The 72,089-nt window shown below is 48.0% G+C and overlaps 1 protein-coding gene across 1 annotated transcript; it reads left to right on the plus strand.

The window, feature by feature from the left end:
• The first annotated feature begins 20,893 nt into the window (after positions 1-20,893).
• LOC144114271 (uncharacterized) lies at positions 20,894-50,338 on the plus strand. The gene is made up of 4 exons (XM_077647890.1): positions 20,894-21,166; positions 26,842-27,033; positions 44,241-44,524; positions 44,721-50,338. Exons 2-4 carry the CDS (start codon positions 26,943-26,945, stop codon positions 45,225-45,227), a joined length of 882 nt encoding a protein of 293 aa, XP_077504016.1. The 5' UTR covers positions 20,894-21,166; positions 26,842-26,942; the 3' UTR covers positions 45,228-50,338.
• The last annotated feature ends 21,751 nt before the right edge of the window (positions 50,339-72,089 follow it).

The raw sequence follows: 72,089 nt of genomic DNA on the forward strand, positions 1-72,089 counted from the left end.
TGATCACGTTTCAGAGTTCGTTGCTAGGTACAAGACATGGAGGGAAAAAAAATTAATCGGCTGCTTGGCGTACTACTTTGATTTCTTTTCTTTCTTTACTAGAGGTGTGCGAAAACCTGGTATTTGTATGCAATTTTGCATACAAATAGCGGACTTTGTAATAGAGTCGAATGTCGAATAATGAAGAGCATGTTCCTTTATAAAATTGTTTCTAATTTTACATGCTGAAGACTTATACATTGTTGAAAAACGGGCCAGTAAGCCATAAAGTAAGGGAATGGTATTGAATATTAAGACCACAGGTTGCGATATGACAGCCACTTCAGGCGAATAAAATCACTATTTTGTCCTACCCGTCAAAGTCCCTGGTGTGGCGAACAAAGAAAGGTCCAAGTGGAGCTCTATAACTGTGTTTCAGTAGTAAAAAATGGTAATGAGTCCCAAGAAAAGAGAGGCATTAAAAACCATCCTCGCCGTGCCTTTTCGCTATCAAGGAACTAACGCTTGTGCCCCGCCGCGGTGGCTCAGTGGTTAGGGCGCTTGACTACTGGTCCGGAGTTCCCGGGTTCGAACCCGACCGCGGCGTCTGCGTTTTTATGGAGGAAAAACGCTAAGGCGCCCGTGTGCTGTGCGATGTCAGTGCACGTTAAAGATCCCCAGGTGGTCGAAATTAATCCGGAGCCCTCCACTACGGCACCTCCTTCTTCCTTTCTCCTTTCACTCCCTTCCTTACCCCGTCCCTTACGGCGCGGTTCAGGTGTCCAACGATATATGAGACAGATACTGCGCCATTTCCTTTCCCTAAAAACCAATTATTATTATTATTAACTAACGCTTGCAAACACTCTCCCGCATACTTGATTTGTCTCGAACGATCGTGTCCTTTTTTATATTACAAACGCATGTTAGGCTGACCGCTCGAATCGGATATTGATATGAAATTCTAATACTTGACATTCGTGTTTAAATTTTGTTATAGCTACACAAGTTCGGAACTAACGTACAATAAGATGCCAAACACATTTCCTTTTTTTGTCACTTCTTAATATTCATTCATTTTAGTACCACCAAATAGTTGCTTGCTATTTTGCCAATTTTTTTAAATACAGTCGTTTCCTGCTTTAATAATAATGAATTCGAAAAACGCACCATCGTTTAGAATGTTCGGCTGCGAGTGCCTCATACTGGCGGTTCATGTAATAATACATGTAATAGTAATTTGATGACCGGGTTTATTAACTTTGAACTCGGAAAGTGTAATCAGAGTAAATTTGAAAAAGATTTACCTCGGAGGAAATTCGATAAAAATTTTCTCCGAAGAGAGACATTTTTGAATTCGAACCGTCACTGCATAGTCCACGAATCCTGTGTCCCCTCCGCCGCATTGCAAGTCGGTGCGATGATGGCACTGCAATTTATGTACGCATACAATACTGTGCCCCTAAGCACGCCTGGAGAGGCGTGGCAATAAAATACTTGCCCCTTGCTTTGCTGCGCGAACACCCACACAGCCTGCACATTAATTTATCCGGCGCTTCATTCCGAGGCCCCCTCGTGTTTCACTATTAATGCGAAAGCATTAATAGGCTATGTTGGCACCGGAAGTGCCCGCAAAAAGCGTCCGAAAAATGTGTCCGCAAAACGTGGAAGCAAGAGTGGCGGGGGGAAATATATAAAGTCAGTGATTAAACAATATCGAGTCACAGTCACTGTCATTGGTCGCAAACAGTAGTCATTATTTATTTACTTTAATTAACATCTATAATTAACAATAATGATTAAATGGGATCATTATTGAGTGTAATTAACGGTGGTAACTAGCACGGCTAATTTATGGGAATAGTTAATGGGGCTAATTAGACCATGCGACTTCATAGGGTGTGACGTCATCCATACGTCTGATGACATCACGCCTACAACCAATTAGAGTAAAGCAAAAAAAAACGGCGCCCTGAATGTCGGTGTCTGAGAAGTGGAGTGGTATGGGGGTTTTCAAATGGTTCTAGAACATTCCATATGACGTCATATGGACAAGAACTACCAAAGTCGACCAGGAGCCACCAACGTCGCGGCAAATGCTAATTCCTTCGCATTTTAAAATGCAGCCTCGGCAGTGCTAAGTTTTTTCGCCGTCGTTCTACGTTGTTGCTGTTGTGACCTTGGTTCTCAAGGTCAGAGCGTGCGTCTCGTCGTTGTTCGTGCGCTTCGGCAGTGCAAAGAAAAATTCGAGAAGTTTGTCATTTAACAGCATGCTTTCAGGCATGGCATGAAAGAGCATTAATAGCAAGTATGCATTATAATCCCGGTAAAAGTTTGAGAAAGTAAGCGACTCAATTTCAAGTAAAATACGAGGAGGTTTACATCCTGAAAAGTGAAAAGAATTTACAGCCTGATGCCAATCAGTTGTTGTTGTTCTTGTTAGCCTATCAAAAGATGGCACATACCCACACTGGGGGATCGGCCAAGAATCGGGTGTTACTGCTTCAAAGTGCCTCGCTCTGACTTCACCAATTAAGAGGCAGCGAACTCTCTAGCTATGTCCTTCTAAACCTGCGCTGCTGGACCACCCGACTTTTTTTCTGCCCATGCAGCCTTCAGAAGCAGCGGATGGTTACAGCTTATTCATAGTATTCAAATACAAATATAACATCGTAACCTCGCTTCTTTCTTTCTTTCCTTCTTACATTGCCTAATAGTGATTTGAGGATAAAGCCTTCGATCAGTGGCTGTCAGGCCTTCGGCCCCCTTAACTCCACTACACAAATATGGTTTGGTTTATGGGGGTTTAACGTCCAAAAGCAACTCAGGCTATGAGAGACACCGTAGTAAAGGGCTTCGGAAATTTCGACCACCTGGGGTTCTTTAACGTGCACTGACATCGCACAGCACACGGGCCTCTAGAATTTCGCCTCCATCAAAATTCGACCGCCGCGGCCGGGATCGAACCCGCGTCTTTCGGGCCAGCAGCCGAGCGCCATAACCTCTCAGCCACAGCGGCGGCCCACTACATAAACATGGAAACGTTGAGTGGGTTCTTTGCATTTAAAATGAGGTGCTTTCTCCGTGGGCATTCAAAGACACACAAGAAGCTCACCTTGATGAGTTCTTTGAAAGGACAGTGCTCAAGGTAAAACCTTTTTAGCTGGCAGCTTATAGGGGAGCAGCTTTCTTGAAACACTATAGGCGCAGGCGCCAGTTTTTCTTGATACCAATGGACACCAGGCGCAGACTCTGCACCAGAAAGCAGTGCGATTGGGCCCTAACTGAAGAGGAGAGCCTTATGAATCAATGCGCTATCGGGACAAAAGTCTCCAGGATGCGCTAAGAGCAATTCGCAACATATCTGCCTTCTTTTTTAGCGATCACCTCATTTTCGTGACAGCCACGCATTAACGCCTCTTTTTGTCCTCGTTGGTGCATACTTGAATTAGAGAAAAAACAAGCGCCAAACCATGCACACCACAACAAAAGAACGAAGACGAGACACAAGCGCTGACTCACAGCTGAATTTTATTGAAGCCAGGAAGCACCTTACATAAGGTGAAGTTTCAAGGGGAAAGAAGGGTGACATGGAGGAGAACGTGAACAAAGGCAACCATCTGGGAACGCAGAAACAGGCAGGCAGCCAGAAATCACGAAAGAAGAAGGACAGTTACTTGATAGCTGAATCTAAAAAATTGAACTCGGAGGCAAAAATAGATAAAGATGGAGTGCTGACACACCTACAGCCAAATTTTGTTATCTAAAAAGCCTCCGGACTAACACGTGCAGTTTTATCTGCGCTCTTGCCAAAAACCTTCGTCTCATTTAACCGCGGCTCGCAACCGTCGCAGCTCATTACGTGCGCAACCAAATGTGCGTACTTATCTTTCAAATCTGATAAATTTCGGGCATGGTCCCCCAAACGCTCGATGATGCAGCGGCCAGACTGGCCAACATAAAACTTCCCACGCGTATACTACTCCTACGGAACACTTGGTAAGCGGAATATCGTGCTTCAACTGGCAACCCCGCTTTCTTGAGTTGCAGATTCGGGGGCAGAACTTTTCCAGCTTGTTAGGAGCCGAAAAGACGACACTCACGCCATACCTGTTGGCCACTTTCCTCAAGTTATGCGAGGTTTTGTGTATGTAAGGCACAACTAGCGGCTTCTGTGTCCTGCGACGATCCTCTCCGGTATTTCCTCGTGTTCCGTGCTTAAGTTTTTGAAGGAGGGTCTCGCAAACAGCAACCAACCCAGAGCAGGGGAACCCAGCCGCACAAAGTCGGCTCATCTGATTTTGAAAGCTGTCTTGCAACTGATGTGGGCACGATTTCATGAGAGAAGACTCCAGGCAATGCGACGCTCTTGCTCTTTTTACAGTCTAGGAGTGCATAGAATTGCATAGGAGTGCACTGGACTCTGGGAACATACCTGACGACTGGAAAAAAGCCCGAATAATACCGGTTTTTAAATCAGGTGACCGTTCAAGCCCATTTAACTATCGCCCAATATCCCTGACTAGTATTCCTTCAAAACTCTTTGAACACATTATAGCATCTAACCTTATGGCACACCTTGAATCAATTAACTTCTTCTATCCTCAACAGCATGGTTTCAGGAAACTATATTCATGCGAAACGCAACTAGCCGAATTTACCCATGATATATTGCAGTACATGAATGACCATTACCAGATCGATTCCATCTTTTTAGATTTTTCGAAGGCGTTTGATCGTGTCCCTCATAATCACTTGTTGCTAAAGTTGTCCGGCCTTGGTTTAACACAAAAACTGTTATCATGGTTAGAGCACTACTTGAAAGGACGTGTTCAGTGCACATGCGCTAACAATTACACATCTCCTCTCTCGAGCGTGACATCCGGTGTTCCTCAGGGCGCCGTGTTGTCCCCATTACTGTTCTTAATTTACATCAATGATCTGCCCTCTAACATCAAATCTAAACTGAGGTTGTTCGCCGATGATTGCATCGTATACCGCGCCATAACTAACCAAGACGACACGTGCACCCTCCAACAAGACCTAAATGCTATCTCACTTTGGTGTGAAACATGGCTCATGCCTTTAAACACGACCAAATGTAAAGTCATGACATTTTCCCGCCTTCGCAACCAGATTAAGACACCCTACTACCTCAACTCTACACCCGTTGCCTACACATCATCATACAAATATCTTGGCCTGCACATGACACCATCGCTATCATGGGTTACACATATTGAAACCATTTGCTCCGAAGCCTCACGCGTTCTCGGCTACATGCGGCGTAGTCTCTCCGACTCATCCTCAGACATTAAAAAACTAGCATATCTCACATTCGTCAGACCAAAGCTTGAATACGCATCAGCCATCTGGAACCCGTCACAATCATACCTCGCCGCTAATCTCGAAGCCATTCAAAACCGCGCAGCACGATTTATCACCTCGAACTATTCAAGAAATTCCAGCGTCACCTCAATGAAAAGAGACCTCGACTTGCCGTCCCTCGCATCACGCCGCATCATATCTCGTTTGTGCCTTCTTCACACATTCTATTACCACCCACGGTCCAGACATGAGCTACTAACAACACCACTAAGAAGATCTTCCCGTTTAAGCCACAGCCAGTCTCTAGCACGAATTTCCACCCGTACCCTTGCAATGAGTACCTCCTTTTTCCCCCATGCAATAGTCTTATGGAATTCCTTACCCGATAACATAGCCGAATGCACAGACAGAAAACAATTCCGCAATAAACTAAAACTTCAGCCATCCTGAATAGACTGTCCCCTTTGTACTCTTTTGTTACTTAGTTTGGTTCCATTTCTGCGCCTTGGTGTAATTTTCTTTTGCGCTTGCTTGTTTGCTGTTATTTGACTTAGATGTATGTCTGCATTTTTTACTGTATTTTTTCCTTGCTTTTGTTTTTGCTTGCCTTCATTGTATTTTGTATTTTGCTCTTCACATTTTTCCACGTTCAAGATTTTGTACATCATGTTAATTCGCCCCCCCCCCCCTTATGTAATGCCCTCGGGCCCTTAAGGAGAAAATAAATGAAATGAAATGAATAAGGCAAAAGATTTTTTTTTTTTTTTGCACGCGGGTAATAACCCCAGCAAACGTGTATTTCAAGGAAGGTTAGTTTTAAGTCTAAAAACTGTAAAACATAAGTGTCGGGTACTTCATGGGTAAAAGTGAGCCCAATCCATGTTTGTCAAAAGCATTTAACACTTCACCTACTGCAGAGGGGTAGGCAAAGGACGTCTGCTTTTTTAAAAGCACTAAAAATCGTCCACATACCTAAAAACCTTTAACCCCCCCCCCCCCCCCGCCCCATAAAAAAATTTATCTAATGATTGATCAACCTTTAAGAAAATGTCGCAAAGGATAGGTAAATTAAAGGATAGGTAATGTAAAGTAGAGAATGGCATTCTGCATATATGGGAATTAACCCATTATGCTATCGCGTTCTACTCTTAAGGCTGAACTTGAGTGTCCCCTCCAAATTTTCCTTTCGTCTTCTAGTCTACCAAGAAGCAATTATCGCCAAATTAAGCAAGTGTGTGAAGTTTATTTGTAGCGCACCATGATACGACGATCTCATACTCTTGCGTCGAATTGCCGACAGACAACGGAAGTGCACACACTAGCATGCCTAGTTTAGACGCGCAGTTTAAGTGGTCGCTTCAAATTGTCAACCAATCAATCAATCAAAATAGGCCAAACTTTACAGACTGCTACATGTACGAATACCTCCTTGTTTGAGTTACTACACAGTCACTGTGGCCCCCCACCTAAATGGAAAATGTTACTGCGCTGCAGAAGGTTCCGTCTTACAAGACGAAACGACCTCAGGAAAGTCGGTGCGCTCGTCCGTATCAGTTGTTCCTTCTGAAAGCCAATGCGGTATTTCACGTTAAGCGAGCTGGCCGGCTGCCAGGCACGTATGTACTATGTCATCTAATCTTCCAGTGGGCAATTCGCCGTAAAAAAACAGCCAAGTCGGTTCGTGGAGAGGCGCCATTCGCAGTGACGTCCGAGATGCGCATTCTAAACGCTGTGCTGCGAATAGCCAATTCGCCGTCCCGGATCCCGGGGGCCAGCTCGCCACCACGACAACCTAAGGAGGGGACCTTACGAAAATCAGCGCCGTTGCGCCCCCTCACACTGGAGCCGGAACGACGCGAGCTTCCAGGGGGAGCCAAAAGAGCCGTCGCTCGCGTCACTGCGAAGAACACACGTGCGAAGCGGCGACACGCAGCGCGCGACTCACGCGGCAAGCGCTCGTCCCGCTGGCAACACGATACGGGCGCTGAAGAGATTCCTTGTGCACTGCTCGGCGCTTTCTTTGCGGTGGTCGCGCGAAGCGAGCGCAGAAGAGCCGGCTGCAGTGGTGATGACTTGGCGCTCTGTCATCTTTGTCTCTCTCGCCAGCACCTGCCACAGATGGCGCTCGTATGCCCTTCCCACTACCGACAGCGCCACTTCCCGCGTCTTATCCCATTGGGCACTTGGCGCGCTCACCCGCCTGCGCGCCCGAAGGCTCGCGCTCTGCGTTATACACTCGACGAAACGGTGCTGCAGGCGCATGGCGACGGACACGAGCGAACTTTCCACGCACACTCTTATTATGCACGGGGGGAAGTTTCGGTGTTCCTGCTCATCATGGGCGTAACAGGTCGTCGACCATCATTCGGGAAGCCAACTGTATTTTAATGCTAATAAGGTATTTTTACCAATTTTTTTACGTTTGGATAAAAAAATAAAATGTTGGCGCGCACAGGAAAACCGCATGGCATGCGGAGTCAATAATAATAATAAATATTAATAAAGGCCCGAAAATTGCATACAGCTGCTCCAGACACGACAAAAAAAAAAGTCAAAACCTGTATGCTGTCACCATGGTGGCAAAGTATGACCATTCAGATGCAACACGTCGCGACAAAGTTGTCGCTTTCCTTCAACTTACTTTTTTATCCTGCCGCTGCGGTGGTTCAGTGGTTCTGGGGCTCGGCTGCTGACCCGAGCACACTAACCACTGCTCGGCTGCTGATCTCGGACACGGCGGTCGCATTTCGATGAAGGCGAAGTGCTAGAGGCACGTGCACTCTGCGATGTCAGGGAACGTTGAAGAACCGCAGGTGGTCGAAATTATCAGGAGCCCTCCACTAAGGTGTCCCTCATAGTCTGGGTAGCGTTGGGACGTCAAACCCCGTAAACCTTCATACTTTTTCATTCTTCTGTCAAATTAGAGTTCCATGGCATTGTTTGGCGCGACGGAGCTGGGTTTCTCAGTGGAAAGTTCAACGAAGGTGATCGTAAACCAATGGCGCTGCTGCACGCGTATACCCGATCTATACGCGGCTAAGGTAGGCGCTGTAAAATGTTCAAAGCTCATTCTCTTTGTTTTTTTTGTCTTCGTTGTTTCAGCTGTTGTTGCTTTAGCGCGTCAGCTCTTAAAGGCTAGTTGAGCGGAGATCGCGTTGTTCGCGTGAAATGTCGCCATCGTCATGTTACCAACGGCCGCCAACGGCGCAGCTGGGGGCTAGTTATCTCACATGAACCATAGATTACATAGGTCACGTGACCAGTTAACTGTCATTGGGTCATGCGACCTATTAAAATCAATGTCCTTAAGGGGGGCGTGGCAAATAAAATGCAAATTTAAAATTTTTTTAAAAATTTTCACTTCATTTTTTTACCATCCTCGAGTCTTCATCTGTCACGCGACTAAACATTTTAGCGAAATATGCAGAAGTTTGTAAAACGACATTTGTTTGATATGTGGTAGTCGAAAACTGTGAACGAGTTGCGACTCTGATGGTCCCGGCGTACCGCGGGTTCACTTTCCTACAACGGAGCACCGCTGTCTTGGTATCGCCCTTGGTATCAGAACTTCCGATGGCAGCAATGCCCCATTTCTCTGAACAAAAATAAGAGTAGACGAGGCGCTAAACAACGGCTGAAGTAGCTCTCCAATTGAGTGCTTGATTCATGAGTGAGGGCAAGCGCTGTAAGAAAGACCACATGGCGAAAGGACGCCACAACAAAGAATAAGGCAAAGAAGAGCGTTTCTCTTTGTTGTGTCGTCATTTCGCCCTGTGGTCTTAAAACGCTACCTTCATTTTCAAGGAGTGAATCACCAACTAGCCCAGCACCAAGTTTTATTGAGTCATGTGATGGCCAGAGGGCGCCTCCATTGGCTGAGGCGCTTATGCGTTGGCGGCACGCTTGATATGTGCGCGTCAAGTTGCCGAGAGATGCGGACGTGTTGTCTGCTATGGTCCCTATAGAAATTTGAGAACTCTTTTTTCGCAATGAGCCAAATACAGAAACCGGAACCGACTCAAATTATATTGCACTTACAAGATCATCCATAAATATTTAAAAAAAAACTATGATAACACACGCACACGCGTACAGGTCGCCATGTGTAATCATATGTATCTGGTTACACCCTAGAATATGGTTTCTACGCGGTTAACAGGTGTTTGCCGCCTGCCATGGTGGGCAGGTTGTGATGACGTCACAAGGTAAAGTGGCGATCTGTTTTACCGCTCACAACGCCAGCGCCGACGACGACGTTGGATTTTCTGCCGAACAATGCGTGCATAGAGCTACTGTAATAAACATTGCATGGTGTACCTACTGTGCTTCACCCGTACTATGCAAACGCAAACAACGCACAGAATACACTTGATATGCCATTTTAATCACACAGGTATGTAATGAGTAATGAAGCATAACCGCGATAAAGAGTGCAAAACCATGATAAACAATGAAAAACAATGTCCACACAGTGCTAGCGCACATAATTCGCGTTGGGCCTAACTATGCAAATTGAACACCATTTTTTTTCTTCGTTTACAAAACTTCCTCTCATGCTCCTATTAAGTGTGCTGCGCATGCAGCTGCTTATTTTTTTCTTGGATATATTAAAAGAGATATTAGCTTGCGGATTAGCATCCGCTACACATGCTTTTCACAGCAATATGCTTTCTTTTTTTTCTGTCTTGGTAATGCATAACGATGGTGCCATCTTTTGTGCGACTTCGGCTGCAGGCTCTCTCTTTATATTACGAATGCTTCCGTCATTGTAGCAATAATAAGACGAAAAAGAAGCGTCGCGCATGATCTAGCATGCCATGAACAACTTGAAGTCTGTAGCACGGGTAAAAAATAGTAACAAGGCAAGCTCAACCAAGTAATTGTGGCCATACCCAGCAATTCTGGACAAAAGCACTTTTGAGCGGGAAACCGTTAATGAACGCCATTTTTTCACATTATGTAAGATTTCCCTACAGCGATCAATACATCCGCAGATCACCCGACGGCTGTCTTGTATTTCTTTTTTCTATTCACGTTTTTGCTGCCTTCAAAACCTTTCCCCATTGGTTTTCTATGGCAGTCTTAACTGTTCCATGCGACCGATGGAAACACTCAAAAAGAAAGATTTTGCTAAATATCACAAAAATGGACCATTATCATCAATATTTCCTCAACGGTGACTTACAGTTTTCCAGTTTTCAAAATTTTTGCCCGAGAAAGCTGTACATGTTAAGGGAAGAGCAGTCGAAGCCAAGAAAGAGGGGTGCGTTAGAAAAATGGTGAACGCCAGCGCAAGTATAACGACAGAAACGCACCTGATGGATTGGAGCAAGCGAAAAAGAACGCTTTGACAACAAAAAAGAGACGACGAAGAAAAGACTTGTCTACGTAAAAAATAAAAAATAACATGAAAAGGTCACGAGAAATAAGCAGCAAAAGCAAATGCTCTAGAAAGGGGAAGTCTTGGTATACACTGATGCAGAAAACGATGGCTAGCATCTTTAAAAAATGCAGAGATGAACTTCGCCTCATCTGCAGACCCAAGTGTCTACTATAAGAGGTTACAGTGAAAAAAGATCTGTTGTCCACTCGGAGAGCATAATTTCGCCGCGCAGAAACTTGTACAGAAAAAGAAATAACATCATCGCTTAAGAGAAACCAGGATAGTGAGCACCGCAGGCTTGAGCTCGGGCTAGTGATTTCTGCGATGTCAAATGTGTTGCAATATATATATATATATATATATATATATATATATATATATATATATATATATATATATATATATATATATATATATATATATATATATATATATATATACATATATATATATGCAAGAGCTTTCTCTGAACTCGTTCAATCAAGTCAGTGCAAAGTTGGCACGCCTCATTCCAAACAGCAGAAATGTACGTATAGTTCTGGCGTGCGCATGGACGCATACAACTTGAAGGCTGTGGAACACGGAACTCCTCCGAAAGTTTTTCGAGATTGTTTTATAAACACTGCAGAGGTCTGCCCAACAGTGAGCCTGGCAGACAGCTCCGGATGAATTATGTTTGCCGACACATGAACACGAAGCACTCATATGCGTTCAACACTCAAAACGCAAAGGCAGCGCTTCGCCAAGTTGTGTGAGGCAGTTGATTGCATAAAGTTCCAACAAGGCGGTAGGACGGTAGAATCATATCGATATACGGAACACAACGCCGAAGGCTTTTGCCGTGTTACGTATCTGAGATGTGGAGAGAAGCATGGTGAATGACCAAAGCACACGAGAGGAATGGCTAATTTCCTTCACCCTTGCCAGTGAAACACTGTTTACAGGAAGATGAAAAGATAGCGTGCTTTCAGGGCATAACTGTATATTTATATCTTAGCATTTTTTTTACGCCGCTATTTTTTTACTTCTTGAAAAAGTTGAGAATCAAGAACTCTGAAAATCATTTTGAATCCATTTTTAAAGTCGGCGGAATGCAGGAATGAAAACCTCCGAAAGCAATACGCGTATGAAATCACTACAAAAAAAAATGGCCAGGCTTAGCTTGGTTAAGCCAAGAATGCGTTGCATATCTCGATGGAGTTCCGTGCTGCTCCGTTGACTCGACTCGATCGCCATTGAAACTGCCCGTGTGGCAGCGCTCGATCGCCTTTGAGTCGATAGACTATCGGTTCGAGGGCCCTCGAAATGCCCGTGTGACAGGGGTATAAAACTGTCCCGGCGAAGAAGCGCAGCTCTTTTATACATATGCCGTGACGTCAATCATAGCGCAGCGCCCCTAGCGGGAGTCAGGTGGTGGCTGCGGCCGCGCGCGACCGCGCCAGTTGGGGCCCAGCTTTTCCTCCGTGACGTCACGCGCCGGCGCAGCGCCCCTAGCGGGAGGAGTGGGAGCCAGGTGGTGGCTGCGGCGGCCCAGCTTTTCCTCCGGCTGTCGTGACGTTACGTCACGTGGTTGCGCTAAAGGTCAATGGTGGCTGCTCGGCCGCGCCCAATTGCTGAACTGAGTGATTGCAATATGCAACGCATAAAAGGGGAGGGGAGGAGGGGGGGGGGGGGGGGGGCAACCGAGAAGGTTCCATAACGAAGTCTTGAGGGAGACCTGTCGTTCGTGGCTAGTGGATCCGTAGAAACTGGTAACTGCAAGACAGTCGTTGGGAATAACAAATTTACATAACGGGACCTATTTTCTAAGTAGCTATTACAAATGGAACAATAAAACTATGCGCGTCTAAAAATAATAATATTAATAATAATAATGTTAATAATAATAACAATTATGGCAATGCTGATGGTGGTGGTAAACGGTCCTAAAGATACCACTAAGGAAAGGGTTACACACCTTTTGGTTATAGCAATATTTTTGCATATTTATAGACCTTATGAGTGCATGCATGCAGTGAACCAACGATGTTTCGAGGTAAGCGCCGAATACAAACCGTATGATGTGGAACCTTTATATGCAAAAAAAAAGAAAAAATATAACTGGCAAACGGCAGCTTGCACGGTGCCTTCCAGCACGATTAGCTTACTACACCGACTTACATACCAGGCTGCCAGAGACTGAGTTGATGTGTCTAGCTGAAGAATGGAGTCAGTGAAAAGTACGAGCCTCAGTACCTCCCTACCACTTAACCGTCCCCGCTCTCCATCAGATACCTACTTCGCACAGCATTTCGGTTTCAGCAATGAGTTGAGAGCCATTAAGTTTGATTTTCAGTTTGTCTTATTACTGCTTCACTGCACTTTTTTTTTAATAGAAGCTGTCGCGGATCTCCTGTTAAAACAAAATTTGGTATCATAGGAACACGCCATATATGGGATTGAAATAGACTAAATTCAACTCTTGCTACACAGTTTGGCAGTACCTACCAGTGAGGCTGGTTCTGGACTTCGAAAATTTTTTTTCTCGCCTCAAACAAAACTCACTGGAATTAATATTTCTAGATTACAAGCAACAGAGTTGATGCGTATAATGAGCAATCTCACGTATTTTTATCTGGAGGGAAGCTTGATCCTTAATTTTTAGTCTGAACCTCAGTAAAAAGTCACTTTTAGCGAACTTTGGAACTAATTTCTCTAAAAAGTACTCTGTTTAACAATTTTAAATTATTTTAGCATAAGCTAGTAAAAGGTGAAAACAGGGAAACGTTATTGTGGCGGAAACATATACGACGTTTATGGAAAAAAATATTAAAGCGCCACTTTTTTGTTACTGAACCAATAATAATAATTGGTTTTGGGGGAAAGGAAATGGCGCAGTATCTATCTCATATATCGTTGGACACCTGAACCGCGCCGTAAGGGAAGGGATAAAGGAGGGAGTGAAAGAAGAAAGGAAAATGCGGAAAATTTTTGCATGGCTTTATTAATGAACCCAGATGAAAGGACAGCGGCAGCTAAATATTCTAAAAGAAGATTTGTCATTGCACCCTGTTTCACATCTGAACTTCGACCAACTTCTGCTTCTTCGCGGAAACTTCAAAGAGCGCTCAGGTGAGGATTTTTTTTTCCATAAAAATACTTCGTTGAACTTGAGGGGATGCTTGTAGCGCCACAAAAATTAGACAAGGGACACAAGATGAACGGGACAAGCGCTTGTCCCGTTCATCTTCTGTCCCTTGTCTGTTTTTTGTCGCACTACAAGCATCCCCTCATGTAAAATGGGCCAACTCGCCCAGCAAAAAGTTGTATTGTACTTTGCTGAAACTCCATTCACACAATCGCCAACTAGCCCGGCTGCCAGCTAGACGATCGCCAACAAGACGGCTCAAACGGCCAGACTTAGCACGTTGCCGCCGTGACCACTGACCTGTTGAATTTAAGGTTTTTGGTTTCCGGCCGCGTGTCTGGACTTTGGAAGTGGTGCCTCTGGTTGGTCGGAGGGCTCCGTTGCAAACGCGTTATAGAAATGAGGTAACTGCGCTCATTTTTCGCAGGCGGCTTGAATGTGCAAGGGTTTCGGGACTCTCGTTTGCTATTTTCTCCCCAACGCAGCCACCTTTCCGCGCAGAAATAGCGTAGGCAGTGTTCCGGAGGAATAATCTATCCGTCTTTCTTAGTTTGTTGTTTCCCTTCAATATTTTTATCCTGACGACAAGCAGACAAATACAGATATAGCATGATATAATGTTTGCGAGCCTAGCGCGAGCTCTCCTGCCATCGCCATTGCCCGCTTTGTGTCTTCGAGTCCGTGACATGACCCGAGTCCACCGAGCGATCGGTCCGATCGTGAACTATAGAGGGCGCTGACGGTGTGAAGCAGGACATGACGATGGGCGTGAATGAATGGTTGAGCGGAGAAGGGAAGAAGACGAAGGCCTTGCCGCCACGGTAGATGAGAGGACGATCAGATGAGCGCTGGCCCGCGAAGCTTCCGGCCCAGTGGAGCCGACGGACGAGGCCCATGGACGTCCCGAACGGCATAGCCAGGGGAGCTGTGCGATTATGTGTGGGCGGCTTCCCGGATCGGTGGGGTCATAAGGTCTGGCCGCTGCGGAGTCGTCAGTTCGTTGTGTCTTCTGGTCGGGGTGTGGGACGTGGATGGGGTGAACAGTGAAGCAGTGAGATCGGTTCTTCTGGTCAGGTAGTCTGGCACACAGCCGGGCGGCGCGGACCAGGAGCACGGGGCCGACGACCTCGGCAGACGCAGGACGCCGAAGCTCCATGACCAGGATGATGAAGATACCCAGTACCTTACACAAAATGTTACGTGACGGCAAGCCAGTAAAAGCAGAATATCATGATGGATGGTAATAGCATGATTTAATGGCTGTGGGCCTAAGTTCTCCTGTTCGCGCCACTGCCCGCTTCGTGTGGTCTAGTTCATGACAATGCCTTATAATTTGTGGTCTATGGTTTATGAGGGTTTAGCGTCCCAAAGCGACTCAGACTAAGAGGGAAGCCGTAGTGGAGGGCTCCGGAAATTCTGACCACATCAATCAATCAATCAATCAATCAATCAATCAATCATTTTATTCAGACATGAACTTGTATGCACAGTACATGCCCACGAGATGAGACAAAAGGAAGAAGCTGCTGGCATTCTTTCTGACGAGGCCTCACCCCGGATCACACATCAAAGGCAGAAGGGTGGTTACATTCATTAAAACTCAACAAGCTCTTTAGTTCAATTTTCACAGTAGTTGAAAGTTAATGAAGGCACATAGGATAACAAAGAGAAAAGAAAAAGACCAGTAACGCTACAGTTCGCAACACAATAGAAAATATGACAGGAGTGAGGCTATCACTGTAAACACTACATAGCACAAGTATTTGATGGGTCAGTCGTACGCATAAAAAGCATCTTCATTTTCTTTTTGAAATGACAAGTGGTTTTACAAGTTACAGCTTCGTCAATTATGGAAGGATACACATTGCAAACTGCAGAAATTTGGTTATCAATGTGTTCGGTGCCGTAGTTTGTCCGGGCACGACTGGAAATAAAAGAAGTGACTCGCAGACTATAGCGTATGTTTCTGTTCACGTACTTGTTTCTGAAAGATGTGATGTCCTGCTTTATTTTATGACAAATATGAACAGCAACTGAAAGCTTATAGCACTGTGGGAATGGAAGAACATTGAAGGACTGTAATAAGCAGTCACCTGAGGAAGGATTAGGAGAACATGCGCGCAGAGCTCTTTTTTGTAGTGATAATAATCTGGCTGTGTCAGTTTTGTTGCAAGTGCCCCAAATTAAATTGCAATACACCAGTTGTGAATGGATGAGGGCAAAATACAACTGCTTTTTAGCCTGTATGGGCAACAAGTACCTGATACGATTTATCACACCAATAGATCGAGCTACACGCAAACGGACGTGATTTACATGGTCACCCCATCCTAGGTCACTACGAAAGAATACGCCCAAGAATTTACAAGAATTTACGGATTCAATCAATGTATTGTTGAACTGGAGTTGGATGGGATAGTCTATAGGCTTTAACGTGCACTGACATCGCACAGTACACGGGCCTCTAGAATTTTGCCTCCATCGAAATTCGACCTTCGGGGCCGGCCAGGATCGAACCCGCGTCTTTCGGTCAGCAGCTGGGCGCCATAACAACTGCACTCTGCACTCTAGGGGTTTAACGTCCTAAAGCGACTCAGGCTATGAGAGACGCCGTAGTGAAGGGCTCCGGGAATTTTGACCACCTGGGGTTCTTTAACGTGCACTGACATCGCACAGCACACGGGCCTCTAGAATTTCGCCTCCATCGAAATTCGACCGCCGCGGCCGTGATCGAACCCGCGTCTTTCGGGCCAGCAGCCGAGCGCCATAACCACTGAGCCTCCGCGGCGGCTGCCATAACAACTGAGTCACCGCCTCGGCTGTTATGATTTGTCAGCAGGCGTTACCCCCACTTCGAAGGAAAACATGCAAGGCCCCATATTCGATCAAGCATAGCCTCTATAAAAGCTGTTGAGACGGTTATTGTGACCTCTCGCGTGTCATCCCGCATATCACGCCCCCTGCAGTCCAGCACCTGAAGAAGCTAGAGCATCAGAGTGGGTGCCGACACAAGGGGGAAAAAAATCCACCGAGTTCGTGGTCGTTGCAAAGTTGCCGCCCAGCTGCCAAGAGGGGTCGCTCAAGAATCCATTTACACATCGGTTTCAAGAAAAAAAAGGGAAATAATAGGACACCGTCTGGTGCCCAACACCCTCGTGACGAAAGCACGCGCAGCCAGTTAGTGCCTGGGTTCTGCAATACCGCTGTAGGCGGAATCCGCGGCGTATGTCTCTGGCGTCCGGGGCCGGTTTACGCGAGGGACAGCGCACGGACAAGCGGGCCAAACACCAGCAGCCTCGCCATCATAACAACGGAGGCGCAACGAGCAGTTCATTCCCGATCAACGCCGCCTGGCTTCTATGAACGCCTGCACACATGGCCGCCACGTTCCCGAACCACCATTGCCGTCGCCATGTTTATAGCGTCGCGGGGGAGGAGAGGAGAGGGGGGGGGGGGGGGGGAGACGACAGCGGGCTCTGCGCTGCGCGCGCAGCACCACCGGCCGGACGGCTGTCGCGTTTGTGTTGTTCCGGCCGGATTTATTGCGTAAACAAACCACCGTGCCGAAGGAAGAAGGACCTCTGCAATAAGCGCTGTTGTAGGGAGCAAGAAAAACGGACCAGAAAAAGCAGCGCTGCCGCTTCCCTTCTCCTCCTGCCTGATCACTGGCTGCCTTTGTCAGCGCCTTCCGACAGCGCCCAGGCACTTTCGAACCCCGGTAGCTGCTCGGGTGACGCCGCGATTTACGCTGCACTGCACTGCTAGCTCTTATCTCGGCTCGGCTAATGACCCCGCCCGCGCTGCGATTATGCCCGTTCAATAGCCGCCAAGTGCCGCCACTCGCTGGTGCCGATAGGCCTCGAGCGCGCATTCGATTCTGTGTTGAACAAGGGCAGCTCAAACACCGAGCGCACCACGTGCACGGAAGCGTCGCAGAAGCCAGCCGACACTGGGCGCCGATCTACGGCGAGGGCTGTAACGAGCCCGGCTCATCTTCCGTCCTCCTGTTCTGGCTCGTTAAAACACAAGTGTGCGAGTGCAGCACAGAGAGCGGGCTGCATTAAATATTTGCCTTTCGCCGTCACTGCACTCGGGCGCGTGCAGCCACGTGCCGACGCGCAGCTTATGTGATGGTAGCCCGCGCGGGGCTCGGATGCCATGTGAGGCTTTTCCTGCGCCAGCCCGCCGGTAAACAGCCCTGGCGCTGCATGCAGCCATTGTTCGTGCTGGGGAGAGGATGTCTGGCGCCTCGTCCCGCTGGCGAGCCGTTCGATGAGCAGCCACGGGCACCGGCCGGGCCCGGCGGCTCCGGGACTCGAAGTCGTTCGCCCCGAGTCACGCGACATCACAGAGGAACCGCAGTAAGGGCGCGCGGAACGTTTAGAAGGACGTACTTTTCTGAGTTCTTAGAGGGGTTGTGTTGTTTGGTCTCCCTTGTCTGTTGTCCTAAGTGCGCTTTATATAATTTTTGAAAATGAAAAACCAACTAGCTCAGATGTCAATTCTGTTGCACATCTAGACTAGGTAAAACTGTATGGGCCCGGACGCCCCCCCCCCCCCCCCCCCTTCTGCCCTCTACCATAACTAATTTAGCTCCCATAAAATGAAAATGCGCTCGCTGCCATATTCTGCTCCTTTGTCTAGGAACAATATTTTCATTTGTCTCTCAGTTTCCCGGTGTTTCTTCTTTCTTTTGTCGTTGCTTATCAAACCGTCTTCATGCCGCCGTAATCAGCTTTATTTCATTCCGCTCACTTTATCTTTCCTATATATCAGTACTAGCCGAGCTTCTCTCGAAATAGCCGGTGCATGAAGTCAGGCTGAACATTTAAAGACAGAGACAGGGTTCTGGGCTGCCGGTTAACTTTGCTATGTTGCCTGAAGCACGTCGATAATGAAATGGCATCTTCCCTGCTTTTCCTGGTCTGTTTACATGAGTGCACTGAAACTACCAAGGATGAACTGTGAAATAGTAATACAAGGTTTATCAATGCGTTTTCGCATGTGAAAGCCGAAGGGAACCTTGCGGAGGGCTCGTGATCAATTTCTATCAGCCGTAGTTCCTTATGTATACGTGCACCGAACCGTCAGTATATACGCGGATGGTTTTGCATTTCGCCTCCTTAGTAATGTGGCCTCTGCGTCCTCAATCGAACCCACAAGCTCGTGTTCAGTAGGAAAAAGCCGTATACACTGATCGCTGAGCCATCGCTCCATGGTGCAAAAGAAAGCAGCGAAGTGGCTCCATCAGGGAAGAGCTTTCAGCATTTCAAACATAGCCCACCCATGCAATCCTCAATATCGCTTTCAAGTACGTGGCGTTGGTGTCCAACTTCAAAAGCCTGCTTTGATTGCGTTCCGCACACTGGATAGGCAGCGCGCCCTTCCTGCCACCCTGGGAGGTGACATACAGTTAATGGTTGATCGCGAGATTGACCACCAAATGAACGCTGCGGCCTAGCTATTGCTGCAGTGCCGCATGTCAGCCACAACGCTGTCAGCGCTAATGCATTCAGGCCACATCTCTCTCTCACCACCGCCACATGTATCAAAGCACGAATGAGGCGTCCTCATATCCAGGGAGCCAGTTATGCGCCCTTCCTTTGTTCAGTGCCATCGCCGTCTAGAACACTGTCAACGCCAGCATCTTTCGCTTTGTATATCCTGGATTATCTGAGCTAATCCACATCATTTTTTTTTTGGGGGGGGGGGGGGGGATGCCACAATGTCTATTAGTGAGTTTGGACACTTAACAGACCGTTCTAAAATTCCTTCCCCGCAACAGAACATTCCCAGGGGGGTGTAGAAGTTGGCTGTCGCGAAATGGCTTCGATGGCGCAATAACCAACAAAATAATGAACGCGTGCAAACGCTAAGTATCCCTAATTAACTGTTTCGCGTTTTGGTTTCTTTGGATTGGTCACACTGCTGCCATAAATGTAACCTTTAGAGTATGCCGCGCACCACAGACAGCAAGAGGGTCTTTCTTGAACAAACTCTGCTCACACGTGACAAAGAAGAGTCCGTATGGTGCCATATTAATGACCGGTGGTTCGCACTGTACAGCCGCAATCGATGATAGATCAGCGCATTAGGACGACGCGCTTTCAAGGAAAGCATGGTAGGTAAAAGAGCAAGAAAAGACGAAAGACGAGACACCACAAAGACGACTTCCATACCATGTCTGTGCGAGGCAGCTGTGAAACTTTAAGCAGAGACGCATTATAGTTCTAGTTCCAGAGATCAGAAATATCCCAGTCGGTTCTACTGCGCAGTCTTTATTTACCACTAGCAGTTAAAAACAGAAAAAAAAACGACGGTTTGTGCAGTGGGTCGGTTTTTACTCAGACACAGCACGTAACTAGGCAACGTCACACCGGCCATAGCGACACCGTCTACAGTCCAACGGCGCTTGGCAGCGAACGAGTTTGGCTGCTTCCAGCACACCCACTCCTCACAGGCGTCGACGTAGAGCGGTCTCTATTTCGAATACGCCGAACCCGTCGGCCTAGAATACACTGCGCCAGCCCCGGACTGGCCACATGAGCGTATGGAGACGATATAGTATGGACTGCGATCGCTCTCACTGCTTCTCTACTGCCGACAGCCGCTCCCGCAAACGAGGGCCGTTGCGGGACTTTTTGGACGTAATCGCAGGACGTACAGGACGCCCTAGCCATCTCCCTGAAGATGCGCACCGGGCTGGTTGTATCAGAATTTCCAGCTGGCGCAGCGCCGCTAACCTGACGTAGCCGACCTCGGTCCTGATGTTCGGTCCTTCTACGTTGCGTGAGGCGACACATGGGCGCCTCTTCGCGTCTTGCGCTGGACGCGCGAAGCGCACCTTGCAGAGCCGTCTCTCGGAAGCGTCGGGAGCGGTCGCATGAGCGTAAATGGCGGGGAGTCCGAGACGCGGGCGCCGGGCCCAGGCGGAAGCAGCGGCGCGTGCTGGCAACCGGCCGGGCATGCGCTCTGGCCGACGCCCAAAAGAGCCTCGGTGGCGATGCACGCCGGGGGCGAGGACCAGGGCCCGTGGGACAAGGTGGTTGCCAGCCTTCTCCACCTGTTGGCCGGCTATTTCCAGCGCGGCCGAGGTGGTTGGTCGCGTCTGCAAGGCGTCTGCAGAGCGTCACGGGACCTGCGGCGCCCCATTCCTACGGGACCCCCGCCGGGTTACATGCGGCGCCAAGCCGTGCCCGCTGCCCCCTGCCGCAAGAACGCTGCTTCGTTCGCCAGCCACGGCATGCGTGTCGTCGTGTCCCTCCGGCCTCCCGATGAGAACTAGGCCTAACAGAAGCATGCGTTCGCCCCATGCGGCTGCGTCCACGGCCGCAGCTGCCTGACTTCAGGTAACTACATCATCTGTGCTTATCCGTAGTTTGCATGCTTACTTTTTGCTGTTCCGCTTGAGGTTGCGTTATATTGTTGTTTCGATTGCTATCGAGATGACGATGTAATGAGCAACTTTTCAGGTCATATCCTATTCCTGGGTGGCGATTTGAGGCACAGGAAAGTCCCCTTTTGTTGTTAGGCATTTGTGCGCTGTCAGTCCGGAACTTTCTAGCAGACAGAATTATCCAGGAAAAGCAGTGGAGGTGCAACGCTTGCTTCAGGCCGCACTGCTGCTACGGCTTTCGAACGGTCTTGCGCCTTTAAAAAGCAACCTTTCCGTTGGGATTTTAACTTTCGTCCCCGTCATCGTTAGGGAACTTTGTTTCCTTCGTCTTCTTTCAGACTGTACGTCAAGAATAATATATTAGTGAAACGTTTCATGCGGTGTATGAGCTTAGACAACAGGTGCTGATAAGTGCTACCTTGTGTCCAATAGCTACCGCATCATCATGTGCGACTGCTGTTTCATATTACTAGGCTAACAATTATGACCGACATTTGCCATTTATTTTTTATTTGATTTGTCTTTTTCTCATCTCTCTCCCACAGGCCCGAATTAAGCTACTAAAAGCACTACTGTTAATACTATGTACCACCCATTTCTTACGCCACTAAAAGGCTGCTGCGTCCCAAAAATACATGAGGTGTTATCAGAAAGCAATGCATTTCTTTTCATGCTTTCTGTTTCTCTGGAAGCTTTCCTTTTGCTAGCCTCAAATAAATACGATTGCAGTCATCTCAACTAAAGATATTTATGATGCAGCCTGTGTTGTATTCAGAGCCATAACTCATTTGTTACTGGAATCACAAGCCTGCGCTAGTCTTTAACAAAAAGCGTGAGCTCAGCATTGTGGCTTCCCGATATGCTGAGAAAAAAAAAATACTTTACAGGCATGTAAACTCGTTTTCCGTTTTTATTTCCTTTTAATTAGCGCGTGTCGCAGCATGTAGAATCCATCATCACAGAACGTCGAGTACGCAAAATGTCACCATGTTCGCACGACTGTTGTTCCACAGAGGCTTGACGGCTTTGAAAAAAATTAATGTGAATTAGCTCAGCTAATCCAGGATATACAAAGCGAAAGATGTCGGCGTTCACTCTGTTCATTGGTGTTGGCAATGTTCTAGACGGCGATGGCTTTGAGCAAAGGAAGGGCGCATAACTGGCTTCCTGGATATGCGGACGCCTCATTCGTGCTTTGATACATGTGGCGGTGGTAAAATGGAGGTCATCACATTTTTTTACGACCAGTTTTTGAACTATGCATACAGAACAGTATTGTACATGGAACTCGCATTTGGAACATCAGCTTAGAATGCGCTACATGCTGCCTTACTAGATCTTTTCCTGCTATTATTATTGATTTACTGGCTGCATATACTTGTTACTCGCAGTGCGGTGTCAATACCGCCGCGGCCGCCATAGGTTCTTTGTCCTATATACAATGCAGTTTGTAGAAGAGAGCACGAAAAAGCACTTTCAGTTTCGGCTTTATCAAAATAAGCAGAAACTGGCAGTACGAATGCGCAATAACATGTCTCAAAGTACAGGTCCCTCCAGTGTGGAAGAGAGCACAGGTTGAACGCTCAGGAAATGATTACTCCAATATTATGCGTGACAAGCATACTTTTTTCGTGTTTTCTTATAGTTTTTCTCTTGGTGTATAATATACCAAAGTAATTTTACATTTTAGTCGAAAAATGACCCAAAAATTCGTCTGTTTGTGCTAACTGATTGTCCTCTTTTATACTGGAGGGAAATATACAAATCAAACCGCGGTTGACTGCTGTTAGTATCATGGAAAGCAGCCTGGCGAGCTTCTGTGTGTGTGTGTTGCTGTTGTTGATATGTATTTGTTCACTTATTTGCCTTTACAAGTGAGTGCGTGTCGCGTTCTCCCGCCCGGTAGCGCAAGAAGCAATTCCTCACTGAGCGGGTCACCGAATGAAGAGTAACAGGGGTTGAAATGCTAAATGCTAAGGTTCTGACCCAGGTTATGTATAGCGACTAAACTCCGGACTCCATGTCGATGCTAGATAGCCCTATGGCAACATAAAAACGGTCTAGGCATGGCTTCACCATACCTTCACGAAGAGAAATTTCCAGGAAAAACGTAAAAGAATAGACGGGTGATGCATAATATTGTGGTTTAAAGCCACCAAAGACGGTTCCAGCTATAACAAGGTGGGGATAATATCACGAATCTTTGATTGCGATTGCATTTTCCTCTTATCGTACCGAATGCGCTTCGTTGTGTCTACCTCGTAATCCCTTTTATGTTGTTTTGCGAGTTTGACTTCCCAAGCAGTGCACAAACTTTCTAACGAACAAAATGACAGGTCCTGGCGATATCGGGAGCGTGGCGTAGGTTAACGCAGTGAAGTACGAAATATTTTAAAAAGCTGGAACTGGAACATAAACGTTAGACTATCTCGTCCCAGAACACTGTCCTAAAGATCAGACGAAATGCTGCAGTAATAAACGCTGAACTGGGAATAGGCTGTTATTGGTCGTAGGAATGGGAGTGAATGACACAGTTCACTCAGCTGGCCGGTCGGTTGGTCGGTTGGTCGGTAGGCCCATTCAGTCGCTCAGCCAAGTCAGTCAAGTCAGTCAGTCAGCCTGTCAGACACGTGAGGCAGTCATGAGGTCAAGTCAGTCAGTCAAGTGAGCCAAGTCATTTTACCAGCTAGTCAGTCAAGCCTATCAGACAAATGAGTCAGTCGATTGAGTCCGGTCAGTCAGTCATTCAAGTGAGTCGAGTGAGTCTAGCAAGCGGGTCAGTCACAGTCAAGTGAGTCAAGTCAATCGCTCGTCAGTCAGCCAATCAAGTGAGTCAAATCAGTCGATCAAGTGAATCAAGTGAGTGAGAGAATCAGTGAAATAAGTCAGTCAGTCAGTCAGTCAGTCAGTCAGTCAGTCAGTCAGTCAGTCAGTCAGTCAGTCAGTCAGTCAGTCAGTCAGTCAGTCAGTCAGTCAGTCAGTCAGTCAGTCAGTCAGTCAGTCAGTCAGTCAGTCAATCGGTGGGTCAATCGGTTAGCTGAGTACGTCTGCCAAATCAGTCATCTCGTCAAGTCATATCAAATCAGTCGATCTAGTCCATCGGCCGGTCGATCGGCCACATATTAATCAAGTGAAGGAAGTAAGTGGAGTTTTTTCCCTACATTAGTATCGCCTGGGAGAAAGTGTCCACATTAATCCCAACTGTGAAGGGCCCAAGGACCTGTTCAAAGCTCTTCTGCGCCAGCGTAGACCGCGGCATTCACTGACAGCGGTCGTGGCCGGCTGTCACCCTCTCTCGGCGCTCACTGGGACACTTCGCGCAGCGGCCAACTCGTGCACGTGGCTGGAGGGGCGCGCAAAAACACGCAGACACAGGCAAACAACCGCCGAGTGAAACAACGACCGCGCGGCTGAATCGAAAGCAGAAGAGAAGGCCCACGTGTGAAGAGCACATTAGAACACGCACATGTGCGGGGCTCTCTCTCGTCTGAGGGAACGAAAACAGTGAGCAGGGCAAGAGTGGCGCGAGGCAGATGGGCTAGAAAAGTAGCGTCTCTGCTTCGAAGCGGCACGACCTGCCGGTTTTCCGCTCGTTTCAAGTGTTATACTTTTGTTCATTTCCTCTCTTCCAAACATTCGCTTCTAACTTCCTTTTCTTTTTGATCCAAGAGCGGAGTGCGTAGCGACATGCTGAACGCGTTTCTGTTAGCAACGAGCAACAAAGGCGGGCATGATAGGCAGGTTTTTTTTTTCCCTTTCTCTGCGCGCAGCATTCGAAGTGCCGGTGCGCGTAGCGACACGCGGGAAGGGAAGCAACCCGGCGCGAGCTGGCGGGCGTGCGCATGGCCGACACAGGATACCGCGCATGTGGCTTCCGGCCCCACGCAAGGCGCAGTGCTCAGACACTTGTTGCGTCGTCCCCGCCAACGACTCTCACGCTCTTCTCTTCTTTTCCAAAGAGGCACATCTGGTGCTGTCTGGTGCTGGGTCAGTGCGGGACATGTCTGGCGCTTGCTGCAGCATATACGAGGACTTTCACGTGCAGACAGTATTCATGCCTCACGCGGAGAAACGCTTGCATGGCGCTGCTGTTGAACACCAGAAATTTAAGGTACGAGATGGTTCGAGTGGCGTGAGATGCTTGAAGGACGACTGGACTGTCCTGAATAATTGATTACGATCGACTTTCTCCCGGTCAGGAAGAAGTCTTCATTCAAAGAGGGCTTGTGTACAGTGCGCGCTTTTGCGAAGGGTGATTTGGCCTGCCGCTTTACCGGTCCAGTTAAGGCTTCAAACTGCTTTTCCTTCTATTTTCTGGCCATACGCTGCTTGAAACACATAGCCTCAGTCGGAGTTGACTGAACGCTCGCGGCTTCTCCGTTCTGCCTGCGGGGCCTCCAACAAATTCGCGTACTCCAACAAATTCAAACAGTTATCATTCATCTATTGGCGTCATCTGGCATGCGAACAGACTTAGCGGATTTAAAAATGCAAATTTAACATAGTATAGAAAACAGTTGTAAACGAATCTGCTCGAGAGTGAGGAAAAGCACTCGCAAAATCAGTCAAAGCATTAACTCCTGACGGCAACGATAAGCACTAATACTGTTGCTCGTCATGAAAAACTTACAACTGAAATAATAACGTCTAAAATTTATTGACAAAGATGTGCCAGCACGTTGGCGCTGGCATTGTCACAAAGAATATGATTCGTGCAGTCTCGATTGCATGATTACGTACTTTTCAGTTGCTTTGCCTCCTCCATCGCGATTTTCTCTTGGTAAAAAAAAAATTTCTTCACGCTTAGAACAGAGAACAAACTACCCACTAAATACCTCAAATTCTAGAGACTCCCCACTGTGCAAGGGTGCTCCCGCTGTAAACAAGCAATACCTTGCAAAGGATCATTACGTGAGGAGAGTATTCGATAAAGTCGTAGATAAATAAACAGCGCCTCTGCTCAAGCGCAACAGAAATGAAAGCGCAGACGGCCAACTCGTAGTGCAGTTATGCCTCCTGCCCCTCTCCTCTAAAAGTGGGTTTAGCAAGCAAGTAAAGAAGCGTAGCCCAAAGGTTGCCTGTTACGATAAATGAAGGCAGAAGTAAAAGAAGGAAAAAACATGCTCGCGCGCAACGACGCTGGGGAAGAGTAAGGTGACAACGGCTGCCGCGGGCAACTCGCTGCTAAAAGAAAAAGCAGCGCAACCGCAGCGGCGGCGGCCCCCTCCTCTTCTAGCTGCTACCGGTGGAAGCGCTCCACGTTGGGCCAAAAACCACAACCTAGTACCAGCGGAGGAGGGGAAAGAAAGAATAAAAATGAAAGGAGAAAGCAACACGCGAGCAAAGCCCCCGTGCGGGTGGGAGTGGTGGTGGCGGTGTACGGAGGTTGGGAGGAGGTGGAGGGGATGCGAGCCGACGGATACGTCACACGATCCTCCCTTCAGTGGTGCGACTTTCTCTTTCCCCTCCGCGTCTCTTCTCTTGACGATCAGTGTTACGCGCGCTGCTCTTGTTTTTTCTACGTGATTTCCGTCCGCCGCTATCTCCTCCCCCGGCCCGTAGAAAAGGAGGCGTAGGAGGAGCCTCCCGAGGAACTCTCGGGCATCCCGAAACGTCATTTCGTTGCAGCCCACGCCGCGGGGCAGACCAACCCTCCGGGCGAGCAGCGAGACGCCGCCGTCCACGTCGTGCCTCGAAGACGCCGTCCGACGTGACACGCAGCGGCCACCATGCCTCGGGCGTTCCTCATCACCAACAAGCGCTACAACTCGACCGTCGACCACGACGACACCGAACAGCACCGGCCCGCCGGCGGCAGAGGTGAGCTGTATTTCCGTCTCATCTCCCGACTCGCAACGCTCTTTCGCTCTCAGGAGGCAACCAAGGTGTCAGTCCGCGACAGGCGGGACGGACGTTTGTCCAAAGCGCGAAAAAGACGCGCCGCCAGCTGCCAGATTTTGCGCTTTGGAAAAATGTCCTCCCAAGCACGCAAGAGCTTCCGATCGTGCAGCCGCTTCGTTTAGCTACGCCCCAGTCAGGTGTCGTTGAATAAAAAATGAATGTGGATTAGCTCAGCTAATCCATGATAGACAAAGCGAAAAGTGCCGGCGTTCACTGTGTTCATTGGCGTTGACAATGTTCTAGACGGCGATGGCTTTGAGGAAAGGAAGGGCGCATAACTGGCTCCCTGGATATGCGGACGCCTCATTCGTGGTTTGATACGTGTGGCGGTGGTGAGAGAGAGATGTGGCCTGAATGCATTAGCGCTGTCAGCGCTGTGGCTGACATGCGGCACTGCAGCTGTAGCTAGGCCGCAGCGTTCATTTGGTGATCAATCTCTCGCGATCAATCATTAACTGCATGCCACCTTCCAGGGTGGCAGGGAAGGCGCGCTGTCTAGGTAGACTCGAGCGGAAGCGCCTCATTTCGGCTCCGGCAATTTTCGTCCGGATTACCGAAAAATTCCATACGACCGCGGAAATTTTGCTTCTGCTAGACGGATAACATCTCCCGGCACCCGAAGATACCGCTCTCTACCGGGTGGGCCAAGTTTTGGGCCTTTTAGGCCCATTTATGTAATCACCCTGTGGGAGCTCCAGCTAGGCCTAAAGGCAAGTAGCCAATAACACTTCTGTTGGGCCCAGTTGGTACATGTTGATACAGATGAACGATGTGCGCAAAACATTCGACGAACCACATACACGGGAGAAACACAAGGACTGGCGCAACACTAACAACTAAGGCGGCACCAAAAGGACATTCCAACCTAGGGGAAGACAACGTTCGAAGTGTCTTGTCCTTTCTGAATGAAAACAGTTGGCATGCAGGCTGACAAGTCAGGAGGGTTTGTTGTGGTAGAGTACGGTGTGTTTAATGAAAAGGCACTGAAGGCTGTCTCAAAAAACTTTGTCCCAGTTAAAAAGAGCGAGGTCAGAGTAAAAACCAAGTTTATAGAATTATGCAAAAAAGTGGAACTGGCATCGCTGGCAAAGCAGGTAGACAACAGTAGAGTGAGATTTTTATCGGTATTTTTTACAGCGAAAACGCATAAGCCAGACATTCCTTTCAGAACCATTGTAAGCGAGTCTGGTTGTTGGCAGCACTGCGTAAGTGAATTCCTGCAGAAAAAGTTGAATTTGTTAGCGGTAAACGACCCGTTCCGAACCAAAAAATCCGATGATGCTGTGCAGTTTTTGCAGGACAATGAAAATATTGGTTATGTTTTTTCAGTAGATGTAGAAGATTTGTTCTATTCAGTGCCACAGCGTGAACTTTTGAGTACGGTAAAATCATGCATTGAAGAAAGCGATGCAGTCGCGTTCCAGAATGCTGCCGGACTTTCCGAGGGGATTTTTTTAAATCTGTTGGAATACTACCTTAAGGTCACTTTTATTGTTTCTAATGACCAGCCATTTCTACAGTGGAATGGAATTTGTATTGGTTCGTGTGTTGCTCCTGTGCTCTGTGATATATTTTTAGCTTGTATTGACCGTTCTTTAGACCATGTTTTCAAAGCAGGGAAGATTTTAAAGGTTTTTAGGTACGTTGACGACTTTTTAGTGGTGTTAAAGGCTGACTCTTCTTACCAGGATACGATGAAGTTTTATGTGATTTTAAGCAACACGGACAAGGTCTTGTTTTCACCCACGAGCAACCCCACAGGAATGTTTTGCAGTTTTTATACATCCAGCTTGAGGTCTGTGAACGCCATACTTGCTGGGAATACCTACCACGAGCAAAGAAGGAACTTTTGCCTTTTAAGGCTGCTAACTCAAAGATCGTGAAAAGGGGCATAGCAACTTCCATGTATGGAGTCGGCCCTCAGAAAATCGTGTGCGCATAAATTGCAAGCAAGTTTTGATAATCAGGTGCGCCGGCTTTTGGCGGCAGGTTACCCTGTTTCGCTTTTGACAGCTGTGGCTGCGGCCCTGCTCCGGAAACATAAAACCAGAGCGTCAAAAGAGAGGGTGGCCGAATATGAAACTTACAGGCCTGTGGTGATGCCTTACATACGTAAGGTCTCCCACCAACTCAAGAGAGTGCCCTCTGGCGTTTTCTGCGCCGAACAAGCTTTCTAAACTGTGCTCCCGCACGTGCGGTGATGGAAGGCATGGTTTCCAAATCAGGCATGGGACAACCTTTGCCCCTTGATCCGCCGGAGTCGTGTATGCTTTCCCGCTCACGTGTGGGAAGATGTACATCGGGCAAACAGGGCGCTGCATAAATGAGCGACTCATGGAGAATGCGCTAAATGTGAGGAACAAAAGTTACAAAGGTGCACATCTTGCGTCACACATTAATAACTGCAGCAATTGTGCACCGCGATTCGAAGAGACGGCGATTCTGGGCAGGAGCAGAAACGAACACGCGCGGCTGGCTCTCGAAGCATTCCATATTAAGAAAAAGGCTGAAGGATGTGTCAGCGATACTTCCTTATCACTTTACTCCGCCGAATTGAAGTTTTTGTGCACGCATCGTTGCCAATAATCTCTCATGACGAATTTTTTCTTAGATTACGCAAGTGTGGAAAAATGTATATCTATCGGTTGGTGTGAGAAGAATAAAATAGTTGTTAGTGTTGCGCCAGTCCTTGTGTTTCTCCCGTGTTGTGGTGTCGAATGTTTTGTGCACATCGTTCATCTCTATCACCAAGTAGCCAGTCTCCAGCGTTCTTCGCGGACGCCATGGCGGCCTCCGTTCGCCGCGGGTACGATCCCGAGACGATGGCATGGAGAGAAGTCGTCGCAGGCGCATTGTCTCCGCCTGAAACTTCCGCTCCGACTAAGGAGACAGTGGACGAAGGTCTCTTCTCGTTGGTGTCCCTTCGTAAACGCCAGCAACGCGTGAACACCTCGGCGGTCAACGGACCCTCCGTGAGGGCCGCTGTTTCTGTGCATCCGTTTGAGATGGGAACGCGGGGCACACCACAAGGCGCTGTGTTGTCCCCGCTTCTCTTTAATATTGCCACGATGCACCTCCCGGCACAACTGTCGGGTGTCAGCGGTGTTCAGCATGCATTGTACGCCGATGACATCGCCATCTGGGCTACTACGGGACACATAGGAGAGATGGAGGAATGCCTGCAAGCAGCGGCGAGCACAGTAGAACACTATGCTACGTACTGCGGCCTCCAGTGCTCCCCGTCCAAGTCTGAATTTGTGCATATTCAACATTCTCCGAAATACAAAATCTCCGTTCAGCTCTCTCGCCAGCGGCCCCATCCGTGAAGCGCAAGAGCTGCGAATACTCGGTATCTTCATTAATCAGCATCGCATGGCAGACACGACCCTTGCCAAACTCCGTAAAGTCGGCGACCAGGTGGGCCGAATGGTTCGCCGCGTTTCCAACAAGCGAGGAGGGTTGCGAAGTAAGGATGCGGTGTGGCTCGCCCATACCTTCGTAGTAGAGTACTGTACTCGACTCCTTACCACCGCTTACGGAAACATGACGAAGATTGCTTGGAGGTTGTACTCCGCCAAATTTTCAAGAGAGCCCTCGACCTCCCGATCTCCACTTCCAACGCGCGACTTTTCGCGTTGGGGATGAACGCCTATCGGGAACTTCGCGAGGCGCATCTCGTTAACCAATACACGCGCCTCGCTCAGACCGTATCCGGTCGCCGCCTCTTAGACCGGTTACTTATCAAACATGACCACCATACGATGGAATGGGTTCGAGTGCCCGAACTGTGGAGACGCGCCCTCTACGTTCGACCCATCCGACTAAGATGAACAAGGAGGACAATAATGGCCGGCGCCAGGCGCGGGCGGATGCCCTGCACCGCCACTATGGCTCAAAGAAACACGTGTTCTACGTCGATATTGCAGGCTCCTACCACTCCAGGGGGGAATGTTACACAGCTGCAGTCATACACGAAGGAAAACAGGTGGACGGCCTCACGTTCAGAGCGCCCAGCTCAACTCATGCGGAGGAGGTAGCGATCGCCCTTGCAGCCTCCCATCCCTACTCTACATTCAACCTCACAGACTCTCGTGGTACCTGTCGTAACTTTGAGTTCGGTTGGATCACTCCACTTGCTCACCAAATTCTTCACCACAGTGCTCGCGACTGCCATCCAACTCATCGCTCAATCATATGCATGGGTCCCCGGCCACCAAAGCATGCCAGGTAACGAAGCCGCCCATGAGGCAGCCCGCGCACTCACTTACCGGGCACCAGGCGTTTCTTGGGCGGACCTTAACCCAGATCACAGCCCTCTTGTTTCTTTTAAAGACATTACTGAGCCCTATCGTGCCGGACACCGGCGCTACCCGGTTCCTATGAAGGGACCGGGTAAAGCTGGCGAACGATCGAATTCTCCTTAGGCTCTTTACAAACACCCTGCTGTGCCCGGCGGTTCTCAAGCACTTTGACTCTTCTTTTGACGGCCGCTGCTCATTCTGTGGGGAGGTAGACGACACCTTTCACATGGTTTGGGCATGCAGGAAAAATCCTTCTCTGCCCCCCATCACCCCTTCCCCTACTCGAGAGGACTGGGAGGCGGCTGTGCTCGGCTGCCAGGAGCTATCGGCCCAACAGGCCCTGGTTCGGCGGACCTGCACAGCGGTCAGGTCCAACGGGATTCCGGAATGAGGGACTCCGCCTTCTATTGTAAGGGGCGAGACCCACTAGGGGCCTCTCCTCGAGCACTTCTCTGTACATGTAGATTAATAAATGCTATTCACCACCTCCAGCGCTGCCTATCTAGTGTGCGGAGCGCAATCCAAAGCAGGCTTTTGCAGTTGGACACCAACTCCACGTACATGAAAGCGAGATTTAGGTCTCCAGTGACCCGCGGAGCCGGTTGTGCGCCTTTCCTTTCGTGAAAATGAACGGCCTTTGCAAAGTTGTCAACGCCAATGAACTCTATGAACGCCGTGGGCTGACTTGTTTGGTTTCGTTTTTGAGGAAAGGAAATGGCACAGTAACCGTCTCACATATCTCGGTGGACACCCGAACCACACCGTAAATGAAGGGATAAAGAAGGGGGGGAAAGAAGAAAGAGAAAACTGAAAATTGAAAGTTGGATTGGCGCCTTAGCGTTTTGCGCCCGTGTGCTGTGCGATGTCAGTGCACGTTAAAGATCCCCAGGGGGTCGAAATTATTCCAGAGCCCACCACTACGGCACCTCTTTCTTCCTTTTTTCTTTCACTCCCTCCTTTATCCCTTCCCTTACGGCGCGGTTGAGGTATCCAACGATATATGAGACAGAGACTGCGCCATTTCCTTTCCCTTAAAACCAATGATTATTATTATTTGGAGGGAAGGTGCGGCACTGCGCAGCGGCGGAACACCCGTGGCTCGGTGCTACTAGTGGCGCATGCGCAGTTGTGACTAGGCAGGGAGAAAGAGAGAGAGAGAAATATCCTGGGCGAGGCGCGAGTTGTGACTTCATGTGCCTCCTCGGAGCACCGCCATGGCGAAATCGCAAGTTCGCGGCCAGTAAAGCTTTCGCTTTAAAATCGGCCCGTGAAACGACAGAGAAGACGATTTAGTTTATCACGCCACCCAGGTGATGCAACACCATGCTTTCCGCAAATCCTTCGCTTTCCTTTTTGCGCGATAAATCTGGATGAAGACATCGCCATCCCGCCGCAGGCTTCTTAGGGTGAACTCTGCTTTGTCTCCCCTCGCCCCCCTTTTCGTTTTCATTTCTCTCTTAAGCGCTTGAATAGCTGAGACTACCTCTACCACTTTGATTTATGACTCGCGATGCCAGCGACACTCGAACAGCTGAGAGCGTTCGGGGTTCCGTGTTCGCTCTGTCAGTAATCCGAAGTGGCAGCTCATTGCGTTTATTCTCGCTTTTTCCTCGCATCAATTTCGTTCTGCCTGACGCGCGGAGAGCACTAAAACGAGGAGCACTGGCGCTCGGATTTCTTCGGACCGAGTGTCGCTGCTCGAAAGCCCCTTTATGATACCCGTTCGCGCCCTGCGCTCTTCCTTTTTCCCGCTTCTCTTTGTTTTGACCGCTCAGCTGAGGAAACAATGGCTCCTTCGTGACAAATGTGCCGCAGTTGGAATGCGCGCGGGCCATTCCGGCCCGTGGCGTTCGCTGCAAATTCGCGACCAGGCTACGCTCGCGCCAGTTCCCCAAAATCGCTAGCGTGTCCTTGGCTAATCCCCGCATCGCTGCGCAAAACGCCCATCTCGGACGACAACGGCAATGGCACTTTACCGCATAGCTCTCATGCGCTACCTGACAGGTGAGTTAACGGGGCACGGGCAGCCGCCGACGCGTTCGAAGAACACCGCGCGCGGCGGCCGGCTGTGCATTTCCGTTCCACGGCCACGGACTGCGCGCTGGCACATGGCGGCAGGCCTTCGCTTCTTTTTTCTCGTAGGCATTCGGTATTTGACTCACACGTCATTTGAAACGCGACTTCGTGCGTTTTGGACCAACTAGAATGTGGCGCTTTGTTTGAATTTATTTGCGCGTTAAAATGACGCCGAATTTGAGTTGATTTGTGGGGCAATGCAGAAATCAGGGCGCTTGTCTCCGCTTGTGACGGTGCGGTTCATAAAGAGCGCAGGTAGATAAACGACGCGCTGATCAAGTAAAACTCTGGTTTCTACTAGTTTGTTCACAGTAATGTATTTTAAAAGACGTTGCAAAGAGAACAAGGACCCAGGAGGCACGTAAACGCTCCGGTCCTGCTTCTTTTACGTATCTTGTGCGTCCTTGTTTCCTTTTTGCGCTGTCTTTAAAATATGTGAGGTTTTTATGTCTGCTGCATATCTTTCCTGAGGTATTAACGTCCACCGATATAACGTGAGTGAAATTTTATGCAGCTTATGATATGTTGTCGGTCAAGGGATGGTATAAGCAAATGTTGTCGTTTGCTTTTACACCTATAACACAGAGACGTGACGACTGGCTTTTACAGAGGGCTTAGATTTCTCCATTCGAAGGCCGCATGTTAAGGCACGTCTGAAAGACGGAGAATGAAGGTAGCAAATGCGGGCTTTTTTTTCCAAGTTCTTGGGAACTTTAGCTGAACGCTTCCGTAAATGAGAGCTTCCGAAGTGAGACCGAACAAAACACACCAAAGCTGAAACGAACAAGATGCGTCGCTGTGCATACCCACGTCGCACCGTAGGAACAGCAAAAAAGGCGAGGAGTGCATGAGTAGAACAAAAAAAGAACTACAAAGCTGCAGTGATGGAGGCCGCAGCAAGGGTGCCGAGAACCCCACGGCAGGGAGGGGGCACTGTTCCGCAACAAGAACGCCCACCTACAGAAAACGCATCAGCAGGTGTCGTGCTTTTAGCATCAGCAGGTGTCGTGCTTTTTGGTCTAACTTAATCGCGCCTTGCGCTAGCGAAGGACGCTTAGCTAGCTAAGTACTACCTGCCGAAATACATGTATATGCGAATGGCGGGAAAGGCAAGATAAGGTTCATAAGAACTAGAAGGGCGGGCCTACCAGATTACATGCCCTCTTTCAGCAACTATTGCCAGTCTCTCTGCAGCTTTTATTATTTTTCTCTATTCTCGTTGGGAAGACCAGTAGCCCTACCGATGGGTAAAACGCAGTTACTTTTTATTGAGTATATTTCTCAGAAGTCTTGTCTGTAGCTTATGAAATAGGCTGCATGAAGTACTACCGCGGCTCCTTGCCTTATTCGCCAAAATAAGTGCCTTGATCTAAACGCGTACCCTCCATTCTTTTCTTGAATCTTGTGCAAGCAGACCTTGAGCGGAAAGCTTATCAGTTTTCTAACAGATGCAATATTTCTGCGCTTGCGAAGGCTCTCTAAGGCTCCCTGTTACAATACGATGCGCGCCGGTTGAGCTCGAGCTGCGAATGCACCTGGAGGGGGGGGGGGGGGGGGGGGGGGCAGTGCAACCAGAGAGCCACAGCGCGCATACCAGCGATGTAAACCGTGCCTGTTCGACGGTCTTGTCTGCTCACGCTGGCTACCTTCTTGCGGTGCGCATGTGAGCTTTGCTACACGCATGTGCCAGAGCGATACGCAGTGGCTGCGCAGCAATCAGATGAAGCGTGACTTCAGACTGGACTCCGCGAGAAAGTTGAGCGCAAAGAGATCGAGTCATCAAATTTTGATAGACTATTTTCACTCGCAGAAAACCGTGTTGGTTTTCAAAATCCTGCGGCGAGACTTCGAATATGCTGGGAAGGAAGACGAAATCACATTCTGTAAATTATAGCGCACACGACCAGCATGTGTGAAAAATAATTATTTATTTGATACAGGAGGAACTGCTACAGTTCAGAAATGCCGATATACATGTGTGAGTCAGTCGTCGTGCCTCTCTGAACACAGATCCTTATCATTACGCCTTACAGCTGCGGTGCTTATAGCTCTTGGCAGAGCTACTCGGCGTTTGCTGGGTCTTCGGAGCACGTAGCTGCTGCTCCAAGCAGGTTGCCGGGAAGTAGGCACCTGGCAGTTTCATTTGTCGGATCTCGGGTTTTGCCTCAGTTTCGCAGTTCAGAAGCAGCAGTTGGCTGACACTTTACTCAGCTTAGCACGTAGACGGCAGGTATACGCTTTCTGTTTACTGAGAAATACCCGAACAAGAGGGATACACAGTCAATTTACTATACTTATAGCGATATAAAACTTAAAAAAGATGATCCAGCAACTATGTCAGCTTATATTAGTCTTTACGGCAGCACAAGATACTGGCAGTAAGGTTCGTTACAAAAAAGGAATAGACTGGCTAAACTAGGCTACTGCTTAGTTACAACATTCGGCTAGAGCCGTGATGTCCTCCATTTTCTCCCCTTCTGCTTCTCTTCTTTATCTTATTCTTATTTTGTATTTTTTCCTCCTCTTCTTTCTCTTCTTCCTCTTTTCCTTTCTCATTCTGCCCTCTCTTGTCTTGGCTTCTGTCTTCTTCATCGCTTTCGCTTTCTTCTTCCTCTCTTCTTCCATCTTTCCGTTCTTTTCTTTCTTCGTTTGGTTTCTGTCGTCTTCTTCTTCTCTTCTTTTTTTTCTTTTCCTTTCCTCTTCTTCTTTCTCTGCTTCTTCCTTGTTCTGTTTTCTTCATCTTTTTTCGTCTGTTTTTCTTTCTCTTCTTCGCTGTCCTGGCTTGACTTGGCTGTTGTTTTTGCTTTTCTTGGGTTGCGGTTTTGTGCGACGACTACAACGGACTTCAGTTACATGACCACTCAGGGGGGGCTCCCAGTAACGACTCTCGCCGCAAAATAAGAAAGTCGGGGTATAACTGCTGAAATTTTTCTTACCATATTTCTACTACCTCGAGTTCTCTCTGTCTCCTAATGGAAGGCTTCTGAAAAATGTTTACGATCTGGGGTGGTAATGTCACGGCTAATTTTTCATTTCGCTCTCTTCTAAATGAGGTCGCTGAGGCTATGTATTGACCTGTGTCCTCCCGGTAAGCACCAGGAGATTATCATCGCGGAGCCACTGCAGTGACTGCATGTATACTGTGGTTCATAACATTACTACTTTAACGGGGTAAAGACACTATGTTTTGGGGTATCTGTTTTTTTTTTCCTTGATAGAGGCCTACCTGCCTAGTAATCATAAAAATGATCTCAAAACATCAATGTGCCACGCGAATAATTAATTACAAATGACTTTGTACCTTCACTGCTGTCTCGGTCGGCGCCAGCGCTGATGTGTACCTTGGCGTTACAGTCGATCGGCCAACCTGGGCTCCCACATTCCTAATGACGTCAGCGTCGCAGGCAAATACTGGTTGTTCCTGTGAACAACCAGTGGGTTCGGTTACGTCACAATAATTGGGACAAGTGCACCTTGAAGTCACTCGATGCGGGTGTAAATGCCGAGCGGCTTCTCGGACAACGCTCAAAATCCTTTTGAATTACGTTCCACTCAACGCCTGCACTTGATTGAGACTTGTCAGAGGACGTCTTCTTACGCCCATGAAGCAAGGAAACAAACATATCGTTTGTTTACGTTCGATGTACCCCTTTAAAATCAAATCGTTCAGAGCAAGCTGGCTGAACAGTCGAATGGCGGTACCTTTAAAGCTCTCCTGGCCCCTGACAATAGTTTCGGTGATGGCGTCGTCTGCACTGGCTATCCCCTACGGCTTTGTCTTTCTGTGTTAGCTCGTCCATGTTCCCGCAAATGGAAGGTGAAGAGGGGTGAGGAGGGGTCTCAGTGCGGAAACCATTGGTCGGTGGGCCATCCTTTCTACAAGGAATGCTTCCTTAGTGTAACGTTCACCGAATGGTCTCCACATTCCTTTCTGGATGGCGTACTGCGGAGGAAGTAACGTTAAAAACCTCAATATGTCTCTCACAGCCATCAAGACTGAAGATTTAACGTCTGCATAGTGGAACAGCAGTCAACAAAAACCGGTACTTTAAATTTCATGGAACTGAAATTCGTTCCGTCCCCTCCCACCTCCCTCCCCCCTTCGCCTACCGTAGATTTATTTAGGAGTAAGGTTGGTTCACATGCAAGCGACTGAGCGAACTGAGAGATTGAGCGGCGAGTCGCTGCGAAAAATTTCCTACTTGTTGGAACCTTGTCGCTCTGGCCAATCGAGCCGCCGCGACGACTAGAAGCAGTTTTTTGCGCCACGGCGCCACGAATCGCGACCGTTTTCGCCTGTATAGGCGGTGTTAACGTTGCCCGTACAACCTAGAAATCGAAGTGAGAGATTATCACAGGGTCGTTGGAGCTACACTCACTACACTCTACTGAGCTTTCCAAGATCAAGCGCCCGAGTTAGAACACTTTGTTTATGTAGAACGTACCAGCTGTTTACGTCGCAAAGAAACCACGAAGAATAAAGACTAGCATATACATTGCGTCTCTTTTGCCTTTCTGTGCGCAGTTAAATCTTCGCACGTGCGTTTCCGCAATACAGCCAACGCCTGCAGGCAAGGCCAACGGTTCTAGCCAGACGGCCCGGGAACTGCCCACCACCTGAACGCAGCAGGCCTGCCGCAAAGAACGCGCGGAAATGGAGAAGCAGCCAGGGCGACGAGGGGAGGGAAGCGCGATTTCGCGTAAACGAGCACTGCCCGAACCAAGGGGCCGTGTAAAAACGCGCGAATAACGACGGGGACGACAGCCGCGCTGGGCGGGCGGCAGGCGGCCCGACACGCATAAAGTGCGTGGCTGGCAACCATTCGTTGACACCCGCGGGAAGCAGCGTACGCGACCACCTCGGTGCAAATAAACAAGCGGGCGGCTTCTGTGAGCTGCGGCCTGTATTCCATCCTTGCGCATAGGCCGCGTTCCGCTCCACGGTGGGCCACGTGTCGTACTGCAGACCACACTTGCGGACGGATGGCGGCCGTCCAGTCCTCGGGCACACCGTGTGGAGGTGGAGCCACGTCCGCCTTCGGCTGTGTTAGGACACTGAGAGATGTATTTTGCACCACAGGCCGATACACGTTTTGTGCGTGCGCTGCAACTACTCTTGGTCCCTCGCTTCCGACGGCCGGAAGAGACACAGGGTATCAGGCACCGCTTCGCTAGCCGCCGTGCTACGCGCATGGCTTAGAGGCCTTCAAGGATCACCAGCTTGCCAAAAGGTCAGACACGAAGTTCGCTTGACGCACGCCAAACGGTGAAATCCACCCAAAACTTTTCCCACTGTACTTTGAAACTTTAAATCGCAGCGAACGGTTGCCGAGGCTTCTCTTTGCAGCATGACGACTTGCCTATACGCTAAGCGAAGTAATATGAGACGACTAAAATACGGGAGAACACCGCAGCAGAGAATAGCAACTATCGTTCCTGTTCTGCCTTGTTTTTGCAGACCCATGTAAAGCAGTCAGCGGCCAGCGTACGTAAAGTGGACTGTTTACACAACTCTGGCGTCCCCTAAAGACCATAAAACTGAGCGCGCCCCTCGCGACGTTCACTCGCGGCCCGGAGATTTAGCTACAGGCAGAAATGATCAGCAGCACAAGCTGCGGCACGCCGTCAAACCAGTGCGCCTCGAACGCCAACGCGCCATTGCTCGAGGAAGCCGAGTTTTTTTTTTACGTTTTTCTCTGTCAAGACTTCTTTCACGATCAGGACACCACAACGGCTCCGCGTAGAAACTCATTTGACAGATTCCAGGAGTCACCGTACACCCGCTAGAAGTATCGGGTGATCATGCGTCGTCAAAAGTCGTAAAAGCATGTCGCGTTTCGAGCGCAAAAATTTTGCCGTGGCTTCTCTGCCCACACACTATAAAGGAAAGAAAGAAATACAGAAAAAACATGGTGGCCGCTCGACAACTTATGTGAAATTCCCAGCACCCGAAGGGTAGGCAGCGTTTTTTTTTTCTTGATTTTAATTCTGCAGTCGTTATTTTCATCGTAAAGGCGTGCAGATGTTCGCGCGCAACTCTTCGGCGAAGAAAGGAGTCAGACGAGCTCGATTTTTTTCTCCTTAGGCAGCGCGATTAATAGTCGCTCCGGGGGACGGCACTGCTCGGTGACTACGTGTACTCTATCCGCTACCCCCCCCCCCCGGCCCTCCTCTAGCTTGAAGGTAAACTAAAAGCCGTGAACGCTGGTTCTCCAAGAGCCTTTCGCTCTGAAGTTCATGTATTCACAGCAGCTTGAAAAACGAGAGCATACGGAGAGGAAAAATGGATAACGGCGAGTGAGCGCGCAGTAAGTAACCAGCTGCACCCAGCGAATCAGAGGCCGTCTCGTGGGCACACTTGCTTCATTTTCCCGCATTTCTTTCATCCATTTTTCTTTGGTTTGTCTTCCCTGATAGGACGCGATGTGCTTTAACAGAAGTACGATGTTCATAATTAAGCTCGTGCCGAAACCTGCGCTCTCCAGGAGGCGCTTACAGTTGTGATTTTAGAAAGATTAGGCTCTCATGATTAGGTAAAAAAAAAAAACTCAGGTCTTCATTAAAAAATTATAAATATTTTGCCCTGATAAAGATAAGAGAGATTTTCCTCACATTTTAGGCACTGCACTGAGCGAAGGCAGTCGAAGTGGCGTCTCGGCATGCATGTCGTTGAATGCCGATTTTCTGCCTTAGTGTGCAGGGCAGCTTCGCGCTTTGCGTTTATCTGCGAATCTGGTCAAGCGTGAGGCTGCTACCGAAACAGTTTGTGTTATATCGAATTCATTCACATGCCTTGAAAAAAAAAATTCTTTCTGCTGCTGCGAGCATAGTTCAGGTGCGGTTTTTTTTTTCAGTGGCGGACGCTGCTGTTTTTTTTTTCTTTGAGTTTCCTGTTTTCATTTCTAATGATAGAGCAGAGCGGAAAAAAATGAAACGAAACAACATAAGTGCCTTGAACTGACACGTTTTTTTTTAAATCTTCAAGTAATTACTAGAGAAAAAAAGCAGAAAGCTAACTAAAAACAAGGTGTGCAACGCACGGGGGCGCCGAGAGCATAACGACCCTTACGGGCGGCCTTGCGCACTTATATTGAGCCCAGGAAGGAGAGCCCCAACTGAAGTAGAGACCACTACTTCCGTCTCTCGATGTCAGTTTATTTTGCGTGTGGATTTGCGTCGGCGGTGTCACGCTTCCGTGACGTCACATCCTGTGTCAGTGCACCTCAAGGCGGGGAATCAAGACTCGGCAAAAAGATTTAAAAAAAATGGTCGCAATGAACAGGCAAAAAAATGGTTGCCGCCGATCCCTGCGCCTGCCCTTCCACAGCGGCGACGCACACTTGCGCGCAAGATGCAACCGACGGGAAATCCGCGTGCCAGGAGCGCAGTTCTGCGCCGGCCTGGGATCGCGGCTCTCAAACACCGAGTCAAAATTAACCTTGCGGGCGGGCGGGGAGGTGGCCTCGAGCGCGGCCGGCAGGCGCCGCGTCACTGGGGTGCTTCTGCCAGGCAGGTCGGCGCGAGCGAGAAGAAAGAAAACAGTGTCGGTCGTCGCAAGGGCCGGAAGTGGCCACATGTTGAATGCCCCGCTACCGGAAGCTCTTCCGAAAGACGAGACCGCGAGGGGATACGGGACGCGCGGGCGTACAGGGCCCCTTGGATGGAGGCTGTTGCGGGAAGGAAGTGCTTGAATTACAGCACAGTTCAACAGATTGCACACGCACTGCTAAGGGGCTGGGAGCTTTCACCTCACCACGAGCTGCCCCGCTTGAGAGAGGGGGCGTTAGCAAAAAAAAAAAAAACGCTTTTCGCCTCCCATGCACTCTTCCAACTACAAACTAGCGCCACATTTCTGTAGCCATTCTGAGTACGTCAGTATACCGCACTATCTTATGATGCCATCATTTTAATGTGCCACCCCGTAACGAAACGAGCAACGTACCTCAAAATTAAACCCACAGAATAATCGCGCAGGGACCGACCAGAAATGGAAAATGTCGTCACTTCTAGTCGATTACGGAGCGTCGCTTTCGCCAGACGTTCCACTTAGTCGTTCGCCCCGATTTTGCGCCGTGGGAGACGCGCAAGATGGCGAGCTGGAAGGCACCCTTGCCGGGCCTCTGGTGCATACTTTATAATACGGCGCTTTGGACTAGCAGCGGTCTAGTGGCTTTTCGTTCCTAACAGCAGCTGGAAACGGCAGATATTCTTTCTTCCAAAATGTTGTGAAAGACTTGCTCATGCGGTGCGAATGCGTGGGATGGCCACGGAAATCGTCTCCTGGTTATCCATCCTGATTTCCTTCTTCCACCCCCCTCTCTCCCTCTGTTGTAAATACAACCGACCACCCTTTTCTGTCCTCGTTCTCGCCGACAAAATTACGCCAAAGAATTCTGAGCCGCTTTTGTGCAGTGATGAAATGCGCACATGCAGAGATCATGACCAAAAAAATAAAAATTAATAGCCGTGATGCATCCTGAACTCTGAAAGGCAGGCATGTTTAAGGCTCTCGTCTTCCATTCTGTTGGGTGCACTCACAGCAGCTTGAAACAAAAGCAGGCGACAGTTTCCCTCTCATTGGGAAATGTACAACACAGGCAGAAATATCCGGCACGCGCCATCATGCGACGAGAAAATCGAATAATTGCAAAAAGCTACGGGTCCAGAAGTTTCTGCTTTTCTTCGTTGTGGCGCATTTATTCGTCCAACCGCTTGCATTTAGGGCTTTGCCGCCAGCGCCGCAAGAGAATGAAAGAGCGCCTCGTCACAGAGCCGCACAGGCGTGATTTGAAACGCCCCCACGCATTCTTTCACAGACATAAACCAACAGGTACTTTGGCAGTCAGAACGATGTCCGGAATTAGCCGCAGGGACAAACAAGCAAGAAATAAAAAGTAGGCGGCCCAGCGCATCGAGTGGAGAGACACCGGACAGGCGCCGAGAGGAACAGGAGTCTGCGCCTCCCGCTGAGCTGTGGTCCCAGCCCGGGTTTACTCAGCGGCGGTATTTCACGTTCAGCCCGGTGGTCTCTGGCGCGTCGCCAGGCAAGCGCCGTCGTGCGGCGGCAGACAACGCCACGCTGTGCTAAATCGAGCAGAAGACGACATCCCGACTTGTCGCACGCCGAGGCAAACCCCGCGAAGAAATCGAAACACACAAACGCTGCAGCGACGACGACGCAGCGGCGCGGTGGTTCAGACCTGGAGGAAAACAAAGGGGAGCGGCGGGCGAGGAGGTCTCTCCGAAGAGGCCTGTGCTCGTAGTCGCGGGGCTGCGGGAGGTCGCCGCCTCGCAGTGGCGCGGGCCGCTCCTGGCGGACCCCGGTTGCAGCGGCGCCTGCGTCTCGTCGTCGGCCGCGTTTGCTCGCGAGCAGCGGCCTTCTTTGGAGGATAATCGGGGAGCATTCCGCTTCACTCGGACCCTTTTCTCGGGGCCGCGGGGCAGCAGCTCCAAGGCCACAGCCGCCAAGTGGCGGCTCCCTCCTCCCCGTTTATCGGCACCTGCGCGCGGCTGCCCGCAGCGAGCTGGCGTGCGGGCCTCGTGTGGGCCAGAGTGGCTCAAGTGTCCGTAATCTGGGTCATGTCTCGCCAGGGTTTATTGTGCGCCACATGCCGAAGTCGCGCTTCGACCAAAGCATACGCTTTTTCTAAGTGGGCTGGTGATACAGTCGGTTCAGACGTGGACTTCTACCGTACCGACGAACGTCGGCGGTAGCGTTGAACATTAAAGAATAACAAGTTGAAAAGGTCGAGTGAGTATGTGTTGGCCGTCGGGGGAAGCTGGAGTAGAAAGCTGCCGCGAGTGAACTTGTCTCGAAGTACGGCAGTGTTCTGGGCCCGTGTTCTGCAGCGATTATTTTGCCTCTTCATGCTTTTGGCCCGTTGCCATTGGGCAGCCTCGCACTTGGTACCGGAGCCGCTGACTGACGCCCCTTGACAACTGTTAGGAAGCGTCGCTGACATCCCTTATTAACCGGATGTCACAGGCGACAGCACAACCATAATGAACGGCAAAAAGAATGAACCAGAAAAAAAGGAATTGTTGAAAAATGCGGCCTCAGCTCTATCTGGCAGGCAGCGCAAGTTCAAAATAACACAATTTTTAAACTCGACGAGAAAGCTAGTGGGATGCTCCGTGTTCTACATTGTTAGTAAAAGTGACTCATCCATCGTGGCGAACCAGGAGGTGCTGTGTGTCTTGCCACACTCTTTATGCCCATATCTCAGTGAACTTAAGCTATGTGCGAGAATATTCTTTAATGACGTCTTGCAGCCAGTAGTCACACCCGACGTAGAAAACTAACAACAAAAACTCTTAGGACCTTCGCAAGTGAAGATTACTTGAGCACCTGGCGACAAAGTTCGTTTTTCTCACATGGGTGGCAGATTTCAGGGCTGTCAAACGTTCCTATGTAGCGATTGGTTGTTCGCATCATACGCTCAGTCACACACCGCAAAACGTTTGGCGTCACAATACTGACACCTTTTAACCCCCCACCCCGCTCCCTATTTCTGAGAATCGGAGACTGCACGTATAGAGCAAGGTATACCTAGAAGCGTCGACCCTCTGTTCAGTGCTTAAGGGAGCTGCTTACCAAAAGATGTGTCGAACAGCAACAGTATAGGACAAAGAACCTAGGAAGCCTCACAACTTTATGACCACTGTCTGCCCGAAGGAGTCGCGAATTGAGGGCAAAGCATTTCGTGGATCATGATGCCACTAACCAGCCACCTCGGCTCGCGTTCGCAGAGAACAGCCCCGAGCGCCGGGTGAGCACTGCCGAGGCGCCGGCCGAACATGAAGCGGACCCATCGTCGCGGGGACCAGAGGCGACGACGCACGGCTGCTGGTCCGCCTGGAAGCCAGCGAGCCCCCGGTCTCCCGCCAGTCTCTCACGCACCGCCACACCCACAGTGTCCGAAGAGCCGCTCAGCCTGACGGTGCACGATGCACAGCCGCAGCTGTCGCCTGCAGCAGCCGCCGCTTCGGCCAGCATACTCGCCGCCGTGCTGCAACAGGTCCGAACGCTTCAGGTAAGACGCCTCCCTGCGAGGGTAAATAACCTCCATGGAGACGACCATGAGTACACATCTTATGCTAGCATTGTGTTCCATATGATATGCACACTACAAGTAAACACTTAATCATTTGCTCTTTTGGTCACTGGTGTCTGCATGCGACAAGATGGCCAGGAGCGCGCGTTGACGACGGCGTTCCTTTGGGTCGCAGGAGCCGGGCGGTGCGTCGCGGCTCCCGAGCACCGCTGGCGGCGAGCCGTACTACGCGTGCCCCGAGTGCGGGAAGCGGTACAGCACCTCGAGCAACCTGGCGCGGCACCGACAGACGCACCGCAGCGTGACGGACAAGAAGGCGCGCCAGTGCCCGCACTGCTCCAAGGTGTACGTGTCCATGCCGGCCTTCTCGATGCACGTGCGGACACACGGCCAGGGCTGCCAGTGTCCCTTCTGCGGCAAGTGCTTCTCTCGGCCCTGGCTGCTGCAGGGCCACATCCGCACGCACACCGGCGAGAAGCCGTTCAAGTGCTCCCAGTGTTCCAAGGCGTTCGCCGACAAGTCCAACCTGCGCGCCCACGTCCAGACCCACTCGCCCACCAAGCCGTTCGTGTGCCGCCGCTGCGGCAAGGCGTTCGCGCTCAAGAGCTACCTCTACAAGCACGAGGAGTCATCCTGCATGAGGGTGCGAGCCGCGGCCCCGACCACCGAACACGACGCCTGAGCGGGCCCCGGTGACGGCACGCGCCACCTCTGGCGAGAGCTCCCAGTGAAGCTGCCCCGCACTTCTTGGCAGCCAGTCCGCACTACGCCTGGCAAGAGCGCAGACTGTTCTCCTTTTTGCCGTACCAGAGCGCTGTGCATTTTCTTGACACCGGTTCTCTCTGTAGCCACTCCGGCAGTGATGACGCCTCATTAGGCCAGCGAAGGCCTTCACCCCTTATCAACGTCCGTCCATTTTTATGCGCATGTCACAGAAGTGAGAGATCACATTTACTGCCCACGAGCACAACGGGAAGAGAATAAGGGGCTCAGTGCAGCCATCTCGCGAAGCTGTAGGGACGCGGTAGGCCTCACAGAAATCGCCTTTTGGCAGCGCAGTTTGTTACGAATGCATTCGCTGACAGCGACAGATCCTATCCCGTTCCATTTTTGACAATGAATTGCAATATGTGCTTTTGCACGATCCACTATGCAGATGAGGTCGAGTTTCTCAGCTGACAGAAAGAGTGTAGCGCTAGTCTACGCCATGGGCCCAGCATGCCAGCATGATTTTCGGCCTCGTTCATTTCAACGAGGTACGTAAAGTAACATCTTGACTTGCCTGGGCTCCATGGAGGGTGCTTTATATAATACCTATGTAGTTAGATCTTAAATTCTGCCAGCTTACTGTCACACTTAATAATCTTCTTTTACATCAAACAATTGCTTTCTTATCGTTTCTAAAATAAGCGATGCGTTGAACGCTTCCTATCTTCTATTATATATCTACACATTCAAGCGACATGGCTTTTTAATGTTGTGTTAGTTGTTTTTTTTTCGAACCAAATGTAGTCGGTGTACTGAAACAAATATTGCAACAATTTTTTGTTTTTTTTACACAACAGCAAGCGGCCTCCTATAGGAATATGAGTCGGAAGAAAGCAGAACCCTAGCCTGTATTTTTTTCTATTTTCTCTTTTGGCCAGAGTTATAATCTTTTCTTTACGAGAAAAACAATGTTTACTACGTTTTACTCTACTGTGCGAATTTTGTTTTAAGATTCCAGGCTAAACAATTACCAATAATAAGATAGACTAATCTGGTGGTTACTTATGATTGCATCAATTCAAGAGTGCTAAAGCAAAATTCGGGCTCTGTAACGCCCAGGCAGCGTTAACACAAAATATAAAATGTGCTGCTGAATTCTTTGTAAACGTATCAGGCTGAAGTGTGGTGAGTCATTACATAGCGACCTTCACTTTCTGTATTTCACCAACTCGAGCGCCTAGAGGATAGCGGCGTCGGTAGCTGTTGTACCACAGGCCACTTTTTTCCTCGTATATCTTTCCAGCATGTGGCCGCCACAGAAACATGTCCATATTTCATACTTATAACACGTAGCTGGGTGCTGAAATAAACCATCACTGCATGCACGCCACTTCAAGGTATATAGGAACGGCGTAGAAGCAGCGATGCTACGAATCCAATTAAATTTGTGCAATATATATTTTATTTGCGACGAGGAGGAGAGGGGGCGATTCAGGCCATTGCACTCGGCGTAAATATCAGCAGATAACTATGAGACCTACAGCACAGATAGGGCGCTAAAATTTATTGCTATCACGCGTTGGCGCCTTCTGCATCCCGATCATAAAACCACGCCAAACAGCTGACTCTTGGCTGTAAGCCTAAATATCAAGTTTCATGCGGCTCTAACATCACGCAGTTCACGGTTGTACATAAACTGGGTGATAACTCTATGCATGCTTGCACTAAACGAAAGCAGTGCAATACATAGCAACTCCTCTCTCTCTCTCGGTCTCATCGCACATGTTATTACGAGCATTCCTGCAGCTTAGCAGCAAATCCATTTGAACATTCATTCACGGCGTGCCTTATCTACATCAGTTTCATCGAATCAGATGTGAGCTATTTTTAGACGTGACGACCTTTTTCACTGTTGCGGAAGACACAAGTTGACCCTTAATGTTCTCTCTATTTACCTCTGTGTTTAGCGCGCTCAGCTTTTTGCCACGTGGGGATACTTCTTTCTTCAGGCGCTTCAGTTGCGCTTCTGCTTGAATGTGTCCTTAATTTTGTTGGCCATCCAAGTAAGAAGGAGGCTCATTCGATAGAACTCCTATATTTGGCAAGCCACCGATGACTTAGGCCGGCATGTGCAGTATTTATGTGACGTCTCTGGTGTCCTTTATTTAATTTTCAACATAATATCGGTCAGACGCGAAAAACTCCTCGAGTCGTACCTGACTGCAGGGTGAGCCTTCTTGCGTACGGACACAGCGCCGTCCATGGCGTCGAGAAGTGTCAGCAGGGTGTGCGAGAACTTCTGCTCAAGCGAAGCTCCCTTGCCCTGACTGCCTCGTCCGACACCGGGCTATAAATACTTAGGTGCGCTGCCTGTTTGTGCGGCTAGCAGTCCCAACGACATAAGACGAGTTCTTTCAATCGGAAGCTTCATGCCACGACACGTACGACAAGGCGACAACGTTGCATCCTTCGCCCTTTTGCATGTTCAGATAATAGTGTTGTTTTTGTCTTTCCTTTGGTCTTACTTGTCCGTCGTGGCAGCCAGAAAGAAGGGTTCCGATTTCAGCCCTCTCCGTACAAGTTTTTGTGGGAACGTCGTTACATACTCTGCGCAGTGTCCATCTGATTTATTTCAGACCAGCATCACCGCAAGTGCCTTACACGCCGACACACGGCAAACCCGTCCTCTGTAGTAGAGCGGCGGACGAGAAACAAAAAATTGTGCTGGATTCTCTGACGCCAGCAATATGCGACGTGGATATATTTACGGCCAAAACATCTCAGACCACAGGCTGGCGTGCGCCTTTTGATTGTTTATTTGTACAGCGCGTGTGAACGGCCGTGTTTTCGAATCGCTCTTCCCGTTGGAGAGCAATCACTTCAAGTGCCTTGTTTCTTTACTGACTGATTTCTATATATAATCCACTAGTGCCTTGTTTTTGATCGTGGCCATGGGGCCCGTTTTGAGACTAACGTCGGAGCTCGACAAGCAAGTGCCTACATGAACGCGCATGGCGCGCAGCTGTAAGCAACGCTGCCCGGCTGTAAACCCAGGGTGCTCCGCCGGCTCCTTCTTTTTTTTCTTGTGTGTGTATGTGTGTACGTGTGTGCGCATGAAAGCGTGTTCCCGGTTTTCTAAATGAAAGAAGAGAGTGAATCTCACTCGCGGCGCTTTCTTCCTAGCGTCGGCCCTCGCATGACGGAGAGACGCTGTTCGGCCTTCGGGTGCGGCGCCAAGGGGGTTCGTTTACCAAAGATGAGTGTATTCCAGAGGGACGAAAATCGAGGATCTATATATGGGGGCGAGTGCGGGCGTGAGCGGCTAGAAATTTTAATGTGTGCGCTTATGGGAATAGCGCAAGCGAATATGAGAAGAAATCTTTTTTTTTTGCAATTATTATTCTCTTTTGTTTTGAAAAAAAAAAAAACGACATATGTTGTTCGCATTGCCGGTGGCGTAAAAAACGAGCGAATTTCACGATCTGCCAGAAATACAGCCGGCGGTCAAGCGTACCCCCCCCCCCCCTTCCCCCTTTTTCGCATTTGTCTTGTTACCGCCGTTACTTTTGTCCTTCCTAATATTATTTCATTCAACCGATCTAAATTTTATGAAATATGGACAGTACCTTTTTCAGTAAATCTAACAGCTCTCTCTATTGGCTCCTCCAGCTACTGAGCATCAATCGACCTCGCGCTTTAGGTAAAGAAAACTTAGTATATATAATAGCTAAAGAGCGAGTTCTCTACAGGGAGTGCACTCCCTACTTGTTATTTTTAGTTACCGAGCCATGTCTGTATTGTATTTTTATTTATGAGAAGGTAATGAAACATTATGCTATGCACACTGCTTTCGCTAAAAACAGCGACAAAAATAGCGCAAACGGGGGCCGAATGCCCAACCCGCTAATCCAGGAATGCTTGGAACTGTCAAGTGTATATAAACTTTACGGGAAAAGCATCAGAAGTGATACCACAAAAGGCCAGAAAAGCCCAAGGCGAAGGTCTGTGGGGATGGCTACATTTTTAGGGACTGTTGTAAACGTTTTTTTTTTCTTAGTGTAACTGTCAGAAATAATTTTTTTTTATTCAGAGTCAAATATTCCAAATGGTGATTTCACATTGTCCGCCACAGTATCTCGAACATTAAAGAACCAATGAAATTCGTTTTTCCGAGTTGATGGCACACGCTAAGAAGAAGCTACTGCATCAGAATTATAAATGAATAACTAAATCCATATTGTTTTACCAAAGAATTAAAATAAACTACAGCATAGAACGGTTAAAGAAAAATAATAACGGAAAGTACCAAGCAATGATGTAACTGCTACAGTAAACCGGACACGATACAATGCATAAAGTGATGTCCAAGTCAAGGCTCTTCCTGTAGTAGTATGGCTAGTACGGCAAGTTTGCTGTTGCCAAGACAAACTATACCAGCGCCTTTCTTGTTTTAGTAATGATAGTGCCTCTGTTGATGTTATTATGTACAAATAATGAGATCAGACCCACCAAAGCCACACAGAGCTATTTCAATGACGCACAATAAGAATAAAAGGTTCTCAAGTTCCCCATTTCACGCAGACAAAAAAAAACACCTTTGTTTACTTTACTTTACTCATCAGACGTACAAAATTTGTATTTTATAACCTTGAACTTCTATCACAACCAAGTTTAGGCTGTGGGGAACGAACCAGTCGCGGGAGTATTAGACCCAGTGAAAAACTCGCTTCTTCATCTCAGGTTCATTGTATTCTTGGATACCGCGTTATATTGCAAACAACTGCAAATAAAAGTGAATAGCTCCCTCCGCAACTGCTAAATACGGAATAGTTACTCATGAAGTTGCTTTTCAAGCAGACCTACTTCCATTATCAGTTCTTCACTCTATGCATCTTGTTGCGACCTTGAACGGAAAAAAAAAGGCTAGTCTTGTTTAGGTGCACGAACCTAGTGATTGTGCTCCACGTTGTGTATTTATTTGTGTGATGTCCTGAGGCTCGCAAAGTGCGATATGTTCTGTATCTTCTACTTTATTTTCTTTTTTTTTAGTTTGAAACAAAGTAAAACCAACATGCATTCGTACAACCTGCCTGTGTCTGTCTCTGCTTCTTGTCCATGTAGCCAGCAGTATTGTGGCGTTCACGGAAGAATTCTGCAGGGGTGGCAACGAATCAGCAGTCACCTCCTTTAATGAGAAACGCAAGGTTTAAAAAAAATAACTGCATTCTACAACAAGAACCAGTCTTCAAAAAAATGATAGTTTGATCGAATGAAACTATCCTTGACTGCGTACTCTGATGTTGCTTTTTTGATTGGTTGTTGTTTCTGAACTTTTTCTTCTTCATTCATTATTTGCTCTCGGTAGCACAGACACAGAATCTGGCACGGTACTCGCCTGGACTTGGTTGGAAAATGTAAAGAGCTGTGTAGCTGAGAAGTGCGAATTCTCATTCAAACTCGGCCTTGTAATGCATTAATGTAGACAGGTAACGTAAGCACGCGTCGAGATAACAGTGGTACAACTCGTAGGCGCATTCAAAAATTATCGCAATCAACGACAGCAGCAGGACCACCAACAACAAGAAATGGCGACAACAACAATTATAATATTGTTAATTTGTTTGGCCTAGGTTGGAAGCGTTGGCAAATAAAGTTGCCGGCCTCTCTACACCATTTAATTGTCAACTGATTGACGAAAAGTTAACCATGGCGCTCCTAGAAGAAATTGGCAAGCAGTTTATCCCACAAAATACGTGTGGTTACACGAGTGTCCTAGATATAGACAGCCTATAGAATTCAAAGCCTTAAATCGCATGAACAGCGAGTTCTGCAAAACATGTGGTCCATGACATTACCAGATATACACTGCTTTGTATTCTTGAACAAAAGTCATAAAAAAGTGCCAATGATATTATGGTCACCATTCTAACACAAACTGCACATGTACAGAAAATCATGCACAGGGGCAATGCAGGTCACGTGAACACGATAACCAAACAAACGATATCAGCACATACACATGAAAACAAAAACAGAGAGAATATAAGCACTAATACACATAACTGGAAGGACACCTGAAGAAAAAACTTCCGATATCAAAATTTGGACGTAATATCGCTGTCAGTTTAGAAAGTTATTAGAAGCTCCCAGCTATCGTCCTTTGTGCTTGTCGGTCATTCCATGGCTTAAGCAGTTCTGTGGCGATGAAGCGCTTGTCCAGGCGGACACTGACACTAGAACAGACATGCGGATCTCATAGAGCAACATATAAGCAGGGCCCTTCGTTCTCGAGTTCTTTCTTTATCTTTATTTGCGAGGTAAAAATCGGGCGATATTTTTTTAGCTCAAATTCGGGTATAAATAGGGTTATGCAGCAAAATATTCCATAATTGCACATTTTTCAGCATTTTCACGGAAAATAAAATGCCCTATTTTTGCACAACATTTTCCCTACGTACCAATAAATGTTTAACACTTTTAAATGAGACGCATGCGCTACAAAGCACGACACAAGCAGTAAATGAAGCTGGTGGTATACACTGCTTCCAACCTGAGCCGCTCAATGAGGGAGCCCGTGCTACGGCCAACACAGGTATGTACCGGCAACTGGAAAGCGGGTAAACTCTACAAAATACTTAACTGAATGCGCCTGAAAGCGCAGTTCCTGACACATTGGTTTTTACAACATTCTTACTCGCAATTCTGCGCCAACTCTTGTGCACGAAGTAAGTGGAAGAGCTGGTCTGCTTCCATGTTCCTTGCGATAGCGACGTGATTTGGCACATTCTCCAGATTTAGGCGGTGTCCTGTTCTGACATAAGTTATTTTCTGTGTTATATTAAATGTCAAGACTATATTATGCACGCGCGTTCAGATCGTTGTAAGTCTGTGAGAGCTGGTTGCCGTACTGCAGAGTAGACCACACAGCTGGTCTGGCCTGCAACAGCCAGTCATAGCTTGAATGGCCAGAAATGGCATCGCAGTGTTCGTGCTGGTGCACTTAAATAAGCATGCAGACACTAGAGAAAACACTGTAAACACTATCATGTGGTGAGCAGCGAAGGAGCGACGAATTAAGTGTAAGAAAATAAACGACGTCAGTGAAAAATATTCGAGAAACCACCATGGTTTAAGTTGAAGCAAACTACGATAAAATTATGGCGGCGAACAATGAAATACGTAGTTTCTTGTGGCGCAAGTTGAACGCGTTCTACAGCTTAAACACGAGCCAGTGATCACTGGTGCAAGGGGTACGGAGTGCATGGAATAATTATAAACATAATAAAAGAGGTTTTATTCATTCTGGCGTATGGTAACATTGTGATCTGAGGCCTGGAACACGGGGGTGATAGGAAAATCGGGAAACCAAACATACAAAACAAATAACGGCGGTGAGCGAGGACCTGGCGGAGCACATTAAATGGTTCTAGGACAAAAAAAAAAGAAAAGCATCGCATGTTTCAAAGAGAACTTCGCGGGGAGGTCATACAGAAAGATCACAGATGTGTAGTCGTGATAAACAGGATCAAGAAACGTACTACAAAATCGGGAGTACAGCTGGCGTAACAATACCAAAGCATAAGAAAAACATGAAAATAAATGAAAGAAATGAAGCAAGGGAGCTATTAGATGACACCTTTCTCAATTTTTCGTGAAGCAAATACAATTAACACAGAAAGATATCGAGCCGAGGACGATGACAGCCGTGTAAGCTCGTCGAAGGCTATGAGCGAGAAACACGGCACGACGCACGGAAAAGACAGGTCCCGGCAGAGTTTCTCTCGTCTGTCGTACCACGTCTCGCGCCGCTTGCTTTCGCCGCATTGGTGATTGGCTAATTCAAGCCGATCCCACTACTGCCAATCAACGTTCATCGTGGTCACGCAGCGCGCATTCATCGCCATCATTGTCCTCTGGAATCGCTCTCCTGGAACCTTGCCGCGACAGGCACCGCGCGCTGTACGCCAGCGGTCCTCTCATGACCCAGCCTGCAGCGTCAGCAGTTTGGTACCAAGTTGCACGGATTCCGTTGATACCAGATGACAGGTAAACGGTCTGTTGAATTACTCCGAGACGCTGGAGACCTGATCTGCGTGATTGGGGAGAGATGACGTCGGGGCTCTATGAGAATCTGCGAGAGCTAAGCTCGAAACCGCGTTCACTTTGTCTGTAAAGCAGTGAAAACAGAAAAGGACGCAAATTGTAGAACCGAGTTGGCCTAATGTTAGCCGAAACATCTGGCCAACACTGTTCCCACTTCGAGTTATTGATCGATTTGCTCTCGCCCTACCATATATGTTAGCCGTCCCGGTTAGCTCCGTTGGTAGAGCGACTGCTCCGGTGAAGCGGTGGTCCCGGTTTCGAACACCAGACCAGGACAAATTTTTCTTTAACTGCGAAGTTTCCTAGAAAACTGTACGGCTTTCCTTTGTGGCCGTATGGCTTCGCTTGGGGGTATGGAAATGAGTAATTACTCCGTTATTAGAAAACTGAGGTTATAGCTCCTGCAGATTTGCAACTTAAGAATGACTGGCTGTCAACATAAAGGCACACAAAATATACTGCTTCGCAGATAAGCACCTTGTAACAGAAGCAAACGCAGGTTAACGCCACAGCGGAAACTTTTCTTGCGCGCCCCACAACATTGATGCTAATAACAATTCCAAATAAAATTTTAGCATAAGCACATACGACGCATCTTGCAGTGTAGACGACGTGTTGGAAGCTACTTCAGTTTAGACTCTCTGAAATACACTTCCTTCTCTTGATTCGTTGCCTAGTAAAGGCCAGTAATTTTTGAACCCTTCCACCACCACCCCTCCCCCTCCTCTTTTTCTTCAGAATACACACACTCAGGCCTCCAGGAATAAATTTGGTCGTCCTCCCAAACCTCAATATCGCGACGTCTTCGCGAGGGCTACACTCGGAGCGCTTACGCACCGACTATACCACCGTTAATCGTCTGTAGCATCTCGTCGCTACAGCATTAAAATTCACATGTTCATGAAAACGTACAGAGGGAAATACACGTGTCTAAAACGACCGAACTGTCTGTTCCGCAGCTCCCAAAGCCGCTGCGACCAGGAAGGCAAAAAATGACGATAACATCCTATGAGTTTAACTGCACATGTTTACTTACATCCAGACCATTTTTAACCAAATTTTATCGCTAGATATCACGTGTTCAACCCGAAACACGCCCAGAACACATCAAGCAAAGCAAGGCCGTCGTCAGACCTGGCATACAGTCGGCGTGCGACATTGGCGCACGTATTGGAGCCAGCGATTTCGAGGAGAAGTTTTTGTCCCTGACTCATTCGCACAACTTCCCGCTGGTGCTTTTTAAAATATGCACAGCCACGTCGGCGGCGGGGAGCAAGCTCGCTTCGTTGACCACTCGACGGCGACCGGGCTAACGATCGCCTCGTGGGCAGCCGTCGCTGGCCGATAATCGCTCCGCCTCACGGAGCGCCGATGCAGCTGCTCACACGACTCCGGCTGCGGCCGCGCCTCGAGGTACAGGTACAGGAAACTAGGACACGCCACGCAGTGGGAACCAAAGGGAGACAAAAATCCCCGTCCCGGAAAAAGCAAACCTTGTGATGCGGTACACGAGTGCTGTGCTCTGGCGCCTCTGCCTATAGGAGCGCTAAAGCAGGCGCTGCGGTGGTCGCGTACGGAGCTTCCTTCGATACATCCCTGGGATGGTTCCACTATCTGCGGCCTCTAGTCACTATTTATCACCGTATACGGCTCGCTTTATTGCGATTGCTCTTGCGTGGCGTGCGTCAGAGTGGTTTCAGTTTTCGTTTTGTTTACTTTCTCGGACAACGTTACATGGCATCCGCGGGGAGAGGCTAAATGAAGCTATATACTTTTGACGAGGCCTTTGCATGTATTCCAGCGTGAAAGTGACAGCCTGTAACTATAAGTAAATGACATTTTTGTTTTGCATTTTTGTTATACCAAGTGCATTAAAAATTTCCATTTTCACGCATTTGTTCAAGCACCAGGGAAGCAAGCCCATGTGTACAGACCGGCGACCGTTACCTAGCAGCCACCGGTAAACGATATCGTAGGGTTTAAAGCAGACCCTATCATCAAGGCTTATTGTATTCTATACAGGTACAAGCATATCATCCCGCGTAACCCGTAGATTTGCAAAGAAAAAATTTAAACGAAAGATGTCATGTATATTTGCTTTTTCGTGGACGCTGTAGCGTTTCTGGTCCCGTAAATGCCTTACGGTAATTTCACGTTTCCTCGGGGAGGCACAGACAGTCTTTCGTTCACCTATCGACCGACTGTCGGCTACAGCAGACTACATTTTGGGTAGAACTTCGTCCAGAGTAACTTTTAGAGTGGACATTAGCGCGTGTTGCTGCTAGCGATGTGGGGGCTCGAGAAAAACTCATCCCTCTGTCATAATTTTTATATAGGTTATTTCCATCAAAATGATGAAGGAACTAAAGAAAAAAGGAGTGAAAAAGCTTGGCTAAGGCCTTACTCTCCACCCCCAAACGCAAACGGCAGTGACGCAGCACACAGACTACGAGCAAGTGATATCGAAAGACGATGAATAACAAGTGACAATCTGCACTGATTTTTTTTAAATATTGACAGAGGACAGGTAGATGGGTTTCTTGGCAACACAAAGAGAACAAGAGAGAGGGTAGCCTCGGGGTGCTTGCCAACGTTTCAACCGAAGGACTTGTCTTCGAGGTCCCTGCCTCCCTTGTTCACTTTGTGTTGTTACATAAAAATACGTCATTCAAACGTTTTAGAAAAATGAAAACTGTTTCATTCAAGAAGGAAACATAAAAAAGATTAAGTGTTGGGATTCTGCTCTACTCTGCTCGTCTCTTGTCCACGGCATTGTCCAAACCACTTGATATCTGGTGGAAGTGTTGGGTAGCACCGAGCGCTTTCTGCAACAGCCCCAGCAGAACACCAGACCATAAAAGACACAAAGACCGTCAAGACCAGCGACGAGGCTGGAGGCAGCCGCCGTATACAGGGGCTGCCGCCTGAGCTCGGAATCCTACCGGAGTGCACCTGGCAGCGGGGAGAAGTATCGACGTCGACCATGAGCACGCCAACAATGACGACCTCAGTCATCCTGAAGCAGCCGCGGGTACCTTCGACCTTCAACAGCTCCAATGGTGAAGACCCTAGAGAATGGCTTGACCAATTAGAGCGCGTGGCAACATTCAACAGGTGGGACAATGACATGAAGCTTCGATATGTTCTCTTTGCCCTCGACGGCTCTGCTAAAACAAGGTACGAAAACTATGAAACATCCTTGGCTAGGTGATATCTATACAAGAGGGAGCTATAGTGAAGGCCTTCGCGATTGCCGTACACAAGGAGAGGGCCGTGTGAGTCCATCAGCCCAGTGAGTCCGTCATAGTGCACGCTGAGGAAATGAAACGCCTTTCCCGGCGCGCGGACCCTGAGATGGCGGAGGAAAACAAAAGTAAGGCTGTTGATGCGAGGCGCCAATGAGCAACTTTTTGCTGGCCTCGTTCGCAGCTTTCCCAAAACTATCGCCGAATTCATTCAAGAAGCGTCTGCAATAGAAAAGACCCTCAACACCCGAGCCCGCCGAAACAACAGCCCAGGCGAAGTATCTGTGATCCACCCGGAAACGACACCTGCAAGCGGCGAGAACTTGCGGGAGATTATGCATGAAGTCGTCCGCGAAGAACTGCGCCGACTTCTGCCCTCGCCACCACAGCCTCAAATGGCATCGCTTACGGACGTCATCCGTGAACACGTTCAACTGGCATTAGGCGCTCCTCAAGCGACGACTCCGACCCAGGAACCTCAAGCCGTAACTTACGCTGCGGCGGTACGCAGACAAAGACGTCCCGCCAGCCCACACCAGGGGCTCTATGTACCATCCCCACGATCCGATGCAGTCGCTCGCTCGCCTGTCGATGCTTTCGCAAGCCTCGCAAAGGAAAGCAGACCTCTGAGGACTCCCGACCAGCGCCGCCCGCTCCGCTTTCACTTCGGCGAAGCCAGTCACATCCTCCGCCACTGCCCATACTTAAGAACGGTCCTAAGAGGTTTCTGCTATGATGTACCGCGACTACATCCGAGCCAGCGACCTCGAGAGGTCCAAGAGCAATTTCGCGACGCCGAAGACACGCCAAGCCCATCATGGAAGACCTCGCCACCGCCTTTTGTGCGGTTTGCATCGCCAAGTCACAGCGGCGCAGCGGACGCGCAAGAAGGGTGGAACTTACTACGACGACACAGCACACCATGACAAGCCCAACAGCGACGCGACGCAAGTCTCAGATAACGATGCCAACCAGAAAATTCTCGACCGCAGGCCGGAGCTACGATTCCGTGCCCGCAGGTGTCGTGAGCAAGCTCAGAGACCAACGTTTAATTCGAGAGCAACAACAGCCGACCTATAGCAGTGACATGGCCTCAAAGTTACCGCCTTGGTCGACGCGGGAGCAGACTACTCCGTCATCAGCGGACCCCCAAGCCGCCGAGATGAAGAGGGTCACGACGGCATGAGGCACTCCCAAATCCCCACTGCTGGAGGCCAACTTCTTACGCCATCGGGACAATGCACCACAAGTGTGACGATCAACGGCCAGCGGGCAGCGGTGGCGGTGGCAGGTTGCTGCACAAAGGTGCTCATTCAACTGTTTTGAATTCGCAGTCCCTTTCAAGATTACCGTATCAAGTGCGATCTTCAGGCTGCTGGCTTGGCTGGACCCGCCGACTGAAGCTGCGTACCGGGCTGTCACACGTGAAGATACGCCCCTTCGCAGCGACTATAAAGCCGTGCAACTCGTCGACAGCCTTCATACATCGGGCAGCGGTGGCGGTGGCAGGTTGCTGCACAAAGGTGCTCATTCAACTGTTTTGAATTCGCAGGTTAGTGTTTCTCTTCTTATTGTTATTAGCCTGTTTTTGCCCACTGCCGCCACTGCTGCCCATTCTCTAGTGTCTTGTTGACAATGTCGTTAGAAAAGTTTGATCCTTGTTCTGCATGCTATGAAGACATTATAGATGGGGAGGAATTTTAACTTGTGCGGATTGCTGTCAAAGGTTTCATGTTGGGAAGTGTGCAGGAGTTGGGGAGCGGAGTTTCAAAGCAAAATCTGCTGAATTTAGAAAAACCTTGAAATGCCTTTCATGTAGATCTTCTAGGTCTCGTACTGATGACAGCAGCAGTAATATGGCTTCAACCGCCGTATGCAAACAGCTTGCTGAGATTAGTAGATCTTTAGCAAATCTCACAACCAAAGTTGATGATCTGTCGTCTTTGAAAGACACTGTTTTAAGTATTGAATTGTCCGTTCAACATATGTCTGACACGTACGACAAATTGTTAGAAGTAACCAATAGGCATGACAAGGAAATTGAGCTCTTACGTAAGAGAGTAGATGACATTGAGACAAACCAGGACGGGCAACAAATTCGAAAGTTGCGTCAGGAATTAAATGAACTAAGCCAGTACAGTAGGCGGCAAAATATGGAAATTCATGGAATGCCTTTCACTGACGGCGAAAATTTGCTGAGCATAGTCAATAGCCTTGCGATGAAGCTTAACTTACCTTCACTTGCTGCAAGGCACGTTGAAGGGTTACACCGCCTTCTTTCTAAACCTGACAAGGTGCCTGTTTTCTTGATCCGTTTTGCCAACCGATCCACAAAAGAAGTCTGGATTTCAAAGCGGAATGAATGCGAAGATGACATTCGATTTTTTGATAACTTTACTGCTTCCAGCAAGAATTTACTCTGGCTTGCCGAAATGAAGGCTAAGGAATTGAAATACGCCTTCGTGTGGTCTAAGGAAGGGAAGATTTATGTCCGAAAGCAACCAGGGGCCCGAGCAATAAGAATCGCTTGCGACGAAGACATTGATAAGATTGTTTAAGTGCTGTAGCTGCCATGCTGCGCAGTACACCTGCTCAACAATGGCGTATTTTACTTCCTAGACTTTCACTGACATTCTAAAAAATGGTTCTTATAATCCTCGCAAAACACTGTCTCTTTACCACTTGAACTGTCAGAGCTAAAAAATAAATCGGAGGAAGTAGAAGCTGAATTACTTAAACTGAACTTAATTTTGACTTTATTGCTTTCACTGAAACTTGGTTTAGCTCATGTGCAGATGTTAGAGTGTGCTGGTTACAAACCTATTTCAGTATTCCGAGACGGAAAGCGTGGTGGGGGTGTATCTTTATATGTCAAAAATTGTTTGTCCTTTGATATATTGTCGAATTATTCACTGGTTTATACTGACTTTGAAACTGTCTGCATTGCTTCTCCAAGAGTCACTATAATGGTTGTGTATCGCACCCCTCAAGGTAATTCAGTCAACTTTTTTCAGTTCATTGATTCGTTTCTGAAATTGTGTTAGGTGACCTCAATATTAACTTTTGGGTTGAAGACCCTTTGAAGATCAGTTTAAATGAAATAATGTTGTCTCATGGTTGTGACCATGTTATTGAATTGCCTACCCGTATATCATTACACATTGAGACATTAATTGATTTGTGTTTTACTAGTTTCCCACCCGACAGCTGCATATCAGGTGTTTTTTTTTCTTCTGGGATTAGTAATCACTTGCCTTTCTTCTCACTTTTTCCTGAGACGGCGAAATCGAATGCTCCGGTACGTGCGCGGAGAATCTATGATGAAAAGAACATCTCCAGATTTTGTCACTTGATGTCTACAATTAATTGGGTAGATGTATATCGTGAAGATGACTCGTCCCGTGCCTATGATATATTTATTCAGAAACTGCTTGAATGTTACGACGCTGCGTTCCCAACCCAAACTATAAAAAAACACAAAGGCTAGAAAAGAGTGGATGACAGGCGCGCTTATGAAACAAAGCAAAAGAATAAAATGTTCTCTCATTTTTTGGAAACACGATGCCCGGATGATTTAATTAAGTTTAAGAAGTTTCGTAACAAATTAAATTCAGATTTAAAGAAGGCTAAATCTCTTTTCTATATTAATAAGTTCTCGTCTATTTTGCACAACCCTAAATTACTTTGTGAAGGTATTAACGCCATCATAGGTAACAAGAAAAATGATCTTCCATCTGAGCTAAAAATCAATGGGGTGAATTATGCCGGTATTTCACTTGCAAATAAACTCAACGCACAATTTTTAGCTGCCGGAGCATACCAGCCTTCAGTTAGCTGTCATTTAACTCGGACTGTAGAGACTTATTTGCCCTCCTGCAGCACTCATTCTCTATTTCTGTTCCCCACTTCAGCGGATGAAGTTGTTTCTATTATTAATGCCTTTAGAAACACGTGCTCACCTGGAGACGACGAAGTAGCTGTTTTTCCTATCAAATGTGCAGTTAATATTATCGCTGGTCCCCTTACGCATATTTGTGATAGAATGCTGCTCTCTGGTGTATTCCCTAGCAAATTAAAAGCCGCACGTGTTGCCGTGATATTCAAAGGTGGCAACAAAAATGACCCGAACAAATATCGTCCCATTTCGGTATTGCCTCTTTTTTCAAAATTAGCTGAGCGTGTTCTCTTCAGGCGAATAAATAACTTCTTACAAACTAAGCATCTAATCTGTCCCCAACAGTACGGTTTTCAGGCCGGTAAATCAACTCAATAAGCTCTGTTAGATATTAAAAACTCTATAATTTACAATTTTGAGAATAGGCCTTTTTTTCTGTTGGAATTTTTCTTGATTTCTGCAAAGCCTTCGATTCTGTGAAGCATTCAATACTACTTCATAAATTAGAGACTTATGGAATCCATGGAGTTGCAAATGCACTTTTGGAGAGTTATCTAACTGCACGTATCCAGTACACTCAGATTCATGATGCAAAATCTACTTTTGGCACGATAAATGTCGGTGTCTCTCAAGGTTCAATTTTAGGACCACTTTTATTTATTTTATACATTAATGACATTGTCAACATTCCATTAACTCCTAATATTATTATATATGCCGATGATACTAATGTCTTTTTTTTCTGGCTCCAATCTTCAAGTACTTGAACGGCAATCTAATGCCTGGCTTAACGAGTTAGCGGTTTGGCTCTCTGTTAATCAACTTCAGTTAAACGTCAGCCAAACAAAGTTTATGCTCTTTGATCCTAAAAACAAACCTTTAGATCATCGCGTCAAACTAGCTTTTAATGACTTGAACATCGAGCAAGTTTATAGTTGCCGCTTTCTAGGTGTGTATTTTCGCAGTGATATGGGGTGGACAGATCATGTAAACTGCATTAGACTAAAAATGGCCAGGTCTATTTGTGTTATCTATCGTATTAGGCATCTACTTCCACTACAAGTTAGAAGACAATAATACTTTGCCATTGTTCATTCCCATCTTGTATAATGCAACCTGGTGTGGGGAACTTGCAACAAAACCGATTCGTATAAATTGCTTTCTCTTCAGAAAAGAGCTCTACGCTCATTATGTTCAAGCCCAGTTGTCGAACATAATCTTTTCGAAACACTTCATGTTCGCAATTTCTTTCATTCCTACAATTTGAGTTTGGCTGTTCACATTTTTTATAAAGTAAAACATAATTTCAGGTCTTTCCAAAATGCTTATAATTCAAGAAATGTTACGTATGGTTTACGTGTGGTCGCCTTATCCACTGAAAGACCTAGAACAAACTATGGAAAACAAACTATAGATAACCAAATTGTAACATTGTGTAATGCTTATCAGCCTCTAATAAAAATCGCCGTAGAAAGTCATAGTGTATCTGCTTTTAAGAAAAAACTGAAGATTCTTTTTCCTGTTTAAATTCAGCTAACTTTTGTATATTTTGTCTTTTGCGTTGCTTCCTTTACTACCGAGTGTGCATATCGTGTTTTCTGTCAATTGCTGTTTATTATCTTTGCATCGTTTTTTCAGTGTTTGCTATTTCTATCGTAGAACTTTTGTTGCTTGTTTTGAAAGTCTTTTTTTTTTTTGCCACGCGGCCACTGTTCGATGTATTATTCGGGGTGTAGGCCTCGTCAGGAGGTTTGCCTCGGCTTCCTCCTTTTGCCTCACCTCGAGGGCATATTGTATGATATGGCCAAATAAAAAATACTACTACTACTACTACCTACCCCGCGACCCTCTTAGTCCTGCAGCAGTACTTCCCCGACGTAATTTTGGGCATGAGCTTCCTGACTGAACATCCACCAATCATTGACCTTCGATCTGAGCTCTTCGTGCTCTCGACGGACCAAGCCCTACCAATGTACTCGAATATACTCGACGCTGAGGAATCACGATGCGCCCAGTGTGCGCGATAAAGAAGTGAGCATCCCCCCCCCCCCCCCCCCCCCACCTGTTCAAGCATTCTTTTCCCCGTAACCATTGGTGCTACCGAAACCGTCGTTGGTGTCATCAAAGAGGACATGCAGCTACTGTTGGACCGAGACCTCTGAATCGCAAGAGCCACCGCCGAGAGCCGAATCCAAGAGCCCCTAGACAGCAGCAGTCGTCGTCAGTAAGAAAGATGGGAATCTCCGGTCTCCGTCGATTACCATCAGTTAAACAGCGTAACCAAGAAAGATGTCTATACCCTATTCCGGATCGGGGACAACCTAGATCACCTTTCCGACGCTAAGTACTGCTCACCAATGGACCTAAAGAGCGGGTACTGGCAAGTCTAAGTCGATGAAAGAGACTATGAGAAGACTGCCTACATCTTTTCAGAAGGCCTCTTCGAGTTCAAGGTAACGTCGTTTGTACTTTGTTCTGTCCCAGCGACGATCCTGCGTGTAATAAGCACAGTACTGGCAGGCCTGAAGTGGCACAATTGTCTCGTATACTTAGTTGATGTCATCTTTCCTTCGAACTTTGACAAACATCTGAGAAGGCTCTGGGCAATACTGGTGGCGATTGAGTCATCAGTGCTAACCCTCAAGCCAGAGAAGGGCCATTTCGCTTACGAGCAACTCCTGTTTCTAGACGACATCGTAAACAACGACGGAATACGATCGAATCCGCAGAAAATTGCTACTATCGCGCAATTTCCCCAGCCGGATGACAATTAAGCTGTGCGCAGATTCCTGGAGCTGCGCACATATTACCAACGATTTGTAATGAACCTTTCGCTCATTGCTGAGCCCTTGACGCAGCTAACGAAGTCGGACTGTGCAATTCAAATGGAAAACTCCGCAGCGTGAAGCGTTCCAAGAATTTCAGCGCAGCGTTGCTTACCCGAGGTTGGATATTTTAACTAGCTACACCCGTGGTTGGACACTTTAACGCAAAAAGCTGAAACCGAAATTCATACCGAAGCAAGCAGTGTGGGACTAGGTTCCATCCTCGTCCAGAAGTAGCAAGGCCACGGCAGGGTCATAGCGTACGCCAGCCGCTCTTTGTGTAAGGCACAGGCCAACCACTCCACGAGAAAGAAGGGTGCCTTGCGACTTTGTGGGTCACTTTAAAATTCCGCTCGTACTTGTATGGCAGGCCTTTTACTGTCGTTATTGACCATCAAGCATTGTGCTGGCCCACCAACTTGAAGGACCCGTGTGGCCACCTCGCTCGATGGAGCTCACGACTCCGAGAATTTGACGTCACCGCGGTTCTGGACGAAAGCACTCGGACGCCGACTGCCCCTCACGAGCACCTGTAGATGCACCACTGCAGGACGAGCATAACGACGTCTTCCTAAGACCTACCTGCGCCAGCACTTTTGCACAGCAGCAGTGCTCAGACGCCGACCTCCAACTCCACATCGAATAATTGGAAGGCAAGACTTCTTCACCCCCAGCATCATTCAAGCGCGGATTGTTATCCGTCTCCGTACACAACAATGTCCTCGTGAAGAACTCCGTGCCTAACAAGGCCACATGCCTTCGTGTCATCCCTGTGAACCTTCATGAACAAATTCTACAGGATTCGCACGACGAACCATCAGCGGCCACTTTGGCTTTACTCGAACCCTCCACCGAATTCAGGACAAATATTACTGCCCCGCCTGCCCGCTGGCGTAGCACACTACGTCAAGAGTTGTCGTGACCGCCAATGCCACAAAAATTCTGCCACCTGCGAGATTTCCACAGCCTATTCTATCACCAACGAGACCCTTCTGGTAGATAGACATGGACCTACTTGGCCCCTTTCCACGTCGGCGTCCGCAAACAAATGGATAATTGTGGCGACTGATCACCTGACCCGCTACGCAGAAGCAAAAGCGCCACCAAACGGCCCAGCAGCAGAAGTCAAAAAAAGTTTTCGTGGAATGCATCCTGCCGCGACACTGCGCGCCTCCGAAGTACTCATCACGGATAGGGGAATAGCGTGCATGGCACAGCTGATGCATTCCCAGTGACTCCAGAGCTTTTTTTTCGAGTGCGGGGGGGGGGGGGGGGGGGGGGGGGGTTGGACTTCGAGTTTTCGCAGTTATCTGTTCATTCTTCCATATTTCATTTCAATATTTCTTCAATTTTATTTCATTCTTATTTTACTTTTTATTTACATCTTTATATCTCATAGTTCAAAAGTGTATTAACGCATATAAAACTTAAATTGAAATGGGCAGCTTTATAAATAAGTACACACGAGGAGTGATAGACTGCATTAAAAGCTTCGCACATACTTTCATTTCTACTAGTTATGCTCATGAACAGGAGTCAGTCAATCAATCGACTTCTGTTTGGACGTGAATGGTTCATGTTATTGATATTAAACGCTTTACGACAGTTATGAAGCCAATTAACTAGTTCAGCACCACTGCGCTTTACATTAATAACGCCCTAAAATTAAAACGCCTAAGAAATCAGATCTGAGTGCAAGCCGTTTGAGACTGGGGGGGCGCTGCCTCCTCTGGAGAAATGTTGAAGGGCGACCCCCTTTGCCTCCCCCCTGTTCCGCAGTCCCTGCGCAAGCCACCGGAGGATAACTGCGTACCATCCACAGAGAAATCACTAAGCACTTGAACAAGACCATCGCAGACATGCTTACCACGTACAGTACGTCGAAGCGGAACACAAGACCTGGGATGTCGTCCTTCCCTACATCGTCTTCGCCTACAACACCATAGTAGAAGGGATCATCCAGATTACGCCTTTACGGCTCGTTCACGGCACGGAGGCAACCACCACGCTAGACGCCATGCTCCCAAGCGACACCGATGGAAACATCGACGTCGCCGCCTACCTTCAGCGCGCAAGAGAAGGCCGACGACTTGACCGGCTACGGATCAAGGACCAACAGCGCACCGACGCCCGACGCTACAATCTACGCCGATGCCCCACGGAATACAAGCCCGGTGAACGTGTCGGGTGTGGGCGCTCATTCGCCGCCGCGGACTCAGTGAAAAGCTTTTACACCGCTACTTCGGTTCGTACAAAATTCTTTGTCGAATCGGAGGACTTGGCTTCAAGGTCGTCCCCGATGGATCTACAGCATCTCAGCGGCGCCGTTCACGCCTATAAGTTGTGCATGTTGTGCGCCTAAAGCCTTATTATAGACGCTAATGGACGCTTTGTGTTTGCGTTAATTCTCTCTGCTTATTCTTATCTTCTCAGTTTTTTTCTTTGTCACCTTTCTTTTCGTTGCAAAGCATCACGCTGGTGCTTTTTTTGAGAGGGGAGTAATGCCGCGAAGCTTTTACTGTATGTTCGTGCTGAAGACCGCCGACAAACGGCTTTGTCACTGTTTGTGACGCGAGCTACAGCCAGGTTTATCTCGAATGATGGTAGCCACATGCGGCTGCTTCCACATTGTTCGGTAATGCTCTAGCTGCTTTTAGTGCATTATCTCGAAGGTTCCCTGTCAGCTTTAGATTGAGCGCGGCCGTGAGCGGCAGGGGTTCTGTTCAACGACCGCCGAGCACGCTTGTTGCTACCACCGCCGCCGAGCTGTTCAGTTCTTTGTGGGTGCAAGTCCGCCTAAATAAAGTGTCTGAATTCTACGGCATACTCCGATCGTTCATTGCCCACGGCATTGTAACCACCACGTGACAATATCTTTTTTTTATTTGAGACATTTTGCCATTAGGCATAATGAGAAGGGGAGAGGGGATATGGAAGAATATCCATATTTTCGCATAGGTAACCGCTTAGGACGTTAGGTATACGATGCTTCAAGGATGGTGTTGCAACCTCTAGGGGTCATTAACCAACTGAATACATTTGCAGCGACAAGAATGCGAGCCTTCGAGGCTTAAAGGATACCAGCTGGCATCGTTCATAAGCCGCAAAGCTGACTCACTGGTGTGCTACATACTTTGTGGCAGCGCCTCATCCAAGGTGTTCGGACTATTTCATCCTATTCTCTCAACAGACATTTCCAGAAAAGTAAACTCATCGGCTTGTTTGTCAGCTTCCTCTTTATCTTCGGTGCTGTGAGTTAGATCTTATTATTTTCCTTGAATAAGTATTCTATAGCACTCAACAAAAATCGTGTAAATAACTTCGATAATTTATCGTGACGGCATAATTATTTTGTGATCAAATAGGCAAATTCCTTACATTGTTAATATTTATCAGCATTTTCTTTTTATCATTGCCATCATTAATATAGTTCCACATTATTTTGATTTTTACTTGAACAAAACTACGGGTGTAAGTGCAAGAATTCAGTACACGCCTCCGAGCTTGGCTCTCCCTTGACAACGCTATAGTATATCACCCTTTTCTTTCCTTTTACAGCGAAGCTGTATACCTCTACCAACCAAGGAAATTTTCGTGTCGTCCTAGTCGTCAGCAAAAAATGCCAGACTAAAGAAAAACCACAATACAAGCATCAAAACCACATGATCTATAAGGCGCGTGCGAACAATGTGAACACCGTACGACGCGTTCCGGTAAACATTAGGTTAGAAGCTGCTTCGAAAGGGGTTGACGTCATTCGAAGCCCTCGTGTCAAGTGCAAACCGAATAATGTATGTTAACGGAGGCGGCATAAATACCTAAAAATAATAAAAATTGAAAAAGAAGTTTTAAAAAATTGGAGGACGCTTAAGCTTCGTGTTTAGGAGCAGGACGCGACAGCGTGTTGCAGCGTTGCCAAGGTGTCCACGGAACGCCATCGTCCGTTCGGCGCGACGCCTTGCCCGTTGAACAATTTAAAGAAAGGAAACATATCTTGGTGGACACCCGAACCACGCCGTAAGGCAAGCGAAATGAAAATTGGTTTTAAGGGAATGAAATGACGCTTGTCTCACATATCTCAGTGGAGACACAAACCACGCCGTAAGGGAAGGGATATTTCCGACGCGCGATGCCGACAATTACAACTGCGCGTTCCGGTAAACATTAGGTTTGCAGCTGCATCGAAAGCAGTTGATGGTTTATGGTTTATGGGTGTTTAACGTCCCAAAGCGACTCAGGCTATGAGGGACGCCGTAGTGAAGGGCTCCGGGAATTTCGACCGCCTGGGGATCTTTAACGTGCACTGACATCGCACAGCACACGGGCCTCCAGAATTTCGCCTCCATAGAAATTCGACCGCCGCGGCCGGGGTCGAACCCGCGTCTTTCGGGCCAGCAGCCGAGCACCATAACCACTCAGCCACCGCGGCGGCTCGAAAGCAGTTGACGTCATTCGAACCACTCGTGTGAAGTGCAAACCACATAATGTATGATAACGGCGCCTGCAAACAATGCGAAGCACGTTCCTTCTCCCCGCGTGCGTTTCCAGGTAAAGATTACGGTTGCGTTTTCGTGTCGTTGTCGTAAGCAAAAAACGCAGGACTAAAATTGAACGCATACAGAATATCTTTGAAATCAGGGGCATACAGCATAGAGCTTAAGTACACTCCACTTGTCTCCGGTTTCACTCTTTGTAGAACCACGTGTGTGAATTATCAAGTGACGTCGCAATGGGTAATTGGGGTCGTTTTAGAGCTTCGCTGTCCAACCACCTTCACAACATGGATTGGAGCCACAATTTTTTTCTTTTTATTCCTGCTATGCAAAATTACATCACTGCCTCGTGCCTCATTATTTAAATTGGTTTAAGCCCGTTGTGCCATAGGCGCTGCGGGCAGGGCAATTTTTAGTTTTTTTTTTCTTGGGCTGCCCACCACCTAACGAATGTCAGCTTTCGACCACGCACTCCCGGATCTCACAATTGCGTTAGATTTGTTTCACGAGAGACTCCAATGAGATGAAATCGTTTAAGTTCCTTCTTATTCAAACTGACGAGATGACCTCGTGCACTCCTCGCCTGTTACAGTGCTGCTCTGTATGCGCGTTTCTTGTCACACCACGGCTGTGAGTGCGGGCAAGCAACAGGGAATATTGAACGCACGTGAAAAAAATTCGTAAATATATATTTTGGTTTCAAACTCCGGTGGTGCTTGGCAATAAATTGTGCATATTTTGTTGTTTCAGCACGTTTCCAAAGAGTTCAGTATTAACGGAGAGGGAAAAAAACTTGTTTCTTTGCTTTCATTTTTTACGACGTTCAAAATTTCTGAAAATTTACATCTCTAGTTACAACCCGTTGCCAAGCAAGTGTCCACAGCGGAGCCCACTTCTCTGTCAAACGTGGCGCCCCAGCAAAAGTGTGAACTCCGCCATCGATACTTGGAAGCCGCCTCCTCCCTATTCGCTGCGCTGGTGGATTGCACCATCCACTTGTATAGCTGGTTTAGGGCGCGTCGAAGTGTACGCGCCGCGGCCACAGCCGTGCCGGCGCCCGCCGTCTTTCATACGAGCCCTGGCTTCACCACTCCGGCTTTTAATGCGATAGCATTATACAAGAGTGCCATGAAGACGAACACTGTCCGGCGTCGGCATCTGTGTCGAGCCTCCACTTGCCAACCGTGGCAGGTGGAGAGAGGGAGATTCCCCTCTCCACCTGTAGGGGAGAGGAGAGAGATAGGCTCGACTAAGAATGACTCAGCGAAAATTAATAAAGAAAGTGATTGGGTTATGGTTTATAGGGGTTTAACGTCCCAAAGCGACTCAGGTTATGAAGGACGCCGTCAAAAAAAAAAAAGAAAAAAAAGTGATTACAAATAGAAACGCAATGAGAAAAGGATCAGAATTGGAATAGAACTACATTGGAATTGAGTCCAAACTGGAATAGAATTAGAATTTGAATAGAATTGAAATTGAAATAAAATCAGAAGTAAAATATATTGCACAGAGAAAGAAAATGATATTGCATTTCCGCCGCCGCTGTGCCTCAGTGGTTATGGCGCTCGGCTGCTGTCCAGAAAGACGCCGGTTCGATCCCGGCCGTGGTGGTCGAATTTCGATGGAGGCAAACTTCTAGAGGCCCGTGTAATGTGCGTTGTCAGTGCACGTTAAAGAACCTCAGGTGGCCGAAATTTCCGGAGCCCTCACTGCCGCGTCCCTCACAGCCATAGTCGCTTTGGGACGTTAAACCTCCATAAACGATATCGCATTTCCTCCTCATCAATCCAACTGATCGTCTCAATTTTTTTTTTTGAAAATGATAATTGAAGCGTCAGGAAGCTGTGTTTCAAAAGACTAGTTTATGGAAAGCGAGTTCGCGCGGCATCATTCAGCACATCGAGACAATCGAGGGATTCCTAGAGACGCAATACAGCTGCTCTGCTTAAATTATACAACTACGTGCTAGAAGTGAGGTGGAACGTTATTGCACGTTCGTTTAAACAACTAAGGCACTCCTGTACCCCTCAGTTCTTCTCAAAATAACAAAGTTTCATGCAGTTGCACTGTAAAAGGCTTTTATTTTTACGGCCCCCTTGTTTCGCATAGAGCGTGCTCTGCACACAACGGATGTTTTTTCCGGGGTCATGCGAGTCCGTTTGTAACGAGCTTTGGCGTACTGCGTCCGCACGTTTTCCTCGGTTGAATTGTTCGAAAATTTTTCTCCCATTTTTTTTTTCACCACCTGCTCTGCGGCACAGTCCCAATGCTTACCTAACGTTAGAGGGTGCGCACTGCGTGCCATTTCGACACCGACAAGTGGTTTTTGAGGGCGGGATCAAGAGCAACATACAAACTATCGAGCTTAAAAGCGTACGTGGCTGGACCGGATAACCGAGACGCAGTTTAGAAGCTGACGGTGTGCTGTGCGGTACAAAACGTTGCATCGACCGGTGTGCCTGTTGCGGCAGTGCGAAGCCACCCGGAAACTTAACTGAGCCAGCACGTCTCTCGGCGCTACCATGTGCACGGCTGAAGTTACAAACGGATCGCATTCTTGTCTTGTTCATCTGGGCTGCGGATTGTAAGTAGGATGTTATATGACACGGTAATCTTTATTTCTTCCACTTCAAGGTGGTAGCATAAAGCTAGCAGAGATTATTAATGCGAAAGCATTACTATAGGCTATGTCGACAGGGATCGTGTCTGTAAAAAATGTCCGCAGCAGTTGTGAGGAACTCAGAAGAGATAGCGCCAAACGAATGTTGTGATCGAGAGAGGACGACGTGAGGTTCAGGTTGCAAAAAAAATTTTCAAAATCAGATGAGTAGTTAATGAATGAGAGCCAAAATATCCAAAAAATGGGCGGGGCCAGAGAAAGAGTGGCGCGAAATTTGAAAACGCTGGAAGTAGGCGGAACTACAGCTCAGCGCCAAATTTGAAAAACCGGAAGTGTGGACGGAGCCAAAGCGTGGCGCCCAGTTGGAGAGGCGACGAGTGCTGAGAATGACTCAGCGAAATGAGCAAAGGAGACGTCAATGATAAGAGAAATGAGGGGCTCGTTTGACAAATACATGAAGGAAGCCAACAGTCACCGAAACCAAGGTGCACAGGGGAATTTTTCTATTTTTCTTTAAATTTATAGTGCGGATTAGTGGGAGAAAAATACTTCAATTAATCTGATTTAAAGAAAACTACTTACAAAGCAGCAGAAATTCGGAGGTCGTGGGGTCAGATCCCACCGGCGGCATGGTTGTTTTTTCTGCTGCTTTGTAAGTAGTTTTCTTTAAATCAAAGATTAATTGAAATATTTTTCTCCCACTAACCCGTACTATAAATTAAAAAAAATAGAAACATTCCCCTGTGCACCTTAGTTTCGGTGACTGTTGGCTTCCTTAATGCATGCATATATATATATATATATATATATATATATATATATATATATATATATATATATATATATATATATATATATATATATATATATATATTATTGTAACGTGGTGGTGACGTTGAAGAACACAGTAGCAATACTGTAAAAGACAAAACTAACATTTATTGGGCGAACCTGTGCCCACAAAAAGAGGCTACACTTACAGCACAACGGTAGCGGCGATCGTCGAAAATCTGATCCGCGGGTCAAGCGCGTCGGCTGTTATATAGCAGTAGTCGAATGTTCCAGACTAATCGTTGGGACCCGCGTGCCTTCCACAAAGTCCTACACCATTCGCATCAGGCGATGAAATCAGATACCATAAGGTTCGGCTACAACAGACAGCGAATAGAAGCATCGATGACTTGCCAGAAACTTCGGATAGATGCAGGCGCGTCCCGCGCTGTGCGATAACACCTGTTAGGCGGCGGAACGTGGTCGCCCGATAAAGATAAGTACACGTGTCATTACCCCCCTCTTGAAAAGCATCGACCCGATGCTGCAAACAAACGAAATAAAGAAAAGCACTCGTAGCAAAGAAAACAACAAAAATAAGGAAGTTCGTCAGCGTCCGTAAAAGGGTTTAAGGCGCACCACGTGGACCACTTCAGATCGTGCGCGGCGCCGCTGTGAATGCGAAATGCCGTCTCGCACGACCTCATAGCCCAGTGAGCCAGTACGTCGAATGACCTTGTAAGGTTCGAAATAGCGTCGCAATAGTTTCTCACTCAGTCCTCGTCGGCGTATCGGGGTCCATACCCAAACACGGTCGCCGGGCTGGTACTCGACGAAGCGTCGTCGCAGGTTGTAGTGTCGGCTGTCGGTACGCTGCTGGTTCT

This window comes from Amblyomma americanum, chromosome 1 (genome assembly GCF_052857255.1).
Source record: "Amblyomma americanum isolate KBUSLIRL-KWMA chromosome 1, ASM5285725v1, whole genome shotgun sequence".
NCBI classification, from domain to species: Eukaryota; Metazoa; Arthropoda; class Arachnida; order Ixodida; family Ixodidae; genus Amblyomma; species Amblyomma americanum.

Excerpts from the sequence above, each read along its gene's own strand:
- LOC144114271 (XM_077647890.1), top strand. The coding sequence starts at position 26,943 with ATGCCTCGGGCGTTCCTCATCACCAACAAGCGCTACAACTCGACCGTC. Across the intron at positions 27,034-44,240 it reads CCGGCCCGCCGGCGGCAGAG|AGAACAGCCCCGAGCGCCGG; the intron begins GTGAGCTGTATT and ends TCGCGTTCGCAG. Across the intron at positions 44,525-44,720 it reads AACAGGTCCGAACGCTTCAG|GAGCCGGGCGGTGCGTCGCG; the intron begins GTAAGACGCCTC and ends TTTGGGTCGCAG.